General features: G+C 39.8%; 2 protein-coding genes across 2 annotated transcripts; both read right to left on the reverse strand.

Moving 5' to 3' along the window:
• Positions 1–25,510: 25,510 nt before the first annotated feature.
• On the reverse strand, positions 25,511–27,893 carry LOC148041458 (uncharacterized). The gene is made up of 2 exons (XM_087688235.1): positions 27,379–27,893; positions 25,511–25,875 (listed from the first exon to the last, which is right to left on the reverse strand). Exons 1-2 carry the CDS (start codon positions 27,667–27,669, stop codon positions 25,672–25,674), a joined length of 495 nt encoding a protein of 164 aa, XP_087544361.1. The 5' UTR covers positions 27,670–27,893; the 3' UTR covers positions 25,511–25,671.
• LOC148041459 (lectin 7-like) lies at positions 26,640–27,111 on the reverse strand. Its single transcript, XM_087685865.1, has 2 exons — positions 27,083–27,111; positions 26,640–26,970 (listed from the first exon to the last, which is right to left on the reverse strand). The coding sequence occupies exons 1-2, from the start codon at positions 27,109–27,111 to the stop codon at positions 26,640–26,642; spliced, it is 360 nt and encodes a 119-aa protein (XP_087541991.1).
• Positions 27,894–72,089: the final 44,196 nt, after the last annotated feature.

The raw sequence follows: 72,089 nt of genomic DNA on the forward strand, positions 1-72,089 counted from the left end.
TTTACATTGAATTCAAATAGAAAATTTTAGAAAAAACTCGTGATATCGAAATTGGAAAGGGTCGTTATTTTCACATGTGTCTTCGTTAGTGACTATCGTGCTCGCAACTCTAACTGTTGCTTCCACGTTAGTAGGGTCATTCATGATTTTATTTTTTGACTTTTTTTTCTTTGGGGCCATGGCAGAAATATGATTCGTAGAAGAAAAAGAACACGACAGTAATACCGATTGGCAAGGGTGTAAGACTCGATGATGATGATGGTTATTGCGGGATTCAATGTGGACGGTTCTTCTTACCTTGTGGAGAGAAATACTTCTCTCTTTCTAGTAGATGGAATAGGGACGAGAGTAGAGGTATGAATTCTAACCGGATTAATATAATAGGATAAAGTTCTTCAGTGTCTTATATTCTCGGATTAGAGTAGAAGAGAATGAGAGGCCTTCTCCGTATCCCCTTCCTTGGGTTACATGGAATGATGTCTCTTCGTCTCGCGGAATAGAGTCTCCTCCTTCTCAATCAATGTCTCGTCCTTGTCAAGATTGCTCTTGTTTCCCCTTCTTGGTCATCTCCGAGCCCTCAATTTACAGTTTTGCAAGGGGGGATAAAAGAGAGGACGCTTGCTTTTTAGTGTTTTTCAATGACAAAGAGAGAATGCTTTCTTTTAGCGCTTCTAATGACATAAGAGAGAGTTTAATTTTTGTAGCGCGAATATAAAAATTTATGAATACATGGGCGAGCACCACGTGGCCTGCCATTGGGCTATCGTCACTCTAAGCCTTACGACCAAGGCGGTGACCAAGGTGGTGTCTTGGCCTTGGTATACTTGGCAACGGGCTACGAAGGCTTTGTTGGCCCCATTGGCTGTGCACGAGAAGCTCCCATTAGCTTGTAGGAAAATCTTCATGGGAGGTCATCCATCTTGGGAGTGTCGTCATCCAATAGCACTTAACAGCCAAGTGACTATCCATTTGGCTAGTTCTTTTTGTTGTTCTATACTACAAACATAGTTTTAATAAGCTAGTCTTGGGAGTGTCTCCGAAGTCTTTCTTCCATGAAGTGGCATATAATATCTCAATAATAATAATAATTATCTTCATAATGAGAGTCAGTTTCATAATTAGAGCTAGTTTTTTTAAAAAATAAATATGCAACATAAATCAATTTTCTTTGGAATGTATACATACATTAAAATAAACTAAGTAATGGGGACATTACAAATTGCTTGCATCAAGCCCAGCATCAAGCCTATCCATCAAGCCAGAGTTTGATACTTGCAGAGAATTGAAAAAAGATAATTAGCTATGGAATGTTGTAACGCCCTAAATCTCTCAATTGAAAGAGCATTTATTATAGAAAAATGAGGCCATATCATCAATGTTGGAAGCCTCAATATTAACAACATTTCTTTCATCGCAAATTTCAACTTCTTTGACAGTTGTATCCTCGTTTACCACCACAGATAGATGAGAAATGTCTCTTTGCTCATGTTTTGTTGATAATAGTATTCCTTTGGGGGTTCTAGCCATGGGGGAATTATTTACCATTAACACTATATTAGATAATTTGGGAATCTCCCAAGTTCCACTCTCAAATTAGAAACAAAGATTTGACCATGTGGCTAAATCTTAAACCCTTTTTTGAATATGAAACTTAGTATTAACATCTATATAGTATCTAGAAAAAGTTACATCTTTAAGAAAGATAACAATTTGACCATGTGACAAAATATTGACCATCTTATAAATTCCTTAAGTCTATGAAAACTCCCAAACTCCCTAATGTAGTGTTAATTTGGTAAACAGATTCTATAAGCTGAGGTTCATCAATGTCCAAGTACCTCAGAATATCATCGAGTACAAATGGACCTCTTTCTTGTGGAACTCTACACAATTTTATTTACCATTGCTCTTATACAAGACCGATAACAACCACCAAGACAGCATACCCCTCCCCCCCCAAAGAGACTCCTAGGAGTCCACAGTCTTAATCTCTGCTTTGCATCCCTCGTACCCTCCTGACATAACTAGCTCATGGATTGTCACTTGGTCCCTTTGTATCCAGCACAACAACGTTAGTTCCTACATCTGCATGGGTAAAATGGTGCTTGCGAGCTTCTGAGCAAGAAGATTGATAGATCTTCTTACATGAAAGAAGGAAGGAGGGGTTTTTTTTGTGAAGCAGCCATCATCGTGGTTAGATATAGTGGTAGTTGATCATATAGCTACCAACACCAATAACAATAGTCACATTGCTAATGACAACAACAACAACAAAAATCCTTTTGAGGGACTAGTTAGATAAGGATTTTATAGAATTGGCACAGTCTTAAGCTTTGGTCTTACTAATACGAACAAAAAGAATAGATGCACTTGTAGATAAGTCTCATAAACCGGATGATTTCGACAAGCTTGTCAAGGAGATGGGGCTCGAGCTAAGAGCTCATGCTTCAGACAGGTTGAAGTTTGAAGAGGAGATAAACCATGGATCTTTGTATTTAGGGTTGGGAATAGTAGGTGCTTTCCATTCACCATCCTTCTCATCATCCCAATCTTTTGGTTTTGGGATATGAGGATCTATTATTTCGGTGGGAATGTCATCATAGCCCTCAAGCTTTGTATCTTCTAGATCATCAATACTTCTTGATTCCTTCTTCTTGTTGTCAACCAATACAATGATCATGTGAACCTTCTTGGTACTATAACCATAGATGTTGGGCCCAAACATTATATTGAAATTCAGCTGAAATAGAAAGAAAAAAAAGAGAATATGGACTTGTTTGAATTCCTTTGTCATCTGGATTACCAAGCCACTTTTTGAATGTGTGTAGTTAGTCTCCAGCAGCATTCTTTATAGCAATGATTATATTAGACAAAACAAAGAACTGTGATGCTGCATTAGACAAAGTGGAAACAATTGTTTCAAAGTTTGCAACATTGAAACTCTCCAGCAGCATTCTTTACAGCAATGATTATATTAGACAAAGTAGAGAATTGCATGGCACAAGGGTTTAGATTGAGCTATTAAAGATCTAATAAACTACAACAGTTGATCATAAGAGAGCATTATTATTGATAATATTTGAGAAAATCACTAATTGAAAGCTATCTTGTGTGATGACATTTGGACTTTGACAAATTTATGAAAGTAATGATGTTACATCTATGACTCTGAAGAAGCATTGGATGTTGAGTTTGTATAACAATGATAACCCCTCTAGATTCTCCTTCATGCTACAAGAATATTGAGCTATAGTCGCATTTGGTGGTGTCAACAACGAAGAAAAGTGTAGATGCATCTAGCTTTTGTTGTACAAAGCATTACATAAAGACTTGTCACATAAGCTAACACGACATCAACATAGATACTAGCAACTTGATTACAATGACAACTAAGATCAATAGCACTAGCTCTATTGAATAATGTTGGCTTCAAACACATGCTAATATTGACAAACTTAGAGCTTTAATTGATTGGTATATTGGTCTTATGAAGACAGATAGAGAAAATATAGAAAGTCTTGAATCAAGTATGGATTTTCATCACCTTGAGTATTATCAACCGCATGATGAGTATTCTCATGGGCATTATGCACCCGTCGATGCTTATGGTTATGACCAACATGTATTTGTTGATGGTACACACTATGATTTGCATGCATCTTATGAATATAGGTAGAAACAATGTGCAAACAAACATGAGAAATATGCAAGTACATTTGGACAACATGTTAATGCTTATAGATATGATGTACCATGTCATAATGCAGAGTATCATTCCACTAAACCTTGGCAGTAGAATGGCTATTATGAACAACATGCTTATGCTTATGAGCATCCATCCTTTTAGAAACATACTCATGATTATACATGTGAACATCCCTTGATTCAGTAGCCTAGTCCTTATGGACATGCTTATCAGTACTCTTTTAGCTTTGAACATTAGCAAGTTCATAACTACAATGGTATCCTATATCCCAATCAATAATCATTTCCAATAGAGACAAGCAATCTGTCTCCACAACCATTGAAGGTTATACCTCATGATCACCCAAATGTAAGGATGAGTTTTTTTAAAGGTATTGATGATGAAGAAGAGAGCAATGAGCAAGCTAAACAATAATAAGGGGATAATGAGCAACATGATCAATAAGATGATAAGCAAGAAGACCAAGAAGATGTGCAAGAAGGAAACAATGAAGAGCAATATGTATAAAAGCTGATGACATATTAGTTGAAGAATCACATGAGGCACTCACAGATGTAGAGGGTTATGTTGAAGGTTTTAGAGTATTGGAGAAACCTCATGATGATCTTATTGAGGATCAATTTACACTTAATCAAGGTTTACAACACCAAATTGGATGCATTTGATAATGAGTACCTTGATCATGGTTACGATGACTGGTATATGTGTGATGATGATGTAACACATGATTTGGGTATACATGAAGATGAAGATGGCATTGTGCTTTTCTATCATTTGGCACATTATGGATGTGAATGTGGACTTGATTATGGGGATACTTCCTTGTATCCATTTGATCCAAGTGGACTGGAGTATGTGGTTGATGGCCATTCTCTTCTCTTGGATAATCATTATGATGGAATACCTTTTGATCCAAGAGGTTAATGGATTACTTGGGGACCTCATTTAGACCAGTATCCATCTTACGGGAAAATTTTTCTCTTTGGTAGGCTCTTTTGGATGAAGATTTGTCATCTATGGCTATATTTTAGTGTAGGGAAGATTGTAGATAACTCATTATTTTACACTAGATTTTACTCTGCGCTTTGGACCGAAAAACCCAACCTACATGGATTGAAAGCACTTACCAAGAGCTCAGTTTTGATGTATAGCATGCTTTGATCGGAGTTCTGTATAGAAAGTTATCTCAAATTTACTACGACATGGTCCTGTAGTAGACAACATGTTGTCCCTCGCCTCATGTAGCCTTCATTTTCTTAGAGAATATGGGTTAAGATTTAATTTTATCATTCCCCAATCATATCCATATATCATACTTAATCAATGACCCTTTATAGATAAATAATTACCCCTCATTCCATTGGATAATGTCTGCAACAGAGTAGTACTCTAGTCTGCACCTACCATGTCTTTTTGTAATAAGTGTCCAACTTGTTTTTGAGGGAAAAAACCTTTGGGTGGAGATAGAATGTCAAAGAGGGAAAATAAAATAATGGGGGTAAAATACCAGCTACACTGGTCGATATAAAAGATGTAAGGGACTTAATTTTGGATCATCATGATCATAATAAAAGTCTCTATCTTCTCTCTCTCTCTCTCTCTCAACTTTCATGGCTACCTTCTCTCGCTTTCTATCTTCCTCTCTCCTTGTTACTCTCTCTCTTTTGCATCTCTTTTATAGTCTTTTCTCTCCTCTTTCTCTCTCTCTAGTCCCCTCCTTTTGACATTTTACAAGCTAAGTATCTAGATAATCTCATAATCAAACTCATGTGAATGTAAGCTAGAAGGACAAGAAAGAAATTCAGAACTATATTATCTAGATAATCTCATAATCAAACTCATGTGAATGTAAGCTAGAAGGACAAGAAAGAAATTCAGAACTATATTATCTAGACAATCTCATAATCAAACTCATGTGAATGTAAGCTAGAATGTAAGGTAGAAGGACATTTTACAAGCTAAGTATCTAGATAATCTCATAATCAAACTCATGTGAATGTAAGCTAGAAGGACAAGAAAGAAATTCAGAACTATATTATCCATGTTCAGAGGCTCTACAAGAGGAGATGTGCAAAGTGCTAGCATAATTCAAGTCTACAAAGGGATTGAAGAGAGAAACAATATATGTTGATGATTCCTTGAAGGATGGGAGCACTAAGGCTAATAGAATTATTACCATATATAATGAAAGATCCATTATCCACAGTGAGCAGTAGTCTCTCCACCAATCCATAATCTGTTATTGATAATGAATAAAGGTCATCTAGTTACCAAAGAAAATATTAAACATATTACTAATAGTTGAAGGGGAACCTTCACTAAGTACAAAAGAGCTTAAAATAAAACATGTACTTTGAACCAAAAGTAGAGATTAGATAGATGACAAAAATAAGTGCCCTTTAAGACTTGATAATGCACATAAGGTATGTACCTATTTGGAAGCAAGCCACCAAGTGCAATGTGGAGCTTCTCTTTGGTTAATGCAATTGGATCCATAAGCTTATGATTGTTCAAGCTTAGTCCAAGGTATCAAATGAATATATAGTAAAGGTTTTTGCAAGGTATATATTGCTCAGATTTGCATGTGTGTGAGAAAAAATCTCACAAGAATAAGAAGAGAATATTAAGACTGTTATACTATATTGAATGTCTTTCTTCCTAAACCTAGATATGGCTCTAGTAAACTTGGCAAGTTACCTTTGTTGTATCACATTAGTCTGCAACATTGGCAAACTTCATTCCCATGGATGAATCAAGCCAAATTAGAATTTTCTTTTAATGTTTATAGGTGATTCTTAATCCCTCCCAAAACTTTGGCTTGGCTTTTGATTGTGTTAGTCCTACATGTACCCTTGATAATAGTTGTTTTGCATGGTGATTTTGTTGCTTATTGTTGACCCTTCGATGAACAAGGTGGAAAATCTGAAAAATTTAAAGCAAAAGACAGGCCAAGGTAAAAGTGAAACAAAAGACAAAGGCGTGCCAAGAAAAATCTAAAAACACAAGAAGTATAAAAAAGTCCTAAATCAAGGAGAGAGTCACACAAGAAAAAGCGCAAGTCAATACTTTTGTAAAAGAGTGCAAGGCACACCATGATTTATTTTGTAAAAGAGTGTCATACAAATTGTAAATGGTTAGAGGTACGGGTTGAGGCCATGCCAATAGGGAAAGAGGAGGGAAAGGGTTGGAAGAATGGGCCAAGTTCAGACCAAAAAGGGGATGACTGCCCAAAGGGAATTAGGGTTAGGGTTTTGTATATAAAGTTGAAAAGTGAATGAGAAGATCATGTTTGTGTGTGGCCAAAAGTAGCTCTCCTCCTCCTCTTCTTCTTCTTCTTGCTCTTTCTTGCTTAAGCTTGTGCTTGAGAGTGGGAGTGTGAGAGTGTGAGGGAGTGAGCGTGTGAGGATGAGGAACTGTGGTGGAGAAGCTCTCCATCTTCTCCTCTCTTCTTGTCTTATCTTGTCTTGTATTGTCTTGTCTTGCTCGGGGCTATGGAGCTTGGAGCATAGATCTTGAGGATTGAGCTTGCTTGAAGCTTGCACTTGGATCATCGAGAGATTACGGAGCTACTAGAGTGCTCTAGATAGAAGGCAACTCGATTGGGCATGGAGGTAAGCTCAGTACACTCGTAGAGAGAGATAGTACGTGAGCTATGTGAGAGGTAGCCATTAGTGGTCAGCTTGAAACACTTGAAATAATTAGTCTATGGATCTTGACGGTTGAGCTTGAGCTCGCTTCTAAATTTTGGTTTTGTTGATGGGACCAACGGATTCAAGCTTTGAGTGCTTGCGTGCTCCGAATTGAGTATTGAACTAGGATTTTTCCCAAACCGGTGCTTAATGTAGATAGGTAGGAAGCGAGAGAGTTTGAAGAGGTATTCGATCTTCTTAGCAAGTAAGTTTTTGGCTTTTTGGATTTGGAAAAGTAGGTTGGAGTAGTGTAGGTGTTTGTATTGTGATTTAGATGAATTAGGATAGGAAAAATAAAGAAAAAAAAGGAAATCAAGCATTAGGGTTTTTGCTGTCATAATAGTGCAAGAGGGTTTGATTTGTTTGCCGATTTGTATTTTGGAGTTTATTTGCTATTCCAGATATGTACAATCTTTCGTTAGGGTCTATTCTTATATTTTGAAAGTTTGTGTGACACCTCATAACCAAAATCATTAGAATCGAGTTGATGTTCATCATCCCTAGAAACTTGTCCGCAGGAATCAGACACTGTTATCAGAGTCCGATTCCCAAAATTGGTCTAGGATGGTTTGATTCCCAATTTGATTTTCAGACCTAGACCAACCCATCCTGTCCGATTGGACATACCTCGTCCAATTTTGACAATCGGACATCCCATAATCGGATACAAAAATTAGACCATCCAAAATTGGAGACACCTATCAAATTGGACGTATGATTTCTAGAATCAAACTCCTAGAAATAGGCACACGAAAATTAGACAAAAATCAGATCAACCCATAATTGGACCATTAGAATCGCACCAACCAAAATTGGACCACTCGGACTTGGATCGTTCGATTGGCCGATTAGACCAACCCAAAATTGAAGTCGGACTATGATAATTGGACTCCTGAGAATTGGACAGAAAACTGTCAAAATTAGACAGATGAACATAATAAAATTTGACACATCTAACCCTTGAAATCGACCCAGAGACCTATAGAGTTGAAAGCATATCATAGATCTATCATTGGGCTAAAATCTAGGGCAAGTAGTTGAAAACGTGGCTACGAATGGCCCTTCAAATGGTGCATGGTATTTAGCGTAGTGGCCCTACAGGTGGGGGGGGATTGCCACCCCCTAGACCCCCGCAGAGGGGGTTCTTCTCCCTCCACACCTCCCCCAAGTAGGCTGGAGAGAAAACACGCACCATGATAGGTCCTCCAAATTAGATCCTAGTGTAGTAATGGCTCTGTACAAGCATAGATTCTCACTTGAAAAACAACAACCAAAAGTCCATACCAAACAAAGACAAAACAAAGACCCTAGAAGCTCAATGGGCCAATCTGGCCAAAAAGGGAAAATAGGCCACACCACAAAAACATGTATATGTTGCATTCAAACTGCATCTAGTCAAAGCGGAATGTAACAACATCAAGCTACAATTGTGAGGATGACTAGACATGATAGTCCTAACGATAGATGCACCTTGAATGAGGAACTACACAGACGACCCAAGACATTAGTAGAGAATCCACATATGGTTGTGCAATTTGGGACTCAAAGGCATGTATCAGAATGCTTGAACTTATAAGCCAAGACCTGAAAGATGAAGACATAGTACCGCCTTCTTATCTTAGGGTCAAACTCACCTAAAAAAGAGAGCACAGTGTTGATGCTCTCATCGATGTGAAGAAGCAGATGAGATTAAAAACACAATATTCATAAAATGGTATATAATTTCATGCATTATTTGTAGCAAGCCACCTCCCATGTACGATTCAAAAGGATATGTGTAGGGAACAACATGCCTATCATGATCTTCCATAGCCTAAAAAGGAACATCAACAATAAGAAATATCCCTAATGATAAGCCCTTGCATGCCGCCATGATATCCACATCTCAAGCATCCTTTGATGGTTTTGAATTAAACTTCACATTGATGATACTAGAGAAAATTGGTGTATTTTTTCAATATCTCAATTTAAACTCCTATTGGTCCCTTGGTGCATTGCATTTCCCAGCATGTTTCCCTAGGTTAGGAAAGTTTTCTCATTATACTTTCATACCTTTGTTGAACACTAGAATATGTATTAACCAATATTCATTGATCTTCATCACCTTTTAAACTATGAAATTTAGTCTTATCATATCCCTTCCTCGGACGCAACATTATTTAAGGATTCCAAAAATAAAGACTTGGATATCTTGAACTCTTAGTTGTTATAGTTTGGAGCTCCTACACATGGATTGTGCACATAACATGCCATTGTGTGCCAATCCCTTATCCTTTTAACATGATCAAACAAGCCCCAACTTCCTTGAAGATAGCATCCTATTCATAAGGCTCACACCAAATGCAAGACCCTTTGTGCTCATCATGAAGCATAGCTTCTAGTGTATTTTGTTGCTATAAGAGGTTGAAGCTTGCCCTAATACTAATGATTGAATTTAGTGTTGTAGAAGTGCACACATAAAGCTTGGAGAAGAAGCTTTAAAGATAACAATAGAAAGTATATTTAGATGTACCAATAGAAAATATTTATAAGGCTAAGTATGCCCTAAAGTGAATAGATAAATATAAATAAATAAATAAATACAAGGCCAAGGGGAGAAACACTCCTAAAAAGAGAAAAAAGTATAGTCTTAGGTGTGTCCACATGCACTAATGCTAATGGTAACATATTCATGATTATGTGACTGGCTAATCTTACTTTTTGCTTAAAAAGATAAGTCATATGTAAGAGTTATCTATTTATGTGATTAAATTATTAATAGTTAGGGTTAAATTTGTCAATATTATTAATTTATTAATGTTAAAGTTTTACACAAGTTTGTTAGGTTTAGGGTTTGAGATAACTTACTAAATATTTATATTAGAATTTTAATAAGCATTTAGGCTCAAAGTAGAGTTGCATTTTAGAAGGAACTCATTCTTAGATCTATTAACTTTAGGTAGATATGATTGTAATGAATCCATATGTATATCATTTATATGGTTTTCTATCATTCTATAAGTAATATCACACAAATAGCATTTGTATTTACTAGAGTGAGAAAGAGACGAAGAACAAGTGCGAGCGCATGCACATGCGCGCACGTGCACACACACACACACACACACACACACACACACACACAGAATATATATATTCCATAAATGAAATGTTAAAGCAAATAAAAGGAGGATGCCTCAACTAATGATGAGGGATGAGAAGAAGAAGAAGAAGAAAGTAACACCATCAAAACCATAAATGAAGTTGTGGTTGAAGTCCCATTCTACCCATATTATTAGAAAATTGTCTTACCCATTATAATACCATTTTAGCCCTTTTGCTAGGGTTTGGAAAAAGACCAATTCACTTCATTCTAGTCTTGGAAAATATTTCTCAAACTAGCTTAAAAGAAAAATCATATTATGAGAATATGTGTATTTAGGTATACTCTTACATGAAGAGAAGTTGCAAAAGCTTCTTGAATATACAACAAGAGGATTCATGTATCAATCAATAAAATATATTTCTTGAATTATGGTCTTAGTTGGCTAAAGACCCGTTTGACCTTCTAGTATTTCTATCTCTTTTTTCCATCTTTGGAGGGAGGCTAGTGGGGTAGGAGAGATATTATTGATGGTATGATTACTACTAATCACATAGAGCTTATCCAACTTAATGAGCTATGGTCAAATAGGTGGAACTTACCATGCATCATGTTTTTAAAATGGATTGGGAAATCAACTAGGGGAGGAGGAATTTTGTAATAATGCGATGTATTCCATCTTTGGGTATGGATTCCATTCTTGACCAAGGTTATCTATTCTATTCTCGATCATTAAGGAGATTTCCTTGCTTGAGTTGCTTCTTTGCCTTTTTTAAGTAGCCAATAACTTTGTCCTATGCTAAAGTTGAGGAGATTCGCATTGTCTGAATCAATATTTTGCACTATTCATTTGAAATATAAAACAAAGTTGCCTTTCAATGCAAATTTTAATTCTTACAAGCTAGAAATTATGCAGAGAGAAAATTATGGAATGCACAACAAACACTTTAAATATTGATTAAATTAACGAAATTGTACTAAATTGATCCATTAATTTGTCCAATTCATGTAACTACATTGAGTGACCATTATTAAGACGTGATCCACTTAATGAAATAATAAACTAATACTTCCATATGTCCCAATTGATATAATTGCCTCAATTGATCAAACATTGACCCGTTTTACAAATGAGGGATTATAAGCATACTAAATGGGTTGCTTTGAGAAGGATGATCAAAATAATGGGCTGCTTTGAGAAGGATGATCAAAATAAAGGGATGAATTACAAACTCATTTTAGAGAACTATATGTGATTCGAAATACTATTTTTTATTACAAAGAAGTATGGGATAGAATTTACTTAACTAAGCAAGCTGTTGATCAATGGTCTCAACCAAGTGGCGTGGTAGTATGGTTGTAGAATGGGAAAGCTCAATGTGATTAACACTACTCATAGAATCTATGACACCTCTCCTCTCACACTAGCACCCTCCATCGAAAGATGAAGAAAGAGGGTGCCACCAATCAAAGTGATTAGGTGGTAAGAAAGTAATTGTCAATTTGAAGAACATGAGTCCCCAATAAGGCCAACAATTTAAAAAAGGAACCTTTAAGGAGATGATTAAGTTATTAATTAGTTAAGGTTTTAGTATAACAGTGCCAAAAAAATTAGCTATTTAGATGTAAGTTTTAATAATATATGGATTATTTAAGAGAAGAAAATACCTATACTTTTTTTGGTAAATGCTCTTTTATTTTAAAACATTAAATCTTCAATTTCTTAGATTTTCCTACCAAAAAGATGTCCATTTTTTCCTTTGTGGTCATTCTCTACGCCATCCTTTTATATTGGTTCTTCTTTTCCTTCCTTCTCTATTATATTCTCTTCTAGTAGATTATAATTTGCTTCGCTCTTCTTTTCCTTCGTCTATTCTTTCCTAATAGATTATACTCTGCTAGTATAACATCTAAAAATATCTTTTCTATCCTAGTAGGTTATACTCAATAACCTCTACTAATGTCTTTTTACAAAATACAAGCATACAAATATACAAACTTACTATTTAGATAAACCAAGTTCATTCATCTTGAAGAAATTTGCAGCATCAAGCATTTCTAGATAAGGACAAGGCTAACATGTTAACATGGAGGTTTGATTGTGTTCTAACTAGAGGCACAAAGAGAGAGAGAGAGAGAGAGAGAGAGAGAGAGAGAGAGAGAGAGAGAGAGAGAGAGAGAGAGAGAGAGAGAGAGAGAGAGAGAGAGGGAGGGAGGGAGGGAGGGAGGGAGGGAGGGAGAGAGAGAGAGAGAGAGGACCCCATGGCCTTGGCTCCTATTAGCCTAGAAAAAACAAACACAAGGATTATACAAGTAGTATTCCTTCTCACATATGTGACATAATAATCTTTAATAGTAGAAGCATTGCTTAAGTCATGCAAGTTTTTTTATATGGGTCTCTATGTGTATCTACATAAGTGATGAGAGAGAGAGAGAGAGAGAGAGAGAGAGAGAGAGAGAGAGAGAGAGAGAGAGAGAGAGAGAGAGAGAGAGAGAGAGAGGACCCCATGGTCTCGACTACTATTAGCCTAGAAAAAACAAACACAAGGATTACACAAGTAGTATTCCTTGTCACATATGTGACATAATAAACTTTAACAGTAGAAGCATTGCTTAAGTCATGTAATTTTTTTAATATGGGTCTCTATGTGTGTCTACATAAGTGATAAAACTTAGCTACTTAAAAGACTTATTTCCTAATATTAAGTGCTTTGGGAAGTTGATACAAGTTTTTTGGAAACCAAGACATACTAGGGCTGCTAAGTTTGAATGATATACAAATCTAAGAAAATATATATCTCAATCAAAGTGCATAGGCAACATAGGGCCTTAAGGACATCCTGATTTGCAATGCTGACCTTTGTTCCTATATCAATGATTCCACATTCACTGGAGCTACATAGGGCTTTATATGATTGGCTCCCTCTCTTAGAATGTGTTTACTCCTAGGGCTAATAGGGTTAGAGTTGGAGGTAGGCTTAGTACTTTGGTTGGCGCTTCAGTTCTTCACTTTTGTCAATCTAAGTTATGAATATCTTTCATATGAGAAAAATTCCCCTGAATAAGTTTCCTAGGGATACATGATACTAATGGAGGCTAGAGCCACAATGTGACGGGGCTCAACAACTTCATTTTTTATTTTTCTAGGCCTCACATAATGTTGTTGTGATTGTACAAGTTTTTCATGAAGTTTCTCTTGAATTGGTATTTTAGTACAAAGCCTCTGTAACATGCATATCAAACACTTCCTTAACAAACTACCTTGGCATAACACATATTTTGTTGCCTAAGATCGCTTGAGTCTACCTCGTAGGGGAAGCTTTACTCCATTTCCATAAGGTTCGACCTAAAAGTAAAACTCCTAAACAATATTAACATCACCTAACAATTTATCTAGCATTGCAAGGGTAGTTGCTTTTGCAAATGAGCCCTAACTAGGACGGCTAATCTATGTTGCACTTGGTTCAAAGGGGGTGAAAAATTGGGGGGAGCTAATGTGTCAACACCTTTGCCCATGAGGGATCTTTGATTAACCTATCACTTTGATGATCGAGATTACTCTACTGTAAGCTGGATCCATTAGGGAACTTTGATTAACCTACTAACAAGAGGTTCATCCATGTAATTTTTCACATGAGTAAAAGATAATGTCAAACAACCATTGAAAGCAATTACAAGCAATATTATTTACGCACCGTCACCAAGGTGCAATGCCACACCTGCATTCCAACCCTTACATCATGACTTGTATCCAAAGCACCTAGATACCATATTCAAGTCCCATGAACACAATCCACCAATCCTCTCTTAGCTAGTATTTGAGCCTTTCGAAAATAATTTCTTGAGCTCCCAATGTTTCTACTCTATCCTAGTTTGCTATCAAGCATGCAATGGAAATTACAACCAGAGCCTCACTAGTTCCCGCACACCTTAAGACTAGAGTCACTTGTTGCAGAGAGACCTTATGATTGGAGCTATGGTCATAGCTTCCAGGATGAAACTTGATTCTTATGTTTAGTTTGAGTCCCAATGGTATTGAATTTCTCATGATTATTATATGAAGAAACGACCACTCATTGAAAGTAAAGTTTTCATGGACTAGAATGAAGAAAATTGTGCATGTATTATGAATGATAAAGCGTTGAATCATTAAGGGAAATATCCTATGATGTAAAGAAAAGCTTAGAAATACATAATTTTTATTTGAGGCCTAAGTACTAAGGAGAGTAGCATGTATCATTGTGTGATTGCACTCTAAGGAAGAGTAAGCTATTGTGAGACGCATCTCCTTTTGCAAAGTATTCAAAGAACATTGTTTTGGTTTGTTGAATTCTCATTGAATTTGTCTTTTAAGGTAAGGCTTACTTTTTTTGGGAAAGAGGTGGCCTTCCTAGCTATAAATTGATTGATTCTTATGGAATATTGATAATAATTGTTTGGATTTATATTATGGAAAATGAATGTTTTTCTAGTTGATGATGATAGGCTAGTTGCCTTGGTTATGTATCTAAAAGGGTTAAAAAGAAGGATTGTATTTGTCCTCCCCTAAGGCTAGTTGTTGAACCCTAGTATACCTACCAAGGGGGTTGGTCTTACCACTTTGAAGAGCTCAGATGGGCATTGATTGTGAGAGGTCGCTTTGTAGGGAGGACACTAGGTAGGATGTGGTGAGGGTGCTTAGGGGACTTTGGCCAATAAATTCCTTATGCACTTAGAAACTACTTGATCCCTATGTGACCTAGGACCATATTCTTAGGAATCCTTGATACCAGTTAAGGGTGGAATCTTGGTGGGATGGAACTCATAAATTTCAGTCAATACTCATGTTTCTCATACTTATTGAGATTGACCCATAAGTGCTACATGATGATAAATTTAAAATTGAGCCATGAGATTGAAAGTGTGTCTTGTTGCTCAATATTAAAATTGGCCCTCCATAGTGTTACGTATTACATGAGACTCAATCTTAATTCTAAGCTGACACTAGAGCATGAAGCTCAATCTTAAAGAAAGCCTCATGTCCCTCATAACTATTGAGATTGATCCAATAGTCTTGTGTAACTATCAATTTAAAATTGAGCCTCAAGGCTTAATCTTTAAATATAGCATCACGATTTAGCTTTAAGATTGAGCCTCATAAATTAGTTTTGAAATTTAGCCTAATATCCACCAAGACAGTGCAATATTGATAGATTAAGTTGGTCATGACTATCTCTCTAACTCTCTCTCCTCCCTCTTCCTCTTATTCTTCTCTTTCACACATATCCACACAGAAGAGGATCACTCATAAATATATGTGTGTATCATGTGGGTTCAACATAAGGGATTTTTAAAATACAATTTTTACATGCAACATGAAGCTATACAAAATGGGTATTTGTATATTAAATAGAAAGAGTATGGAATTATTTCAATACTAGTTTTTGGAGGGGGTTTTCAATGGTTTTGAGAAAAAATTGAAAACCACTTTAGGCCATGTGGGGGATTTCCAAATTTTCTCCAAAACTAGGGTTTTCCTTAAAACACCACTTGGGGGTGTCCTTTTTAGAAAACCTTTCCATATTTGGATTTGATAAATGTGAAGTCTTAAAAAATGTGAAGACTTAAAAAATGTGTTTTTAAAATGCACATGCCAAGGTTAGCCACTATAAGTAGTTCTAAAGGAAAAGTTTTTATTTAAAAAAAAGTGGGAGTTTTTGCATGGGGATTGGTTTTTAATATTAAAATTAGTTTCTTAGTGGAAAACCATTTCTAATGAGAAATCGGGGTGGGAAGATCTCCATATGTTTTGTTCAAAGAAAATTCATAGATAAGGATATTTGTAATAATAAAGCTTTGAATGCATATGATATGGAGTGTATACATATAGTGAACCTCTCTCTCTCTCTCTCTCTCTCTCTCTCTCTCTCTCTCTCTCTCTCTCTCTCTCTCTCTCTCTCTCTCTCTCTCTCTCTCTCTCTCTCTCTCTCTCTTTGTGGGTTACATCAAGATTAAGTCTTATGTTTAGATGCAATAGAGTTACTAATTTGTTTTGAAACACAATTGAGGTATATAAGGTTATGCCACTACATATAAATTATCAGCACTAAGTTACACATGCAAGAGTCTATCAATTAAGGAGGACTCACTCACATTGACCCTTACACTTCTTTCCCATTATCACTGACTAAATATTTTAATATATTGCAAAGAGCCAAAGTTCCTTCTCTATATATAATTAGGAATTATGTATTATACAAGGCATTAAAAAGGAGGATCTATGTTTTCTTGATTAGAATATCTTCTTTTACTTGCATATTAGTTTTGAGCATGCACATTGTGTCTTCCTTCCTTTCATTCTTTATTACATTACAATAGATGGTGGAAATACTCATGAGAAATAAAACATAAATAGGCATTAAAGTGTTAGGCCCTACTAGAATAACCATTAATATAAGCTTCGGTCTCTATATGTTAATATATGAGTTAAAAAAAAATCATACAATATCGACAACTATTTCGATTCTTATTTTAGCAAATACAAAAAAAATCGATGTGCATACCAATGATTGATGCTATAGAGGGGAAAAAAATAAGCAAGGACCTAGCCTCTTGTACAACCTAGATCCATGTTGCTATCCATGCATGCTATCTTATACACACAAGGGGGTCACTCATAAATATATATGTGTATCATGTGGGTTCAACATAAGGGATTTTAAAAATATCATTTTTACATAGTTTTTACATATAGCAAGAAGCTATACAAAAGGGGTATTTGTATATTAAATAGAAAGCGTATGGAGTTGTTTCCATACTAGTTTTTGGAAGGGGGTTTTCAATGGGTTTGAGAAAAAATTGGAAACCACTCTAGGCCACATGGGGGATTTCCAAATTTTATCGAAAACTAGGGGTTTCCTTAAAACATCACATCATGGTGTCCTTTCAAAAACCCTTTTCATATTTGCATTTGATAAATGTGAAGACTGAAACAAATGTATTTTTAAAATATATACACCAAGATTAGCCACCGTAAGGAGTTCTAAAGGAAAATTAAAAAAAAAACTAGTGGAGGTTTTTCCATGGGGACTTGTTTTTTAATACAAAAATCAATTTCTTAGTGGAAAACCATTTCTAATGAGAAATCTGGGTGGGAACAACTCCATGTTTTTTATTCAAAGAAAATTCATAGATAAGGGTATTTATAATAATTAAGCCTTGAATGCATATGGTATGAAGTGTACACATATAGTGAACCTCTCTCTCTCTCTCTCTCTCATGCCAGGAGGCATATTCCACGGTGGATTCCGTGCCATGGTGGATTCCGTAAACTTTGATGACCGGGGCTCATACACAAAGTGGATTCTTTGTGCGAGAAGTTGATGGGGACGCATGTCCTTTTCTGGTGTTTCATTAATTTAGTGTGTACCTGGGTGATTCCATAGCGGGTGATTCCGCAAAATACATATTAAATTAATAAACGTTTATGAGTTTAGAGTGCGCACTCGTAATAAATTAAGGTTAGGATTTATTTCTAACCAGTTGATTTATTTATGTAGTTGAAGACTGCTAGGTATTCACTTTTGTTGGTTTAATTGTATTATTTTACTAACGATTGTGAATGCTTCAGTTGATGTGTAGAGATAGCAACAGTGACGGAGGAAAGCATTGGAGTTTAGCGAGTATTCGATCTATGGATTATATTTTGATAGGCGCCACGCCTATATTTTGTCATGTCTATTGAGACATCGATTATTTATTATTATTTTGTATGCGCCTATGCGCACGGATATGTTATTTCTATTTGGACATTGTATTGGGCGTGCCAGACTCTTTGGGCACCGTCCATTAGCTTTATTCCTATTTTTGTAAAAGCAAACTCAAAAGCTAAAAGCTTGATATATTTTTGTAAATTGGGCTATTATTGAGCATGAAGATGGAATATACATAAAATACATGCTTTGTAAAGCGCTCACGCAAGGCATGGGGGGAGATTGAACCCAGTTGGTCTCTTGCTCTTGTCGTTCATGCTTTTTACCTTGTAACTTGTGCAAAAAGTAGAGTTCATTGTTCTTGGGGACCTTCCGGGATTCATTACGTGAGCATACAACGACCGATCTGCGCACCAGTGGTATCAGAGCGGAGCTGAGATCAAGAGCTTCCAATCGCTACCCATCTCGTGCGAAGACGGAGCTCCTGGAACGATCGGGCTCTACGGTCAATCTCGTCGCGATCCGTCGATACAGGCAGACTTCTGGAGATCAAGAACCCCTGTTTCTGTCATCAGATCATGAAGGACCGGGCTGTACCGGCGGAGGACCACTCATTCATGTCCATCATCAAGTCGTCAAACATAGAGAGATAAGCTCATAACCTCCATATCTAATTTCCTTCAAAAGCTTAGTATTAAAGCTTAAAAGCTTAAGGAAGCTTGAGAAGCTTCAAAATTCGTCAACAAGCTCTCGGAGTATGTCCGATTTTTCTGCGTGGCGGAAAAAACGCCCCCCCCATGGATTCGACATTTTTTTTTCATCATAAGCTTCTCTCTCCAAAGCTTAATCAATTAAGCTTAATCAAACTAAGCTTAACTCTGCAAGTCATCTCTGGTCAACAACTTCAGGTCCCACACCAAAGAAATCAAGTTCTGCAAGTTCACTAAGTCGGCTAAGTTCTGCAAGTCTGCAACTCTGCAAGTCAGACTAGTCAACTGGAGTCAGAACTGACTTGTGCTCAAAACTCCTAGAAGGGCTGTTCCTGTGCAGAAACTCCGAACTGCAAGTTGTTCGTTGGAAGGTATTCTACCCATACGCAGGTTTGCTGAAGCATTTTCAGTATACGAAGAAGGAAAAATCACAGATTTTTTGAAGATTGAGAAAGAAATACCCAAAAACACATAAGCCTTGTAACCCCAAACTTGAGCTACGCTCATCCCGCTAACTTGATTTTGAGTGAGAAAGGTCTTTTGAGTTTTACAGGATGACGGAACCACATATGGATGATCTTATGGTTGAAGACGACCTACTTGAGCCTACGATGGAGCAAAAGCTGGACTTAATCATGATGCAATTGGAAGAAGAACGAAAGGCTAGGCAAGCATTGCAAGCGCAACTGGCAAAATTACAAAGAGCATCTACCGACAAAGAAGAACCTCAAGCTGAAGATTTGATTCGACGTACCATCGACGCCACTCTTGAAGCTCAAACCATTCGCAAGGAATCAAAGATAAGTAAACAAAGTTTTAAATTCCGTACTTTCAATGGCATACGAGAAGGAAAGACTGTTCTAGCATTTATTAGTCAGTTTGATGACTATTTCCATGAGGAAACCTATACAGAAAAAGATAAAATCAAGTGTGTTACTAATCATTTGGTAGACAGAGCATCACTTTGGTGGACTATAGTACGCAAGATAGAATGTCCTGCTACTTGGGAAGATTTCAAGAAGAAGTTCACACAGAATTTCCTTCCACCACAATTTCATGAGAAAACTATCAAGCAATGGGATCTACTCCAGCAACGGGATCGTGAGCCTATACCTCAGTATACAAAGCGTTTTTGGAATGCACTCCTCCAGTTACGCACGCTTGAAGACGTACCAGAGACGACACATAAGCGGAAGTATATGTCTGGACTTCTTAGACATTACTACGCTGAAGTTAACATGTTCAAGCCTGCTACCCTTGAAGACGCCATTTCACTAGCTCACGACACTGAAGATAAGCTACGCGGTAGAGATAGACGACCACAGCAATTCCAAGCCAATGGTAATTATGGATCTAAACAATTCAATTCCAATTTTAGAAGATTTAATCCAGGTCGTTTCTCTTCATCATCTTTTTGCAAAAATTGGGCAAAACCACCTGCATTACCATCCAATGTCAATCAAAACCCTAAGCCTATTCCACAGGAAAATCCAAATGTACCTAGACTTCCCGCCATTGCAAACAATGTAACCAAAGCCAAGCCAATAGTATGCTATAAATGCCACCACCCTGGACATCTAGCAGCAAATTGTCATTCAAAGAAGCCACCAGCTCATATCAACTATCTGGGAGCCATGGACGCAGACGAACATGAGGCTATGCCTGATTTCACTGAAGATGAGGACGACACTACTACTACTTCCGATACTTTACCAGATATGCCTACTCCACATTCATTATTGACTATGAAATGTTTGGTGCATGGAAAGGAAAAGACTATTTTGCGTGATGACGGTAGTACTCATGATTTCATTTCAACAAAATTGGTAAAATAATTGAAATTACAGACTGTACCTACGCATTATCGCATAAAAGCTGCATTTTTAAGCACTAGGTATAATGGTACACAAGAAGTGCAAGACTTAGAGATTCAAATTGGTTCATATACTGAAAGAAGAAATTTCTTAGTTGTTCCATTACAGTCGAGTGACATTATTTTAGGAATGCCTTGGCGACACTAGCATAACCCAGATATATATTATTCCACACACACAATGAATATTAATTTTCAAGGAAAATCTATTACATTATATGGTATGCATGCATCTAATGTTTTTCCATTACTTTTGCATACTCAAGCTAAACCTGCATTACACAAGAGTAGTACATCCTATCTCATTTGGGTGAACGAATTGCAAGTAAAGAAAAATCATATGCACCCTAGGCATAAGGAATTTCTTGCATATTTTAAGGATTGTTTTGCAAAAGACCTACCACCAGGTTTACCTCCTTCATGTCCAGAAGACCATAAGATAGATTTGATCCCTGGCACACAACCACCTTACAAAGCACCATATAGGCATAACCAGATAGAGCAAAAAGAAATCCAGAGTCAAGTTGAGGAATTACTAAATAGAGGTTTGATTCGCCCTAGTAGTTCTCCATTCGGTGCACCTGTATTGTTAGTCAAGAAAAAGAATAATACCTATCGTATGTGCCTTGACTATCGAGCTTTAAATAAGATCACTGTAAAGAATAGGTATCCTATTCCTAGAGTTGATGACCTTATGGACAAACTGCAAGGATCTTCTATATTTAGTAAAATTGACCTTAAGTCTGGTTATCATCAGGTGAGGCTAGATAAGTCTGACATATTCAAGACTGGATTTAGAACACAGTTTGGTCATTACGAATTTTTAGTCATGCCATTCGGATTGACTAATGCACCTACTACCTTTAGTAGAATGATGAACCGTATCTTTTTGAAATATCAGTATTGTGTAATTGTTTTTTTTAATGATATTTTGGTGTTTAGTCAAAATGAGAAAGAACCTTATGAGCATTTGTCATTGGTTTTTCAATTATTGAAAGAAAATCAATTGTATGCAAATCCTGAAAAGAGTGAATTCTTTAAGACAGAAATTGAGTATTTAGGTCATATTGCATCATCTGATGGAATTAAAGTTGATCCTAAGAAAATTGATGCAATATTGAATTGGCCTGTTCCTAAAAACGTGCATGAGTTACGCTCATTCCTTGGTCTTGCTAGTTTCTATAGAAAGTTTGTACGTAATTTTTCATTACTTGCTTTACCATTAACCAAACTTCTGAAGAAAGGAATTGTTTATCAATGGACAAAAAATCAACAGAAATCCTTTGACTTATTGAAACATGTATTAACCAATGCCCCTGTTCTAAAGTTGCCTGACTTTAATAGACCATTCTTTCTAGTAGTGACCAATGCTAGTGGATCAGGAATAGGAGCTGTACTTATGCAAGACAATCATCCTATAGCATATTCTAGTTGTAAGTTGAAACCCTCTGAGCTGAAATATTCCACATATGACAAAGAACTATTAGCAGTTGTACAAGCATTAAGACAATGGAAACACTACTTAATGGGTTCAGAATTTATGATAAAGACTGATCAACAAAGTATTAGACATTTACTTAGTCAACCCCAAATTTCTGACCGTCATATCAAATGGGCTTCCTTTATTCAAAGTTTTCATCCTATCATTCAATACCAACCTAGAAAAGAAAATGTAGTGGCTGATGCATTGAGTAGAAGACCTGCATTCATAATATTTCTGTCATATCTTTTGATTCTTTGATTGCTATGAAAGATACATATCACCAGGATATTACTTTTCATTCTGATTGGAATAAATTAGTTCAAAATAATTTCATTCCTATTGATTCATTGTCATATAATGATGGATTTATTTTTTATGAAAAGAGACTGTGTGTTACTATTCCATTTCGATCTTTTGTTTTGAATGAAATTCATTGTCCCCCATATCAAGGTCATAGAGGTATCATATCTACCTTACGTATATTAACTGAAGATTTTTATTGGCTGCATATGGATGCTGATGTATCTAACTTCGTTTCTGAATGTTTGATTTGTCAAAGAGTTAAGAGATATCATGGTAAACAGTATGGATTACTTATGCCTTTGTCTATTCCATCTAGACCTTGGGAACAAATTTCTATGGATTTCATTACTGGTTTACCAAATACTAAATCTAACCATGATATGATTTGGACAGTTGTAGATAGATTTAGTAAACAAGCATATTTCATTCCATATAAAAAAACTTTAACAGCATCACAAGCAGCACAGTTGTTTTTGAAAACTCTTTTTACTAACCATGGATTGCCAAAAGTTATCATTTCAGATCGTGATTCTAGATTTTGTAACAATTTTTGGATTACCTTGTTTGCTAACCTAGGCACAAAGATTGATTTTTCATCTGCATTTCATCCAAAAACTAATGGACAAACAGAAGCCACAAACAGCACCATTCTAGATCTTTTATGTGCATATACTATCTCTAAACCTCAGACATGGGACACTCATTTGCATTTATTACATTTTGCATATAACAATACACTGCACACATCTACAAAGAAAGCACCGTTTGAAGTCATTTATGGATATAGATTATCTACACCTGTTGCATCTTTGTCTAATAGAATTCAGAGTGCTGATGATATTACTAGTATGCATAACAATATATTTGATGAAGTTAAAGATATGATTGCTAAAGCCCAACAATCATATACCAAACAAGCCAATAAGAAAAGACAAGCCATGAATTTCAAAGTTGATGATTATGTTTGGCTGAGAATAGAAAAACGTAGACTACAAAGTGTAGATAGACATCCAGTTATCAAATTAGCTCCTAGATTCTATGGACCATTTAGAATCATTCATAAAATTAATTATAATGCATTCAAGTTAGAATTACCATCTCATTGGAAAATTCACAATACATTTCACATTAGTTTATTGAGACCATTTAGAGGCCAATTACCTATCCACCCTGTTTATGAAAACCCACCTTTATTAGAGGAAGACACTGAAATACTTGAACCAGAAGCTATTATAGACACTAACTTTATGACCACTAGAATTGGCCGAAGGTATTCTAGATATCTAGTTAAATTTAAGAACCATCCTGTAGAGGAAGCACAATGGATGCACGCTAGAGACTTGAATGCTTTCCCCACTCTGTTAGCTCCACATTGAGCTACTAGCAATTGAGGTCAATTGCTATCCCACCCCGGGGGTATAATGCCAGGAGGCATATTCCATGGTGGATTCCGTGAGGTTTTATGGTGGATTCCGTAAACTTTGATGACCGGGGCTCATACACAAAGTGGATTCTTTGTGCGAGAAGTTGATGGGGACGCCTGTCCTTTTCGGGCGTTTCATTAATTTAGTGTGTACGTGGGTGATTCCATAGCGGGTGATTCTGCAAAATACATATTAAATTAATAAACGTTTATGAGTTTAGAGTGCACACTCGTAATAAATTAAGGTTAGGATCTATTTCTAACTAGTTGATTTATTTATGTAGTTGAAGACTGCTAGGTATTCACTTTTGTCGGTTTAATTGTATTATTTTACTAACGATTGTGAATGCTTCAGTTGATGTGTAGAGATAGCAACAGTGGCGGGCGATCTATGGATTATATTTTGATAGGCGCCACGCCTATATTTTGTCATGTCTATTGAGGCATCGATTATTTATTATTATTTTGTATGCGCCTATGCGCACGGATATGTTATTTCTATTTGGACATTGTATTGGGCGTGCCAGACTCTTTGGGCACCGTCCATTAGCTTTATTCCTATTTTTGTAAAAGCAAACTCAAAAGCTAAAAGCTTGATATATTTTTGTAAATTGGGCTATTATTGAGCATAAAGATGGAATATACATAAAATACATGCTTTGTGAAGCGCTCACACAAGGCATGGGGGGAGATTGAACCCAATTGGTCTCTTGCTCTTGTCGTTCGTGCTTTTTACCTTGTAACTTGTGCAAAAAGTAGAGTTCATTGTTCTTGGGAACCTTCCGGGATTCACTACGTGAGCATACAACGACCGATCTGTGCACCACTCTCTCTCTCTCTCTCTCTCTCTCTCTCTTTCTTTTCCTCTATCACTCTCTCCCTTTCTCTTTCTAATTGTTCCTCTCCCTTTTAATCTCCTCTCTCTCTCTCTCTCTCTCTCTCTCTCTCTCTCTCTCTCTCTCTCTCTTTGTGGGGTACATCAAGATTGAGTCTTATGTTTAGATTTCATCCTTCCCAATTCATACCTTTTTTGAAAAAAATCTTTTATATAGTTCCAAGGAAAGAAAATGAAAAATATAGAGATAGGAGTTGTAGGTTACCTCTTAGCTTGAGGATAATGTTTAGATGTTTGAAAATATCACATCAAAATGGAAAAATGAAGAACTAGTAGCCATGGAAGCTTACATTCTCTTAAGAAAATGCATGCACAAAATGAGAAGAGCATGAAAAGTTTGGATTTAGCAATTTTCTAGGATGTTGGTTTTTTAAAAAATATGCCAAAATAAACCATGGTATTTTTAAAGTTATGTTAGAAAAGTGGTCAAGATTTTTTAAGTTATGTGAGCCAACCAACCTTGTTTTTGGAGCTTGGTTAGGCTATTTCTTGGAGTGATGCTAAGTAGCTCTTCTTTTTCTTCTTCTTTTTGATGCATTAGAGTGAGCTCAACCATCACTATTGTATTAAGTTCTTGGAGTTAGAATAGGGACATTATTTTGAGAAAAGACATGCAGGTCCAAAATTTGAAGGTTTCAAAAGAAGGGGGGCTACATGAGAAGAAATTGGTGCGCACCTTCCAATTTTTGCCCAATATTCATTTGCTTTCAATATAAGAGCTAGCCTTATTCAATATACAAGGAGAAAATTGTGGGACCAATATTGAATTAATTGAAGAGGAGGTATTATTGAAGTACACAAAAGAGTTAGAGAAGTCTACACAAGGACCCACTTAGTGTTAAACTTCCAATCATAGAGAATGTAGGTGCCATCCTCGGTCTCGGGCACACGAGAGGAGAAACCCACATATGATTGCTCGGCAATGTAATCAGCTAAGCGGAAAGGGCCATAGGAGATGTAGAGCTTGGCCTTGGCTTTATTGGCACCCATGCCATTTGGACCAAGCTTTTGGATGCGGACCTGGTATAAGCAATATTCATCAAACAAAAGAGAATGTTAGTGCCATTTGACTTGGTAAGGGTAGAGCCACCCACTCACTCAAAGTACGTCCACTCCTAGCTACTTACCTTTCAAAGGAAAAGCTATTACATTTTTGTAAATAAGGAGTCAAAAGACCATTCAATGTGAACTTTTGACTTTGAGAAGTTAAGGAGGTTATGGCATGGCCCTACACTTGCTAACTCTCTTAAGTAAATTGAGCCTTAAAATTACATATACATTTAAGTAAATAGTGATACACATGTTTTACATATGCATGTGTGTTTGTGTGTGTTGTTTACAGATGGATGTGTATTTGTGTGTGTGTTTGATATGCTTTTGTTAGGGTTTTGTCATGCCTAGTTGAGACTAGATCTTTGCAAGTCTTACATGTCAAACTGAAATGGATGACATGTCATTTCTTTTACCTTCGGAGTTTTGAAATCTTCGCTTAAAATATAGTTATCTTTACTTTGAAAGTCTAATCAGAAGTCACACAGTAGAGAAATGTAGTGCTAGGCGTAGAGTCCTAACGCCTGGCACTACATTAAATTAGGACTCTACGCCTGGCACTACATTTCTCTACTGTGTCTCTCTATCACAACATCAAACAACCCTCACACCCATATCACAACATCAAACAACCCTCACACCCACACAGCCACCCAGCCACCTACCTCAACACCTCCCCCCCCCCCCAAAAAAAGAAGACACACCAAAGTTCAAACAAGCATGTCTAAGGTTTGTCATGAACATAGGACATTGACCTGGAGCCTCTTGAGAGGGGCGTCGTAATCAATGAAGACAGCCAGCTTGCGATCGACGAAGGTCTTGAAGTTGCCAACAGGGCTGGTGACGACAGACTTGACGCTGTTGACGTCGAGGCCTACATGCGGGATCTGGGGATCCGGGAATGTGATCCCCGAGGAGCTGCCCCGCGAGATGTCCAACTCCACCGCCACTGTCTTCGTGCTCCTGCCTCGTAGCGACGCCCCCGTCTTCGCGTCGATCTCGAACAGCCCAAAACTCTCAGCCCCGCTCGTGCCGACCTTCTGGTCCGGTGTTATGGCGAATGCCCTGTCAGATCAGAAGGTTATATAATATAGGCTGGGCTGCCATATCTAGCAAGGTAAGGGAATACAACAGGAATCATAGTGCCAAAACAACCTGCAATATAATCTAATCATACAAAACCAGCTGCCCTTGGCTTTCTGTCATTTGACTCACAATCACAAAATGAAAGACTAAAACATTCATCTACAACTATACGCGGATTGTTGTCCCCAACTGCACCTAAATATGTATGCGGTGCCCCCCTCTCAGAAGCTCAGAACACTGTAAGAGAGGATGGATGGCTTACCAGCCGCCCCCGAATGAGAAGAAGTTGCCCGACTCGATGCGGTCGCTGCTGCGCCGGAACTGGATGGTGAAGGAGGTTGAGAAGGAGGCGGCGTGCTTGGGGTCGTTATAGGACCACAGCTGCACCTTCTTCTTGTACTGGTACCGTGCCGATATCACGGTATCATCGAAGGAGAAGATGGCCTCCTCCGCGCCGGTGCTGGAGGGAGTGCACACCAGCGAGAGGTCGCTCACACCTGAGCTGCCGTCTAGGCTGCAGTTGATGGGGGCCGACGTGGGGAAGCGCGTGAATGACAGGTGGACGTCCGGGGGCGGTTTGGCGGCGAATGCGACGTTGTAGCTAATCATGGTGGCCGCCAGCATAACCGCTAGCTGCAGTGCAAGCTGGAGCCGCATACCGTATAGATGAGCACCCATGATTCCAAAACCTAATATATATATAATGGTAGGAAATTGTATCACAAGAGAGACTAGAGATCGACAATTCTGGACAGTGAGTGATCTTATTGGATGGGGAATTCTATAGACAATGGAAGAGATCTGCGAGCGCCTCTCGAGTCTCGATAGAGTGCTATGGGCAAACCTCTGGATAGAGTACGACGTACGTCTATTGGGAGAAGGTATTAAATATACTAGAGTACTGTTTTGCGAGAGTGACAGTGGACAGTATCCTTCTTATAAAGTGGAGACTCTACATCTCCGTGATACGTTTCCGTTGACCAGGGCTTTTTGTGTGCGCCGTACCGTACGTGCTTGCGTGTCCGGCGTGCTTGAATAATGAATTATTGTTTGCAATTTGCAAATTGCGCACCGGCCACGTCGACCCTCTTGCAGAAGCCTGCAGTCGACCATTCCAAACATGCTGATGTGGCAGTCAGAGCGTGAGGTCGCTGACCGAAATGACATGCTGGAAGGGCCCCCACCCTTGGGCACGTTCTCCACAGAGGCCTTATCCGAACACCTAAGTTGACATAGGAAGCTTATAGACATTCAACAACGGAAACTTATATAATATATTCTTTTATAAACTTTTGTAGCTATGAGGAATGTTTAGGACGTCAACGAGTAGACTTGTGAGCCTAGCTCCTTAAGAGCAAGTTCCCATGATCCGATGCGCACACTAAGATGTGTGTCTAGCTCATGAAGAGTGGCTTTTTGTGACGTGTTCATAACAATGCCCGAAACAAACATACTTAACCCTAACAAAACCCATTTTTTTCATACAACCTTCCTATAAGGTGTCATTTGATAGTTGTCCACGTACACCTCCCCTATCAATGTCGCACAATGCATAACCCCGTTCCCTTCCCACACAATTTACGACAATATGCCACCTTGTCCCTTTCATGCCCTTCACTATATCTTTCCCTCTTTGCCCTCCCCCTCACAAGTATTCACATGATCTTTGCCTAACCACTTTACCACTCTACAAATCTCTCTCTCTTTGAGTATCATTAGATCTCAAGTAGGTGTTTTTGCCATTTGTAATACATTGGCAATGGGAGCATGGGGCCATGCCAAAATTTTTTAGGGACCACACTTGTTGCTAAATCTTTTTCACTGTATTGAGAAAATGAAGATCACGTGCTGATAAATGTTTAGAAACTTGCAATAAAGTCATCATTATGTTCATCGCAATCATAGCCTCGAATTGATTGTTCACAGAGATGATTAATTGAAATGCATCTATAAATAGCATTTCTTCATATTCTTAAGTTATGTATAACACACACACACACACACACACACACACACACACACACACACACATGCGCGCGTGCACGAAGTTTATACCAAACCCTAGAGTAGCTCACATAAATGACCATACACATTCCTTTAACTTGTCATGAGATGTACTCATTAAGTGATTGACTATGATGACTTCTTGGACAAGAAATAAAGTTTGTGGCATGAAATTCTTCAATAAATTCAAAATTTCCATGACATTACTCAAATATTACATTTTTTGCGATTTTCTATGAAGTGTTTCTATAAGCTTGTGTGTATGCATTTCTAACCAAGGCAAATCAATCATTCCTCCTCACCAATGCTTACATTTAGCAGAGTCTTGATCTGATCTAGTTTTAGATTCTCTTTAATAGCCTTGGGCATTACAAACTTTGGAATCTTTACTTTGTCAGGTTGACTTCCATCCATGGGCTTCCATGCCCAAATGATGCAGTTAGTGTTTTCCCAACACTATGGATCATTTTTGTTCTCTCATTAATACTTGTTCCAACAATTCCTTTCAACCTCACATCACTTGCATTCTTTCTCTTTGAAATTTCCGCCCCATACTATATCTTAACTTTCAAGTACTTTACTGACTCTTTGCTTTGATCAACACCAGTTGTTGTCACTCCTAGCCATACAGGATAGTTTGCATCACAAGGTTGTACAAGGACAAAATCCCCCATTACCGCATCAACGGGTTAAAATCCTTAGCAGATTTATTGTGCATTGAACCACAATAGTTGTCAAGATTGTGGGAGAGAAGGAAGGAGTCTCACTTGTAGCTTTCTCACTTACACAATGGGGGAATACACACAAAGGTGGAGGCTGAAAACAGTTTTCCTCTTCTTAGTTGTGTAAGCCAAAAGAACTCTAGTACAAAGAAATAGAAGAACCCTATATATGGGTCTCAAACCAAACTCAACTAACTAAGGTGGCATACTAATTGAGCCACGAACTAGAGTAGATAAGGATAGCTGTCATCTAGCTATTATTCATGGGCGGTGTACCAACCGCATCTACAGTTAACAAGTCCGTGACATAAATGCACAACGGTCACCCTAGCATATCACGAGTGGAGCTCGATATCTCAACAATAGTGCCCTTCATTTTAATTAAGCATTCCTTCTAGAATGTATTTTATTTGACGCTCTGGAATCATATCATGTGTGCATACACTCCTTGGCCAAAAGTCATGAAATAAAGTAAGCTTCCTTGCTCTAGGTGTTTGCATAGTTTTGAATCGCATTCTACCAATACGTGAATGATGGTTTGATCAAAATAACATAGTTAGATTTCTCTCCTTTGTCTTGCAATTGGTCTTTCCACCACTTGACATACCTTTTTAATCCTTCCACAAGCTTCTCATGGTCTTGCACATACTCAAAGGGTGGTAACACTTTTGGGACACCTTTAGGAAGCTTGGGTCCTCTTGGTCATTTCTTTTCCATAGTTCTATACCAGTTTTTGGTAGCTAGTCAATATTTTCAAGGTGTAATTTGTATGATGTTAGAGGTATGCCATCACTCATGTAGAATCTAAATTGCAGTGGAATTGAATGGCCACAATTGTTAAGTTGCAATAGTAATGTTATTGGCAAATCTTGAATGTGATGATGTGCAACCTTCATGTAAAGTCATGTTGCTATCTATCCTTGATTCAAAGGGCTCTCCTTCTTGCACACTCAAAATAATAACTAAGCTTGACTGTACATGGGGGCATACATTTTCTTATATAGACAAATTATTTTGTATGTCCCGATTTGTGCTTACATCCATAATGGCATCATTGGTTGTAGTATGTACACAGCGATACTTCTTTTCCTTCTTTGTGACTTTCATGTGGTGGTAAAGTGTTGTAGTAGACAAAACACAATAAAAAAGATCCGTTTGAGATGAAATATTTGTGTTTTCTATGCTCAAGTCACCATACATGTGTTTCTCTTTTCTTTCCAAATTCCTCAAGCAGATTGAGAGAGATGCAATTGTTGGGGTACATTTCTGATGAGCTCCTCCCCACATAGTATAGATTTCTACAACTTTTTTTTTTTGCAATATGTGTGGTCTCTTTTGTGTAAAGTATGTGGCATGCTCCTCTTGATTCCTAGTTGACTTCAACTTGACCTTTATTACTGTGCAAATGTTGCATGTAGAGAACGTGATATTTTTTTATAAAGAGACTATCTTGAAGAGTATGCTCCACAACCTTGAGAAAGTTAGCGATGGTATCATTTTGTAATTGAGTGTGACCAAAGTGTCATTCATTTTATGCAAAATATCATCATGTTTGTACCTTGATGGTAGCACCCATTACATTTCATGACTCTCATGCATAAACGTTTTTGACTTGTGTGGCATTTGATTTGCATTATTGTCGATGAAACCCGGTATGAACAATTTTGCTATCTCTACATGTCATACACTTCCTAATTATTCTAGTGTTCCCATGACATGCGTTTCTTACACCATCAATGAAATGTTTTTTGAGCTTGTAGAATATTGATTTCCCTATGCCATGCATTACATACCATGGTTTATTTTACAAAACTTTTTTTCATCAAATGTAAACTCAAGATGCTCATCTTGGCAATGTTCATAGGCCATGATCATAAAATCTATTATATACATGCATCGATTAGAATATATCTATCCCTAGAATTCTAACCTTACTTGCATGATTTTGGATATATCTCCAATTTGGCAACATCTTTGTTCGCAACAAGCAATTGTTGCAACTTGGCGAATGTTTGCAATATCACATCTTTTACCACATGCAAGGTTCTTGTTTGTTTTTGGAACCCTTACTCTATGCACATAACTTAATTTCTTTAGTGTACCATCTATGCTATCATAGTCGCTATCATGGCATCCTCTCCTCCTCTAGCATCTTCATTTTGAAGAAGGGAACCTACTTCTATATTGTTACTCCTAGCTTCAATACTATTGTCATTGTTATGAAAAATAGCATCATCTTTATCTTCATCACTAAAACCATCTAGCTTATCAAAGAGATCAATATTTTCTTCCATTCTTTCATATTATATTGTGAAGCTTCGACACTATATGACTAGCTTTTAGGCAATCACAACTAGTATCCTTACACTTTTAAGTGAGATTTGGGAGTTTTAGCCTCTCTATACTAGCTCAAACTCACAAGTGTTATCTTCTATTAAGGTATAATAAACTGGAAAGTGAGGCTCGAGCCTATGTATGAGTCTCAATAACAAATTGTAGCTATTAAGGGATCAAACTAGCCCAAATATAAAACCTAACTTTAAATCTACTAATTCCAACTAATTTATAGTTGTAATTTAGGCTCAAACTTTAAGTTTCAGCCTTACTCCATGCAGCGCTAGAGTGGAACCCTAGTAATTGAGACACTTAGTTAAAGCCTCAACTTTAATTGTTAGTGTAAAACCAAAAAGTGATGCTTGTCCAATCTCAACTTCATGTGCAAGTGTAGAAACAACAAGTGAGACTTGAGCCTTATCTCCATATGCTAGCATAACAATACCAAGTTTGAGCCTCACACTCATGGTCAAGGGCAGAGCTAGAAAGTGAGCCTCAACAAAGCATTGCCTTCATGTGCTAGTATAGCTTTAGCTACTAAGGCATGAACTTGAGTTTGGGCATTGACTCCCTCTATTAGTGTATAGGAATCAAGTCAAGCTCGTGAGCTTAAGTTTGATCCCCACCTCCCTATTCTAATATAGACCTAGCAAGTGAGGCTCAATCGAGCCTTGCCTCTATGTTCTACCATAGAGCTATCAAGTGAGGCTCATCAAGCCTTACCTCCATATGCTAGTGTAGTAGTAGCAACTGAGGCTTTGAGCCTCACATTCATGGTAAAGAGCAGAGCCAGAAAGTGAGCCTCCATAGAGCATTCTCTTTATGTGCTTGTGTTGCTCTAATAACTGAGGCATGAACTTGAGTTTGGGCCTCACCTCCCTTAAAAGTGAGGCATGAGCCTTAGCTCCATGTGCTATACTAGAGCTTGAAAGTGAGGCTCAAATGTGAGTTTGAGCCTTGCCTCTACATGCTAGTGTAGAAGTAGCAAGTGATGCTCATTGAGCCTCATCTTCATGTGCAAGGTTAGAAAGTGAGGCTAAATCTTAATGCTGACTAAACCTTCCACTTACAAAACATGCCTGAACTTAAGATTGATCACATCAAAGTTGTCTATTTTGAGATTTGCAATTCAAGTAGAGAGTTTCCATAGTTAATATTGTTTGTAAAGCTTGAAATACTCCTTTCTTTTCATAGGAATGGATTGTACTAGCAATGTAGTGGCTACCTTGCAATCACTTGGAGAAGTCTTTACATTAAATGCTCTTGGATCAATGAGTCAAATCAAAAGCACTACTTCTAGAATCAAGGTGGAATTTAACTATAGAAGAAGCAATGAAGTGGTTTATGGATAACTATGATGATGGAAACTTCAAAGGTGATCTTCATCTCTACCTTTCTCAATGTGATATAAAGCATGGAGACATGGGGTTTTTTGTTGTTGCCAAACACAACATGGATGGGATAGCAATCCAATGTGTTACATGCAATGTGCTACAAGTAGGAGAGACCACAAAAGCAAACAAGTTTTGCTTACCATTGGACACTTTAGTCTAACAAACATGAGTAGTGGTAAACAAGGGAAGGAAAATTATATAGTAAAGTTAGGATTGGAAATCATTAACTTCTCTAATGAAGAAGATTCTAGGGTCAATAGCTTGGAAGACCTAGTGACAGTGGTGAGGCAAGCAAAGAAGCCTTGGATTTACAAAAGAGGACTCTTCTTGGTAAGAAGACCATGTCAAAAAATCAAGCTAAGAAAGTTGTGAGGAAGAAAGGTAGAGCAACCGTGACCACTGCAAGCTCTTCAAGGCATGATGAGAAGGAAGGTGAAGGAAACAAGGTGCTTAAAGTCCCTCATGCACGTGAAATTGAAGGTGATGGCAAAGTAGATTCACCACAATGAGAGATACAAGTTGTCTTGATAAAAAGAGAAAGGAAAAGGATGCTTCTAGTATTGAATACATTTAAGCAAAGTTATTGAAGAGGAAAAAATCCAAGAGTAAAATTGGTTTTAAAGATCAAGTCCATCAAAATTTATCGAAGGCAAAAGAGCCAAGAGTGCAAGTGGTTCAAAAGATGTTGAGGTTTCTAATGAGGAGTTACTAGTAGTGGAGGCTTCAAATCAAGATAACAAGGCAATGACTTTGGTAGAAATCAAGAAGGCTTATTATCCTTTTGATGTAGATGATGGCTTCCACATTGATGTGATGAGCTATTTCCCTACTCCTTCAAACTATGTGTACAAATGATTAAATGTAGATTCGGCTAAGATTCTAACACTAGATTTCGATGAAGACAAAGCAAGAAGATATTTTGGAAATATTGATGCCCTTTGATCATGCTAGTAAACTTTGCCTTAACAAACTTGCTAAAGAAGATATAATAAGGTTGACTATTGGATAATCTCTGATCAACACTCCGTTAGTGTTGCAAAATGGTTGCAAAATGCAAATCTTCCAATGATAACTCCTCAATTGCACCATCAATTCAAGTATAGGATATCTAAGATAATTCTCCATCACCCTCCCAAGATCTCGCAACAAATCTCCAAAGATGCAAACATATTTATTGCCAGTCAATGCAAAAGGAGCCTGACTTTCTGGATAAGTTGATGCAAACATGAGCACAATGGAATGCAAACTTCTAAACCTCCGCCTATTGTCAATCAAACCAAGAGGGAATTTGGATCTTGGAAGGTGCTCTTTTCGTTCTTTGCTAAAGCTTAGGAATGCATGTATACATGTTGTTTCCTTACTCTTCTTAATGTGTGCAATAAAGCAATATTTGTAAACATAAACATAAGGCTCCATACAACTAATCCTAAATGTAAAAAAGTGTTGAACCTCACCTCCGTATGCTAGTTTAATATTAGCAAGTGAGGCTCAATCTTAATTTTAAGCCTCATTTCTATATGATGTTGTAACATTAGCCAGAGAGCCTCAAACTCAAGTTTGAGTTTCACTTTCATATCCTAGTGTAGCACTAACAATTGATCATAAAAACCATAGACACATGTTTATCATAAAATTTTATATTCAATAACATGAGATATCTAATTTGAGACCCTAGGGCGATGAATGTTAACCATTGTTAAACGAATCTATACTTAGAAGTGATTTTGTACTTTTCAAATCTGCAAGTCTTTGTGGAGAACATAGAGTGCACATTGCAAAACAAATTTATAAAAAATGATTTTCATTTTCTTTTACGTGAGGATGATGTATGAAAGAATTGGGTAAAGATCATGAGGCTATATGCATGAGGCCAACTTCCAAATACAAAAGGAGAAACTCAACTAAAAAATCCAAATGAAAGTTCAAGAATCCGAACTCTAAAGGGTGGGAAAATTCAACAAGCACCGAGAACAGTAACAATAGGGCCCATATTGTTCAAGTGCATTTCAAGCTTTGAGAAGAATGAAGCGATTCTAGAACAGTAGGCATCACTTCTCAACAAGGAGATCTTGCTTAAGAAGGAAATGCATACTCTTCAAAGAATGGACATGGAGGATATGTCTTGGCAGTTGAAGATAGATCAGGTACTAAAAAAGTGCAATAATTGCATTGTATTTTATCTAATAAGGAAGAATCTAGATTGGTAATAAGTGTGCAAGAAATATAATCTAGGGGATTAGCAATACAATTAGATGAGAAGCTATAGCTAGTCCTTTGTTAGGGACTCTGTCAACAAAGCAAAAAAGAATCCCTCACTTCCAAAACTTGTAGTGACCTTGCTCAATCACCTATATAGAGCAATTATGGGCATTATATCCCAGCAAGAGTCTATTCCTTAGAAAATCCATGGGGTAGGACCTGATATCATAAAAATTGATGATTTTTGCACTAAAGCACATGTACTCTCCCAACTAGTAGTGCTAGATGTATATGGTATAGAAGAGAAACTCTCCATGGATTTTTCCCCCAGCTTGGCATTTTTCCTCAACACACTCAATTCACATTATGAATATGTTCAAGTGTGCTTTATTGATTTTATCAACATTGGGATGCTTGTTGAAGGAGTTGTTAGCCAATCAACAAAGGTGCATTTTGAATTTTGTGTGATACACATAGAAAAGGAGGATACATGTGGATGGTTGGAACAAGTGAGATTGCAACTATGGTTTTTCTGTAAGAAAGATTGTCAAATTTGAGGCATAAGGTTGTGACATAGAAGGTGTCTATTTCTGCATTAGAAAATCTCCATATTTCTTATCTCTCAAGATTTTTGAAAATCCTTCCTTCCCTTCTTTGAAAGCTTCATCAAATCCCCAAAAACTCCCTTCTTTTTTTGGCAAATCATGGCCTCCTTTGTGTACTATTTGCCATGGGTACTTTGAAGCCTTCACCTAGTTACTCTCCACATAACTAGCCTTTTGAAACTAGTCCTCTTTTGAGCTGAAGTAAAACTCTTTTTGTGTATTCATGGTCAAGTCTTTTCTTTTTTGTTTCTAACAAAATGAAAACTACACACCAATATAGGTCTTTTTGTGTGTCTCTTAATGTTGAGAGTTGCTAAATGTTTCCATGAACACCCTCATATTCCTTGTAAATCTAAATCGAGGCGGAATTTTCTGCTTCTTTGCTTTGTAATAACACCTATTCCCACAAGCCTTCACATTTGTTTGTAAGTCCTCCTTTTGTTACTTTTGATGCATTATTGTGCCCTTCTTTTGTAATTTTAAGGTACACTCCAATCTTCAATTCCTTCTTATGAAGAAAAAATCCACAGAGTTTCTCAAGTCTTTGGAAAAAAGCATTGTTGAGATTATTTGATGAATAATGTGGTGCTCCTAAATAAAAGAATGTTAGAAAAATGATTCATGCTTAAAAACACATGCTTGTTGATTTATGCAAGTATAAGGTAATGTGATGCATTTTAAAAAATCGATTCTTAAATGAATATCAACATGTATGCATTGGAATAAATGTGCTTGGTTTAACTAAATAAGCATGTGTTATGCAACATGTAAGTTTATTTCTTTTAAAATGTCACTAGTAGAGCCTCATTTCTCATTAAAAATGAAAAGTTATCTCACCCCCACCCAAAATATCATGTTCACTTGGAAAAAAGATAGGGCAATTGATGTGGACTCAAGAAAAAAACACCCTTTTCACACCTGGTGGAGTCCTTTAGGAGTCTCTAGCTTGCCTTCCTCATTTTTCTCTCCATGGCACCTAACTCTTGGCAGAATTTCCCCAATAGTGAGTGCAAAAACTATGCGTGCACAATTGAAGGTGCTTTCTCTTGTGGTATATGTGCATCTAATTTGTGTTGCATATAGTTGTAGCATGCCTCATGCCATGCAATGTGCACTTGATGTGCAAATGTGCCACTACATCTATTTTGTGTTGCATATAGTTGCATCGGGCATCATGCCATGCAGTGTGTAGTTGATGGTGCAAATATACATTCTCCCTTCCCTTGGCATGTAAATTTTTTGAAGAAGAGGAGATGGTCCCCAAGTGCAATGATGGAAAAAGTGCTAGTGTGGGTGCACATTAACCCTTTTTGTATGAATGAGCTTAAGCTAAGAGTATCAAAGACTTACCTAATTCTCCATTTTTACCATATTTGTAACAATGGATTTTCGATTATCCTATAGAATCCAAGTTTTCATCAATCAAGGATGACATAGTGGATCTTGGAAAGTCAAAAGTATTTGTACCTTCATTCTAAAAAAAAACTAGACTTTACAACAATTGAAACAACTTACCAGCTATGCAATCAAGTAAAAAAAACTTAACTTATTTTGGACTTGGCTAGAGCTTCTTTTTTTTTTGGTTTCTCATGGAAACATGATAACATAATAAAAATAGTCATATTGAATTGTAGACATGATCTTGTATACACACATAAATGATCTTTTGTTGGTAAATTCCTACCTATCACAAGCTATGTTGACACATGGTGCCATGAAGCTAGATGTGGATGAGGTTTGAAGGACCTTTGTGTGTGTTTGTGTGTGTGTGTGTGTGTGTGTGTGTGTGTGTGTGTACGCACGCGTGCGTGCGCGCACGCACTCTTTTATTAAGTAAAAGAAATTAAAAAATAAGTACAATATTTTTTTTAAAGTTTAATTTTAAATTAACTAGAAATGAAAATTAAATTCAAGATAATTTAGGGATTTTTTACATTTAAAAAATTTATAAAATTTCCTAGAAAGTAATAATATTTTTTAATAAATAAAAATTTAAAGTAAAATTTAGAAAATGACCAATAAATCAAGAAAATTAGTAATAATTTATGAGAATAAATTAAAAAATTTGATCTTAATATGGATATTTGACTATTTTAAAACATGGTTGCAAGCTCTAGTGTTGATTTAAAGTAAGTGAGGAAAAGCCTGAGGTTTGTTGGAAACAAGAAGTCTACCATGTCATCCAACAACATTGCAAATGGTATTGCCTCATGACTCATGAGATCCCATAGTAGAGGTTTGTATGCATCGTGTTATGCCTATACCACTCTCTTAAATCAAAATATGAGCTCTTGGTTGTATTTCTTTTTGAAACTATGATACTTTTGTTTCTTTGAATTTTCATATTATTGGGTGAAAGCATGCTATAGCGTATATTATTGATAGAATACCTTAGTACTAAGTGCACTTCCTTTTAATATGCTTGAAAATATGCACATTTACTAGTGAATAAAGATATTTTGTACGAATTTAGATTATGAAAACCATGCATGCATGTATAATGCATATTAGAATAGATACTATATTGTTTTTTATCCATGTGCGAACAATATACTCCCTCACACATTGGTCGACTACTTGTACCCTCTCTCATGAATGATGAGGTTGTCAGTAATCACACACACACACACACACACACACACACACACACACACACACACACACACACACACACACACACACACACACACACACAGGAGAGAGAGAGAGAGAGAGAGAGAGAGAGAGAGAGAGAGAGAGAGAGAGAGAGAGAGAGAGAGAGAGAGAGAGAGAGAGAGAGAGAGAGTGTGTGTGTGTGTGTTGTTGTGTTTGTGTGAAATGCTATCTCTATCTATGCCTAGATGTGTGAAGCTAGCTCTATGTGTATGTGTGTGTGTGTGGGGGGGGCATGCAACCCAGGTCATCAATCAAGGATGATGAAGACAATGAAGAATTCCCTTGTGAGCCCTAGTGTGAAGAAATTAGCCAAAGTTAAGGAAATGCAAATATCAACAAGGAACATAAGACTTCATTTCTACATCGTGTTCTTCATCTTGGAGTCAAGCTTGGGGACTTCTTCCTATAAGCCAAGCCAAAAACTCATATAGAGTTGGAAGAGTGGTAATTGAAAACATGGGACTTGTTGCATTGTACAACATATAGGGGCTACCATATCACTTCATAAAGGAGAGGCCATGTGCAAAATTTCAATAGCTATACTAAAATATTTTCCAAAAGGACATGATAATCAACAACAAAGTTAGCATTGTCTTAGCCCATGCCTTCACATTAGAGCATGGAGCCATCGATGCTAATTGGAATGATCTTGATTAATACAAGTTTTTGTTTTAAAGGAGATCCACTTTCAGTAGCACAAGCATCAAACTAAAGGATTCATAGTCTTTGAATCCTTTAAATCATATTCTCCAAAAACATGGAATAATTGCATAAGAAATGCACCTTATAGAACATATAAGATACTATGTGAGTTCAAATAACAGAGTGTTTTATTTCCTAAAATTTATAGGATTATATTTACAAAATGTTTTTTAAATTACAATTTTAAAAAAATCTATAAGTTAGAAAAGTAAAATGGGTCATTTTATGGATTTATATTATATAGAGAAAGGGTATTTCTTAATACCCTTTGAATGCATATTATATAAATAATTTCCTATAGGTGCACCCACTGAGAATGATTAAAAGGTAGCAACATGCATTGGGGGCATGCAGGTGTCATGTGGAATATATAAACCATGAATTTGCTAAAGAGTTATAGGAAGCCTCTGAGTTGGAGACATAGACTAAGAAGAAGTGTGCCACAATTACAACCACTTCTCATTGGATTCTTAGCAAACTCCAATATTCACAAAGCTAGGTGCTCAAAATTGAGCTCCAGAAAGATACCTCTAAGATGTAACAATAGCTAAAAACTACTATAAGTAAGCTATATGTAGCAAAGCACACTCATGAAAGGAATATATGGCTGATTGTTAACTGCATGAAGACATGAATAAAGAAAAGGACTTAGAAGGGTCACTATTATTTGAACTTCTATATTTTATCATAAATTTGGAGGATGTAAATAGAGATGTAATACCTCTAAATAAAACCCCCATCATCGCATGTGACATGGAGCTAGGAGGGATTTTAAGATTAAAAACCTTCAATTTAAAGTTTTGATTTCTTATCTTATTTGCTCGAAAAAAGGCTGCTACTAGAACATGTTGCCATGCAACAATTGAATGGCCTGCTGCTACTACTATTGATTCCCCTTAAAACAACAATGTTGTAGGTTTTGCGTGTTTATAAAGAAATTACTAGATGATTGATTTTTTTTATTTCTTTAATATTTAGGATAGATTAGAGCATTGACAACCACATGCAACCCTCGGGTAAGTTACTCATGAATATATGTGTGCATCACGTGGGTTCAAAATAAGATAGTTTTTAAAATACCATATGTATACATTTTTTACATATAGAAGGGTGCAATATAAAGGGGTTATTTACAGATTGAATAGAAAAGGATTATGTTTTATTTAGAGAAAATTCACAAATAAGGATATTTGTATAAATAAGCCTTGAATGCACGTGGTGTAGAGGATATATATATAGTAACTTCCCTGAGATGCAACCATTTCGAACCAAAAATTATCATTAAAAAATAAAATCTACTGCTTACTCATGAAATCGTGTGTTATCGTGTCACATGATTGGAGGTCCGCTAATGCTTTCCAACATCTGCTGTTGACAATCCTTCCAACCTCAATCTACGCTCCTTTATGCTCCAGCATCATCCCACGGTCAAAATCTCTCATGTCAACCCACCCCCTTCTGTCATACATTAATCCATGGAAATACACAACAAGATGAGAGAGCAGAGAGGAGAGAGAAATACTAGAATTTGATATCTTGGTTTACTTAGCAAATTTTTGCATGGATTGAAGCATTGGAGAGCATCAAAATTCCTCATCTCTCTGCCCTCTTCCCCCCACTTGATGCCAAGGGTCACAAAAAATGATTTTTTAATAACGGAGGAGGCACCGAAAAGAACGATGCCTCCTTGTCCCTATGATTCATATTTTGTGGCCTTTGAGCCCTAAGCAAGTCATTAAGGCTTTAAACTTTTAAAATAACTAGTTCATATTCTAGTTTTCACACTACATGAAGTGATTATTTGCCAAACAAAGGCCCAAACGAACTGCGATTTGTAAATGGACTGGATGACTAGCTTCATAGTATTGAAATTTGTCATCCTGGCCTCTCTCCTTCCCTTTTTGGCTCTGAGATCATATAGCTGCTTTATAATGCAAAACCTTGCCGGGGATTAAATAGGGGGTCAAACGGACTCTGATCGACAAACCGAGACTTGTATTGCATTCCTGGCATCAGACTCTAATTAGGAAAACCCTAGCTCATCAACAAGAAATCATTTTATTTTGTATGAAAAGTTAGTCTTTTACACCCCTCGGGCCACTTTTGTGCTTCAAAAACGGGCTCTAAAAATCTGCTCTCATGGGCCTTTGAAGATGGGTTCGTGATCATTGAGGCTATTTTTCCTTCTTCTCTTTCCCTCTATCTCTTTCTCTTCCTCTCTTTATATCCTCGTCTTCTCTTCCTCATTCTATTCTATTTTTTCCCTTTTTGCTCTATCCCATTCTTTTCTTCTTCTCTCTATTCCCTTCTTCTCATCTTCTCTATCTTCTTCTTGTCCCTATTCTCTCATTCTCTCCTCTTCTTCTCTTCTTCTCCATCTTATTATTCTCTTATTTTATATCTGGTTTTCTATTTCTCCCTCTCTCTCTCCCTCCATATTCTTTGGCCTAATGTGAATCAAGCATTAACCTCAATAGAAATGGACCTCTTGGCCTAATGAGGTAAAACATGAAACTCAATGGAAATGGCACTCTTGGCCTAGCAAAATAAATCAAAAGCCACACCATTCAAGAGCTTACTCTGCTAAAAACAAACCATGGGTCCCCAATACCTCTATTGAAGCCCGAAACTAGACCAAGGATACAAGTTGCTTAGGCCCTACCCTAAGTGCATCAAATTATTGGCCAACCCACTTGCATAAATGGTAAGGGGTGTCTGACAAATATGACGTTGAACAATCTTATGCATCTATGACAAAGTAGGAAGGTGATTAAGTGCTACCTGACTCAAAACCCAAGCTAGCCCAATCGGCGGCCAAAATAGGATGTGTCAACAAAAAGTCCCCACAGTAGTCCTAGGCTAATATCTAGAGGCAATTGTAAGAGCTCCTCAGGATCACAGTTGAAAAATACATCTTCAAAAAAAGCATAATTGGCTAGGGAATCCACAAAGTGATTCCATTGTTAGGAAATTAGCTGGCAAGTCACTTTCTCAAAATTTTGCAACATAACCAAGGCTGCACGATGATACATCCAACCCATTCGATTGGTTGATCACTAATTGTGAGTCACCTTTCACTAATAAATGGCAGATACCACTATGTGGAGCTATATTTAGTCCCATGATTAAGGCCTTCTTTTTTCCATATTATTAGTAAAAGAGTTTTCTAAATATACTCCCATTTTCATAACAATTCTATGTCATGGATCTTTAATGACCACCCCCACAATCGCATGTTTAGCAGGCCCTCGAGAAGCTCCATCAAAATATAAAGTATAGACCCATTACTCATTGATAGGCCATGCCATATTGATCAGCCTACTCATACTTATGACAATCAAAGTCAAGTCGAGAGAGAAGATGTATAATAGGTACAATCCCTCCTTCCTCATCAAACTCAATAGGGATACTAACTAGGACCCTATGACAATGGCGACATTAGACCTTAATATCCCAAGTAAAAGATTCGTCTTGCCACTCAGCGATATGATAACCTTTTCTCCACTAGATCACTTGATCTTGGTGGTAATGCTGCTCTAAATATAGATATTCAAGATATGGAATGATTCTGCCCATCCGATTGTCTTGGTACCCACTATAGGTTTAAGCTAAATATCTTGAAGGACCTACAAAGGCACCAAGTTTGATGTCAGCTCTTACACATAGTAAGGCTTCAATTGATTAAAGTTCACTTTATTTTTAAACTCTACCCCTCCTTGCAAATTTACTAGAAGGGTTGTATAGCCATTCTTTCCTATACGAACAATCTTATATGGGACATCCCATTTGGGTTCGAGCTTACTAGGGAATAACTCACGATGAGCATCATAATATAGCTCCAACTAACCCTTCACAAATTTATATCTTTTAGCTCGAAGGTCATGGAGTGCTTTCATCCTCTTCTTCCCTACCTCTTGATGTAACAAAGTATGCAATCGTATTTCATCAAGATGTGCAAGGGAAGTGAACCTTTCTTGCGATGCTTCTACCTCACCTAATGAATGATTTTGAGCAAACCTCACAAAGCCTAGATAGCCACATGAAGTTTCTTATCCTAATTGCGCTTCTCCTCAGATACTCTCTTGGATGAAATCCCCACAAGTTGCTTGTTGGTAATTTTTATTGGTCCATTCACTTGGGGATTATACAGGGTAGTTTTATTGCGTTTAATTTTTAGAGCTTTCATCAAGGCATCTATGACCTTGTTCAAAAAGTGTGTCCCACGATCAAACACTAACTCTGTTGGTGGACTGAAGTGGCAAACAATTTATTCCATGATAAAACTAGCTGTCTCCTTAGCATTATCCTTCATCATAGCTCGAGCTTTAGATTACTTTGTAAAGTAGTCGATGCCACAATGATATAATGCTTCTGCGTAGTCGACAAAGGATGTATAGGTCCAACAAATCAATTTCCCACTTCTCAAATGGTAGTATAGCTATGATAGGTATTGGTGGGTGCTTCTTGTTCTCCCTATTGTCATGCCTATAACATATATCACATGTGTTGACATATGCAAAAGCATCCTGGAAAATGGACAGCCACCAATATTCGTCTCTCAAAGCTTTCCATGCAGTCAACCATCGAGCAAAGTGCTCTCTACAAGTAGAGTCATGGCACTCCTCCAAGATAAATGGGACCTCATTAGGTAGAACACACTAGTGATAAACATCATTAACACCTTGCCCGTATAGTATTCCTGAAACAATTAAGGCAAATTTCAAGGCTTGTTACCTAATTTTCCTCTTTTTAGGCTTTGATAAAGTAGTTCTAGTCTCTCTTGTAGATATATAATGCATTATGATAGCATACCTGAATGGGATGGAGGCCATATCAATTTTGAATAGGCCCTTAAGGTCACTACCTTCAATTAAGACTTCTAGTGGCTCCCTAAAATCCACAAGACACTCAACGATGCCTGGCAACTGTGGATGAAGCAAAGTTGTCCAGGTGGAGAAGGAGTATGCGTGAAGGCATATGAGACATCCTTTGCATTGTGACTGCACGATATAGCATAATGGAATACAAGGACACCGCACTTTCAGTAGCTGGAAACTATTCGACTTGCTTGATGAGTACGGTGTACTTTTCATGGCCAATCGTGCGGTGCTTATCACCATTGATTGCAATGCTACGAAGACAGAGTGCAAAAGAAAATTGTGCAAGTGGGTCAGGGTGACAGGTCTAACCCTAGGCGAGACAAGCTCCCCAGGTATGTCCTGCCCTTGATGTGCCCTGAACAATTGTGGGTGAGTGTAAGGGGCTAGGGGACTAGGGACGAAGCCGGTCGACCAAGGTCACCAGACGTACCTAATTTGAGGACCCCTAAGTGATGTGCTGTGATCGTGGGTGCTTCTTATTTTTCCATTCATTTCTTTTTTTTTTTTTTTTTGCCTGAGTACAACCATTACAATATGTTGAGGCTATTAGCCTTTCAATGGGTTGGAAAATGTCAAGCTTCGAAGGCTCAGAAAATGAATAGTACAATGATGATGGTGCCCTAGCCTCGTTGTTAGAGAAGCAGTTGGCGAAAGGGGGAGATACACTTGAGATATTGCAACCCTCCTTGCGGCACATGCGATGTGGGTACAATTGAGGTAAGGACTGCCATGAGCCAACTATAGAGCTTGACCCAAAAAGGGGGCGTGGCCCAGGAATGTTTTGTGGGCCATGCAATGTGGGCGCTTGGCAAGGGTGCTTTCGGCAGCATGGCTGTGCCGCGGCTCTTTGTGGGGTTGTGGGTGTTGCGGTGATTGGGCATTGAACATTTTCGCACAAGGACCTATATTATCCTGCATCCACTTGTCGCTTCATGAGAGCATATGCATTGTGTATGCCGCAACTATAATAAACCAGTGCAATGCAAGGAGACATCACTTATTTGAATTCTATGGTGTTGACTAGACATTTATCACCTGCGCTTGATTAGCTTTTTCTTTTGCTAAAGGCATAGCATATATTAAACGCAGATATGATAAGTTCATACAAGTTAGGAACATGTCAACACTTAACCAGTTGGAAACACTTAACCATTTAAAAACCAAAAGCCCTGGCCAGTTATCATTTGATAAGCCCTTTATGCCTTATGGGCTACTCAATTTGTATGAGGCGGGGCGAGTCCGGATGGCCGGGTGATTGGGGCTCTGCTGGTGTGGGGCTCCTGTGGGGGTGAGCAGGGAACATGTCGGCCGGGACATGAATGGTGTAATCTCGACCTGCTACCGTCTCCAGAATATCTTTAAATAATTCATTAAATTCTTCTCTTTCCCGAGCTGCCCTTTCTACCTTTAAGCATCTGGGGCCCGAGCGGGAGCTGGGAGTGCGTACCACTAGTGCTGCCACTTGTTGTGTGTTTCGAGTCTCGACTTTCTTGACTCAAGGATTCTTCGGCCTTCGCCCTGGGCAATGTCGCTTAGGACCTCGCTTCTTGGCATAGCTCTTGATGGTGGGCACATAGCGCTCCGGTGGAGGGGCGCATGCCACATGCTCCCGCCTTCTGCGAAGAGCGTCTTTGCATGCTAGATCTCCATGATTCTCCATGCGTTCCGTCGCAAGAGGAAACCTGCAAGACGCAGTCCAAGGGTTAGACCTTGATACAGGATACAACTGTTTGCATGGAAGGGATTTTAGTGTGGTCTATGAAGCACATATGGCAAGAAGGGGAGGGGTGAGGCATGCGGTGTTTGTTGTAGAGGAATGGCCCCCATGCTGATGTTCACGTGGCCTCCAGTCACTAGCGGATATTAGTTTATGCTAAGTCGCATGGACTGGTTGTCGTGGAGTGGAATAGGGCACATCCTCGAAAGAATAGACCAAACAGGGAAGCAGGTGTATTGGAAAGGACTACACCTTGCCTACACCATTAGAGTTGTTGGTCAAGGCTTCCTATGGCGGCAATGTGGGTTGCATGCTCTCACTTGGAGGTGGGGCTGGTGACACACTTTTAAATGCGTGATGAGAGGAGGACTTGAGGAGCTTAGCTTGTCAGACCCAACTCTTCTGCCTGCGCTTGACTATAATTGCTTGTGTGTGTTAATATTGTTTATACAAGGTGACACAAGAATCAGTGTTTATTTATATACATATTTATGAATCCACGTGACTTCATGAAGATAAGAACCAAGTGTAGAACTCGGGGTTGTACCGGAGAGTGGCACATGCATCCAGTATTCGTGGCAGCTAACTTAACACTGATAGATATTTTGCCACGTCGAGTAGCATGGAACCTTGACCGAGTCTACTGGCAATATGTAACTCCTCCTCAGTGAGAACCTTATCAATCAAAGGGCCCTGCAGCCTAGTCCCAGCTAAGTCCGCACCCCGAATGTCAGTGAGCACTCGAAGGGAAGTTGGCGCCACGTAGGTTGGGTCTCTTTGAGACCGCCATTTGGCCATTCGCTCTTCTGAGACCGTCATGATCTGAGCCCCTATTTCGGCCATTACCACGCGGCTTTCGCACCAACGCTGCTCAAATTGACTCTGGCCTGCTGACAGTCGCTTTAGTAGCTCTATGTCTATGAGATTCGGTCGGCAGAGCACTTCATTGAACGTGACGGTTAAGCGCAGTTCGTCGGCCTCCTCGTCAGGGATGAGTCGCATGTGTTCATGCAGGAGCCTGTCCTAGTGCCCATTAAGATGTTCTTGTCCTTTCCATGATAGAGGAAAGGTCAAGTAATCTCCAAGCTGCTCCTTGGGAATTGTGCCCATGTCCGCAAGGATGTAGACACGCGCGACCACTTTGAGCTTAGCCTCCAACTCAGTTAAGCATTCTGCGACACTTCTATGTTCAATGGGGGCTTGCTTGGTTGCTATCTCATTCAAAGTTCTAAGAGTTTTCTTAGGCTTTAGCATGGTGGGGGCTCAGGCCTAGATAAGCAAGATTGGTCAACGCTAGGATTTCTTATGCTCTTGGGATTCTCACGTTTTTTCCTGAGGTTTTGCTACTATTTCATCATGGTTCTTCTCGGATGTGATTGGTATAGATTTGTCACCCTGTTGTGACAGCGTTGTATCCACTCTTGATTGATCAACATGAGTTCTATTGTTAGTGGATAGAGTGTTGCAAGCAACTGTTGATGGCAATTGTTGCTTTGGTTTGTCAGAGCACACAGATGTGTCTGAGGTTTCACCGCTATTAGGAGAGGCATCAGTGGGTTCATTGGTGGATGGACTCGATGCTTTATTCATCAGCTCTCCAGCGCCCTTCGTCTCAATGTTCTTGGGGTCCACAACCACCTGCAACAACTGTTGTTGTTTTCTCTGCTTTCTCCTCTTTTTCTTGGTCAATGAAGGTGCCTCTCTCAACGACTTAGGACCCTGGACTAGGTCAACCGTTGACGTGCTTGGTTGGGCCTCAACATTCTCTCTCTCTAGTGTGTCCTTATGGGACATAGTCGTGGCCTGCTGAATAGCCTTGCTAGGTTGAGTGGTTCGATGTGTGACCTCCCTGACCACAACTTTGAGAGGTTTCTCCTCAAGCCTAGGCTTCAGGTACTTTGAAAGTGCTGGAGTTGTCGAGGGATTTGGTTGTGACCTCTCCTCCACAGGTAAACTACTAAGGACACATTCCACAAGGGGCATTGTCACACAGCCAAGGGCTGTGACTGCTGCGGTCCCTGATTGGAAGTAGTAGCAGCTAGTTTAGTGGGCTGGCTACCCTTGGTGGATTGCGGTGTCAAGTCCCTAGGGCGATCAGAAGTGGTTGTGTCTTTTGTTGGCCTTTGAGCACTCATCTGTGTAGATCGAACATGAGCTGATCTAGTCGCATTAGGTGGCTCAGGCATATCCTTGGGTCGAGATCTACAGATGGCATCATGTCCCACCTCTTTGATGGTTGGAAGCTTAGATGGAGATAGAGATTGGAATTGAGTAGCCGCCCTTGACAACTGCTGTAGTGCTTCCTGTGTCTGTTTGGAAGAAGAGGGCGTAGGAGATCTAGGACTCCTAGGTGGATGTGGCACTAGCTGACTGATTTTCTCAAGGCTATTAGATGATTATGCCATTTGCTTTGTTGAGCGAGAAGCCTTGCCATGAGCAATGTTGTGCCTATGATGTTTGTTCTCCCCTTGGGAAATCAAAGGCTCATTGGGCACTAATGGCTTTTGTGCACGCTCAATGGTTACATATGACATCTGCTTATTAAGCATACTAGGTTTAGGCTCTTTCTTTCAAACACTCATGTCTGGTTTCTTGACTCGAGACCTAGAGTTTCTCTTAGATTTCCTCCTGTGCTTTGTTGCTTTTGATGCACTCTGTCCTTCAGTCAACCAGGGAGGTTTAGCAAGGGGTTTTGGCACCCAAATCCATCAGTTGCGTCCATAATACCCTTGAGCCCGAAGCAACGCCTTGGATATCCATCGTGGCATTGCGCTGGCTCTCCATCGACGCCTCCGTCTATAAGGCTTGGGCTTATTTTGGGGTCTTCTACGATATTTGTAAGTCCAAAGCCTATCCTTGGCATTGTCTCTTGACCTTTTTGTTTCAAGCATGGCCTCACTCACTAGTCCTCGTTGTTCGACCTGTGCTTGTATCAACTCTTCCAAAAAGTCCTTGCCCTTGTTAGTAGGCTTGACTGTTACGTCAGCACCTTCCTTGCCTTTCCCTCGAGGTTTGATGAGGTCACCCTTGCTAAAGGTTGTGACTATCCTCACACCCGGTAGTGTCAGGTGTATCCTGTGTGCTACATAGTCAGCCTCACACTTAGCCGCCCTTTTGAAGGGTCTTTCTAGGAGGGTTTCTTTCCCGCAGCTAGCACTATTTGGAGGAACATGAAATAGGATAGGCAAGCTTTCTGTTTCAATTGTCGCAAGGATTTTGCACTTCCCTATGAGTGCTTGTGGGTGTCCCCCATAAGGGCTAAGAGTTGCACTAGTTGGTGTCAGCTCTGGTTGGCCTAGTAGGGTCCATGATTCATAGGTTAAGATATTAACATCTGCTCCTTCCTCAATTAGAGCATCAATAGTATGCTCTCTTTTTGCGGTGAGTTTGACCCTAAGATAAGCAGGTGGTACTATGTCTTCATCTTTCGGGTCCTGGCTTGTAAATTTAAGCCTTCTGTGACAGATGCCCTTTAGCAACACTGCACAGACAACCCAAGACATTGGTGGAGAATCCACGTCTGGTCATGCAAGTTGTGGGAGCTTTCACTCAACCGCCAAGACCCTCGGACCACTTATTGCTTCAAGCGTTCCAAGCTGAGTACTAATGGCTACCTCTCACATAGCTGACACGCAATGCCTACCTTATGGGTGTAGTGAGCTTACCTTGATGCCGTTCGAGTTACCTCCTCTCCCGTGCACTCCGGTAGCTCCACGATCCAAGTGCAAGCTTCAAGCAAGCTCGATCCTCCCGCTCCAAGCTTCAAGCTCCATCGCCGCGAGCAAGACAAGAAAAGAGAAGAGAAGAGAAGAGAAGAAGAGAGGAGAAGATGGAGAGCTTCTCCTCCTTGGTCCCTCACCCTCACACACTCACTCCCTCACACTCTCACACTCCCTCTCTCAAGCACAAGCTCAAGCAAGCAAGAAGAAGAAGAAGAAGAAGAAGAGGAGAGCTACTTTTGGCCACACACAAGAATGAGCTTCTCATTCACTTTTCAACTTTATATACAAAACCCTAAATCCCTTTTGGGCGATCATCCCCTTTTTTCCCTTTTTATATGGCCGGCCACTCTTTTTCCCATTGTCCTTCTATCTTCCTAGCTTCCTTTCCACCGCCCGTCTACATTTACAAATTGCACGGGTGAGAGCCCAACGCTCTTTTACAAGATTTCAGGGTGCGCCTTTTTATTTTAAAATGCGCCTTTCCCCTTTTGCCTTTGCCTTGGACTTTTAAGGTTGCCCTTGCGCTTTTGGCCTTTTCTCCTTTTCTTTCTTCAGTCGAGCTACCTTTTTTCTGCCTTTGCCCTGTGTCTTTTCCACTTCTTTTTGCTTTCTTCGTGTTGGGGTTAACACTAACAACCGCCGAATACCACCTTGTTTGGCAATATGCAATCTCATAATCAAGGCTTTATACTCTGCCATGTTGTTAGTGATTCCTACCCCGAGATAAGTAGCTAACTTCATCGTAACTCTACGTCGGGGATCTCGGATTACTACTCCAACATTCCCTTTTTTATTAGGGCCCTTGGACGCCCCATCAAAATATAATGCGTATGTTGACAATGGGTTTACGCAACCTGCCATCAAGAACTCCTCTATTCGTAATCATGATAGTCAACATTTAGCATGTTTAGAGGATGAACTGATGGCTCCATCTTACCTTCTTCATTAAACTCAACAGGGATACTTGTCAACATTCGTAAGCAGTGATGATAAAAGACTTTGATCTCCCATACAAAGGTTCCGTCTTCTTGCTCAATCACTTTGTATCCTTTGCTCCACCAGATAATTTTTCCCTGATGGTATCTTTGCTCCAGATATGGGTGCTCCAAATAAGGAATTAATCGCCCCATCAACCAGCTTTAAGCTCTTTTGCAGGTCTCAAATCAGCCCTAGCATGGACCTGCAATGCATTTCTTCATGTTAGCATACTTAGAAATAATAAGGTTTAATCTTATTAAGATTAACCTTATTTTTAAATTCTACTCCTTGCAGATAAGATAATAGAGCCGTAGACCTACTTTTCCCTATCTTGACAATCTTGTAGGGGCCCCATCTAGGTTCCAACTTCCCTGGAAACAACTCCCTACGCGCATCATAATACATAACTAATTGCCCTTTTTTAAAGGTATACTTCTTTGCTTTAAAGTCGTGCAACTGCTTCATCCGACGTTTAGCTACCTCCTGGTGTAATAAGCTCTATAATTTCAACTCATCTAGGTGGGCTATGGTCGTAAAACGTTCAAAGAGTGAATCCTCATCTCCCAAAGAGTGGTTAATTGCAAACCGTATGGTTGGCAACTCGATTTCAAGGGGTAACACATACTCTTCCCCATAAACTAATTTAAATGGAGTATGGCTGGTAGCTCGCTTGAACATTGTATTATATGCCTATACAGCCACATACAACTTCCTGTCCCAGTCTCGTTTCTTCTTAGAGACTATTTTAGACAAGATACCCACAAGCTGCTTATTAGTACTTTCGACTTGTCCATTGGCTTGCGGATTATAAGGGGTTGTTTTATTATGCTTGATTTGCCAAGCTTCAGTCAGGATTTCAAAAAGTAAGTTCCACAGTCTGACACTAGTTCCTTCGGTGGACCGAAACGGCAGATAATCTGCTCTAAAAGAAAACTTGCAGTTTCTTTTGCATTGTCCTACCTCATCACCTGTGCTTTTGACCATTTTGTAAAATAATCAGTTACTACTATAATGTACCTCTTTTGGGTAGTAGACGACGGGGTGATAGGACCCACAAAATCAATACTCCACTTCTCAAATGGAAGGATAGCCATAATAGGCGTAAGTGGGCGTTTCCTATTCTCTTTGTTGTCATGTCTTTGACATGTATCACATCTCTTAACGTACTCAAAAGAATCTTGGAAGATGGACGCCTACTAATATCCAGCTCTTAAAGCTTTCTATGCTGTCAATCGTCTAGCAAAGTGCCCTCCACATGCAGAGTCATGGCACTCCTCCAAGATGAAAGGAACCTCATCAGGCATCACACATCGATGATAGATATCATCAACACCCTGCCGATATAGTGTCCCTGCGATCAAGGAAAACTTCAAAGCCTGTTGTCTGATTTTCCTCTTTTCTAATTTTGATAAACCAGTTCCAGTCTCTCTTGTTGATAGATAATGCGTGATAGCAGCATACCAAGATGGGATAGAAGTTGTGTCAATTTTAAACATTTCTTCAATATCACTTTCTTCAGTCAAAGTCTCTTTTGGCTCCCCAAAGTCCACAAGGCATTCCACAGTAACCTGCAACCTCGGTGGCTTACTCTTAATCTCATAATCAAACTCCTGTAAAGTGATTAACCACTTTGCCAGATGATCAGGCGGTTGCAGCTTATTCATAAGCAATCTAAGCCCTTCCGCCTTCGTATAGAACACTACCTTCACATAGAGGATGTAGTGCCTGAATTTTTTAGTCGCAAAGACCATCACAAGACACAACTTCTCCATGTAGGTGTAGTTAATTTTTGATATGCCCAATTTTCGACTAGCAAAAGCTATCGGATGATACCACTTTTCCTCCTAGATTTGGACTAAACAGCAGTTGATACTATGCATGGTGGCTGCTGAAAATATGTAAAATACCTCACCTCTTTTAGGTGCTTTTAAAACTGGTGCTTTTACCATCTCCTGTTTCACATCCTCGAAAGCTACCTTACAAGGGTCGCTCCATACAAATAGACAGCTTAAGGATAATAAGTTCATTAATGGCAACATCCTTTCTGCCAAGTCATTTATAAACCTTCGATAGTACCCTATCGATGACAGAAAGCTATGTACCTCTTTTGGAGTGCGTGATGGACTCATAATGACTATAACCTTGATCTTTTCAAGGTCAGTTGCGATCCCTATTGAACTGACCACATGGCCTAGCAATAGCCCATAAAGCACTCCAAAGACACACTTATGTGGGTTAAGAGCAATACAAAATTGTCTACAGTGCTCAAAACACTTTCTTAAGATAATCAACATCCTTTCCCTTACAGTGGCTACCCCCAGGTCATCGATAAATACTTTCAACTCACCTGGGGAGATGTCACCAAAGGTCTTGTCTACTGTTCATTGCCATGATCCAGGTGCATTGCACAATCCAAAGGCCATTACATGGTATGCAAAAGTACCAAAGACAGTAATGAAAGTTGTTTTCAACTTGTCCTCTTCTACAATTGCCATCTGGTTATAACCCGCAAAGAAATCCATAAACGAATATATTTCCCTACCCTCTAATTGATCCAAAATCTGGTCAATAAATGGCAACGGGTAGTAATTCTTAATTGTCTGCTTATTCAGCTCTCTAAAATCTACACATAGTCAGATTTGGTTGTTTTTCTTCTTCCTGATGACAACTGGTGAACACCATTTTGTGTGCTGTACAGGGAAGATTGAAGCAGCTTTCCGTAACTTCTGTAACTCCTCAAATAGCCCGTCCCTCAATTCAAAAGGCATACATCTTACTTTCTGATGCACAGGACGACTGACTTCTTTTACATGAATAGTATGAACAGCCAGGCTGGAAGGAATACCTCTCAGCTCATCATAACTCCAAGAAAAGATATCATAGAATTCTTAAATCAAGGACACATAGTCCTCCCTTTTTGCAGTATTGAGCATGGAACCTAATTTAATTGGCCGCGAATCATTCGGTGTGCCAAGGTCTAACTCAATCACATCCGCATCTCTTATCCTATCTTGCGGCTCTATTGGCTCATTTAGAGTTATCTGATAAATATCCTCTGTAATGGACCCCTCTTTAGATTCACCACTCGATGATGTCTCACTACCAGATGGATCATTTGCTGTTTCTAATTTAGTAGAGGATAACAGAGCTCTCTCACTCTGAGGAGACTCAGGGTAAGCATCGACTATTACTCGATTAGCACCTCTACCTAGAACCACTCATCCGGCGAGTATATCAACTTGGCAGTCTGTTTGTAAGATCCAACGCCTACCTAGCAAGACTCGATAGCTAGGGCATCCTGCAAATCTTATCACCCTAAAGTCCAAGAAGCATTCTACACTTGCAACTGTAACATGGACTTTAGTAACGCAGCCTTTTGGTTGCCTTAGACTATCGTCAACCATTCTAAGAAGGGTGGATCTATCTTTTTGGATGCCTAGACCCAACCTCTCCATCAACTCTGAACTCATGATATTGACAGAGGACCCAGTGTCTATGATAGCATGCTCCACTAGTATTCCATCCACATATGCTGGAACCCTAGGGCAATTCTTTTCAGCATGATCAAACCAATCTTCCCCTACTCATGATATGCCCAAAGGTTCTACAATATACCCAATACGCAGGATCTTCTTGAATTCCTTGCGTACTCCTAGAGATAATTTAATCAACTGTAAGAGGTCTACATCTGGTTTGACTTCGCAAAGAGAACTTGCTAAATCCAAAGCATGATAGCTAGCCAAAGCTCTCTTTTCTCACCACAACATCCTTTCTTTTGGTCTCAGGACCGGCTTTGGTGCTTCTTTTTTGGCTCTTGCCTTCTTTCTTGGCACTTCCTCATCCTTCTTAGGATCGACATTTTTGTCAACAGGCCTTAGAGGTCCCCCTTCCATGCCAGGATTCAGGACTTGCGTCCCCTTATCCCCTTGCTTAGGGTTTCCCTTGACCGATTTTGCATTATCTCTATCAACCTTTTTAGCCTTTTGGCCTCTTGTCATGGCTCGTAGGTTAGAGGTTTCAACGCCATTGACGGGTATAGCCTCAATAAGGCTAACTCCATTGCCTTGTGGCAACTCTTCTATAGTGGTCTTTCCCCTTTGCAGTATTTGTCTTGGTCCATCATTTTGCTGGAGGTTATTACCTTGCGCTTTATGATTAACTGGACCTGGCTGTTTACTTCCTAGTTGGAGGAAACTAATCTTACTCCAATAGGTAGCGGCTAAGTGGCCCGATTTTCCACAAATATCACATTTGACATTTGAATAGTTTCTAGGAAAATGTTGTCCGCCACACCACTTACAGCTTAATCTTGAGGGACCACCCTCTTCAGGGCGTCGAATCACTATCAAATTCTGCTGCTTCTTCAAAAAATTGACGTCAATAGCTATTTGCCGATATTGTTCAGAAATCATGTCGATGTAGTGGTTCATCATATCCTTAACTTCGCCAAGGACATTAGAGGCACTCAACTCATAGCCTTGATTGTCTATCCGTCATTCCATTGGCCTAACAATTTGATTGGGCATTGGTTGTTGACTCACAGGAACAACATTAGGGTTCGAAGCTTGACCTCCAACATTTGGTGGAGCCAACTGACTAGCCATAGGCATAGTTACACTGGGAGGAGCTGGCAGCAAAGGTACATTTTGAACCATGCTTCCTCTCCCATTAGGGTTATTCATAGACAACCCTTGATATTTTCTGGTTTTTCTTATTCCAATCACTTCAGCATACTAACATTCATTTGATCTTCCATATTTTCCCCATGGGAACACCTTTCACCCACCTGAAACGGAAAAACTACCATTTTACCCCTTAAAAACCGCATTTTGGGTTTTCGGAAATTAAATAGAGCATGTAAATAATTGCAAAATCAAAAATTTTATGATAAACAACAATTACTCATGATGCAACCAACATACAAACAAATTTTCATCCAATAAGAACATAATTATCATCATAAACTATAAAAAATCCTTCATTTTTTTCATAAAAATGATCATACCGTGTTTTTACATAACGCGAGATGCCTTGAATGACTACATAACTAGCAAATGGAGCCTCCATTGCTCTCAATCCAATGTTGTACATCAATCTTCAGCATCTCCATCAATCTTTATCACCACTTCCTTCATTCTCCCTCTTGATTCCTTCTTTAAGATGGTGCACATGAACAGCCCATAGAGGGGAGAGAGAGGGAGGAGAGAGAAAGAATAGATTATGATCTCTTCATCCAGAAAACCATATCTCGCGCAAAGACCGACGATATGATTAGCCAAGAGGGAGAAGTTGCCGGGTAATCTTTACTAGATAGGTTGCTTTCAGCCCGAAAACATGATCCATGAGGGGGAGGGTGAATTTTTCACTGTGTTGCTGATCACGCCATCTTCTTCTTCTTCATGTTTTTTTTAAAAGGGGGGGATTAAAATTCCCAAAGGGCACCCCCCCTTTTGGCCTAAGGTTTGTCCACCCTTTCGTATCTTGGCCAATTTTTGGCCTCTTCCTTGTCTGGGCTCCGTTTCAGCCTTTGAAAAATCTTGTGCGTCTGTCTTGTCATCCCGCACTGACTGGCAGCTCCTGGCATTCTGTATGGCAGTAGGAAAAAGTATAAAAAATCCACAAGTTTCGCTCGGGCGTCTTTTAAAAGCTGTCTTTCACTTGGTGCTTAAAATTGTCCTAGTTGCAGCCGCCGCCTTCGATGTTAAATATTTTTTCCCTAAATTCTAGATTTTTTGGCAAGTTTTGGCACATCCCGAGCTCAAAACTTCGCTCTTATGTATGCTCAAGCTTGATTTCTATGAGGTTGATTTGACAGACTGTTGATTACAAATTGTTGTCAGTCATTGAATGTTGCATATGCCTACATGTCTACTGATGAGACAATGCCACTTGGTTGGAATGCTATTACATTTAGATTCTTTGCCACATGTTTGGAAATGTATGATATTGTTGTGAACTAAAATCTGCTGATTTTGAAAAGTTGTTGGAGGCAGTGTAACTGTAGTGAAATGAGAATAAGATACTGTACCGGCTGAGAATGTAATAGTGGTTATTGTTGTAGTTTTACAGTAAAAATTAGTTGCACTACAGATCACTGAAGTATATTGCATGTTGGCATTATGAGAAATTGACTGGTTTTGCAAAGTTGTAGATTTTGAAATGGCAAACATAGGAGAGAAGGATACTATCACTCAAATAGTTGGTGAGAAGCTAGACTACAATAATTTTGTTCTATGAAAATTCATTATATATAATTTATTAATTGGAAGAGGCTATTGGGACCTAGTCACAGTTCTTGAAGATGAGCCCAAGCTACTGGAGGACAGACCTCCAACACAGGATCAATTAAAGGCACACATAACTTGGTTAAGAAAGAGCAAGGTCTTGCATTGGCTATCATTATGTGTGTCAGACACAAAAGCTATGAAAATTGCAAACTGTACTTCCCCAAAAGCTGCTTGGGACTTATTGATGAAGAATTATGGACATGTCACTCATGTGAGAAAGATACAACTGAAGCAAAAATTTAGCCATATATCGAAGACTATGTTTGTGAGATAAGAACCATTGCAAAACAACTAGGCTCAATTGGAGTTGAAGTTGAGGATGATGATTTGGTGGCCACTACCCTCTGGTATGGTCTTGGAGAGGAATATAAGTAGTTTGATACTTCCATATTTGTAAGTCACGAGCATCAACTTGACTTTGATGAATTTGTGGCACTTCTATTGCATGAATAAGTGAAACTTGGACTCAATACAAGTTCCAGTGAGTCTAAAAACAACATGGACAATGTCTTCTACTTAAATCAAAGGGTTAGAGGTGGAAGAGGAAGATAAAATTTTAGAGGAAGAGGTGCTGGAAATGCATATACAACCCGTTGACAACAAGCTATTGGATGGAAAAATAGGTAGCCTCAAGTAAATAGAGGTGCCTAAAATGCTCCTGGAAGAGGGAATGATTCAGCTAGAGGAAGAGGCACTTGGCAGCAGCCTCAAATGAGTCATGGACAACAATCAAATGCAAATAAGGATTGTCATTATTGTGGCAAATACAAGCATGTAGCTAAGGACTGCTACAAGAAGCAGAATGATCAGAGAGCAAGAGGGAGGCAACATAGTAATTATGCTTCTTCTAGTGGTATGCAGGGGAATGACAGATTGTTTGCTATGCAACATGTGAAGAAAGGGTTGGCTACAAAAGGCAAAGCAGATGATGCACTACAAGATATAGGCCTTATATCGACGTTTAAAGCACGAAAATACAAACAACAAAATTTTCCCCCGTCGTCGCAAAAAGCATCATTATTAACTCCATAGAAGCGTCGCTATCAACATCACTATTAGTGTCGCTATTGCCGTCATTATCAGCGTCCCATTTGTGACGCTGATAGCGATGCCAATAGCGACGCTGATAGCGACATGTGCGAGGCACATAGCGACGGCAATAACGATGCAAGCAATAAAATTTGTGACGCTAATAGCGATGGTAACAGGGATAAATTTTTTTTAGCACTGTGTGCTGTATGAGAGCCATACAAAATAGTTTTTGCACTACTGTATACAAAGCGCTTGCAAACAAAAAGAATGTATATTGAAATCATAAAACTGATACATGAAATAAATACATGATCGCATAAAAAGCGATTGGTACAATCATGACAGGATATCACTAATACATAGAAAATGTCTATATAGATCAAGCGACAAAAAAATAAAGGTGTGTGAGCTCCAAGGATCCAAGGGCGAGCTACAAATCCTCGTTTCCCGAAAGCTCGTCCCACCGCAAAGGAGCATCAAATGGACTCTGTAGAAAAAGAAACAAGACATCAATCCACCATACAATAATGCATTCAAATATCTCGTGGTAATTACAGACAAGAAAGATGAGTGACTTACAGGGCCACTGCGTCTATACAATCGGTCGATCAATGCATTGAGACCGTGCCTCTCTGCATATCGAGTCTCAAGGCCTATCGGATCGCGATTTGTAATGGAGTGCTGCAAAGAAAACAAAATGCTAACTGTTAGAAACATGATTGTCAATACAAAGAATATTTCAAAAAAAGAAACAAGCAAAACAAAAGAAAAACTTACAAAGTCCTCCAAATATGTCCTGTGGCCGCCACTCCCAAGATGATGGACCACTCCGGCCTCGAGTCGTGCCCTCGCCGCCTTGCGCTGCTAACTCCAATGTCCTGGAGAATCTGTAGCCTCCTCCCTCAGTCGGCGCCAGTTGTCTACATCTAACCACTCGGGCTTTGCAGCCCCACTCTTGATTGCCTTGCATGCGTCGGATCGTCTGTGTGACATGTATGCACGCATGCAATCCATCATCCAGCCCATAGAGAATCTATCTACTGCGGCTGGCACCGGAAACTCCTCGTGCAAGGATGCTACTATATATTCCTTGCTCCCCTCCGGTATGTTCTACCAATGATCCATGACGTTGTGCCGAAAAACTTGTTGGCACAACTCTCTCATGCGAGCCATCACCCTCCTCCCCTCATCATTCATGATGATGGCTCCTGACCTACTATCGACCAGATATCCATAACCCCTAGGAGTCTGCCTAAGATGGGTCCTCTCCCATTTGCGTCCACGCTCCTGGGCATATCCAGGAGACCCCTCTACATCGGGTGTACCGACGGGGGTAATCTCTCTCAGAGTGGCACTCAAAGGGGTGCCACCTACTGACGGCTGCGCAAAAGCCGGAGAAACTGGAGTAGACGTCCCCACAGGTGTGACAAATCTTGGAGGTGATGCAGCTCCAGCTGAACGACGAGAAGGAGATACCACATCCGTGTCTCCAGAGCAGCATCCCCCTAATCCCGATGCACTCCCTCTCTCTGGCCCAAGTCGTGAGCGTCGAGATCATCTGCTCGAAGCCGAAGCATACGATCGCGTTGAAGCGGATCTAGCAGAGTGCCTTGACGAAGAACGAGACAGCTCCTGGTCTGCCATCTCTCTGAATCTCGCGAGCTGGTCTGGAGACATGCGTGCAAAGATGTCCTATAACTCCTCATCGTTCATCCCTCGACTCATCCTGAAAATGTCACCTGCACATATAAAAAATGATGTTAGAATAATCAATTTAAATCATACAAAGCACAGTAATATAAATCATTTTAAAAAATTCTCTCTTAAAATGCATATCATATGTACCTTTATAAGAGATTGATCAACGAATTGAGTAAGTGGATGCTCCAAGTATAAAGTATCCTATGGTCCCATGTTAATCTCCTTACACAACTCCGCATACACTAGAAGGTCGATAGACATGTCACCACAAAAGAATGAGTCCGTCTCGTTCTCAAAAAATTCTTGGACTCCTTTATTTTCACCATTGTTAGCCGATGTTGGCTCCAAGCTTTCGACGGCCTCCACCCCTTGCAATATTGACCCCTCTATTTGCATATTATCTTCATCTATGCTCAGAACATCGCTTTGATCATATACTCTCGCACTTTGGGGAGTTGAAGGTATAACATACCACCATCGAGGCTGTCAGGGGTTTGGATAGAAGATTACCTGTTCACAAATACGTACAAGAGAGTTCAAACCATTGTGACATAAACCATGTCGTAATACAATTAGTAAGCAAATGACTCCATGCACCTGTTCACAATGGGCCGGCAACACAAAGGTATCGCGCAAATTCATCCATTTTTTAAAAAAATCTATTTCAAGAAATCCAGATGGACCTCGTCAAACTGTTGCTCCAACTCCTCCAAGTACCACTTTGAACCACTGCACATCAAATAGTATCATGGAGAAGCTACGGTAATCCACCGTAATAATACTTTGCAAGTTCCCAAAATACTCCATCTCATCCATAACCGTGTTTGGATCCATTTCTCATTGTGGGGAGCTTTCACTCAACCGCCAAGACCCACGGACCGCTTATTATTTTAAGCGTTCCAAGCCGAGTACTAATGGCTATCTCTCACATAACCGACGCGCCATCCATATCTACGGGTGTAGTGAGCTTACCTCTGTGTCGTTCAAGTTACCTCCTCTCCCACACACTCCCGTAGCTCCACGATCCAAGTGCAAGCTTCAAGCAAGCTCCATCCTCAAGCTCTAAGCTCCAAGCTCCATTGCCGTGAGCAAGACAAGAGAAGAAGAGAGGAGAAGATGGAGAGCTTCTCCTCCTTGGTCCCTCACCCTCACGCAGTCACTCCCTCACACTCTCACACACTCTCTCTCAAGCACAAGCTCAAGCAAGTAAGAACAAGAAGAAGAAGAAGAAGAGAGCTACTTTTGGCCACACACAAGAATGAGCTTCTCATTCACATTTCAACTTTATATACAAAACCCTAAATCCCTTTTGGGCGCTCATCCCCTTTTTACATGGCCGGTCGTAGCCTAGGCCATTTTTCCCATTGTCCTTCTATCTTCCTAGCTTCCTTTCCACCGCCCATCTATATTTACAAATTGCACGTGGGTGAGAGCTCGGTGCTCTTTTACAAGATTTCAGGGTTCGCCTTTTTATTTTAAAATGTGCCTTTCCCCTTTTGTATTTGCCTTGGCCTTTTAAGGTTGCCCTTGCGCTTTTGGCCTTTTCTCCTATTCTTTCTTCAGTCGGGCTACCTTTTTTCCACCTTTGCCCTGCGTCTTTTTTATTTCCTTTTGCTTTCTTCATGTTGGGGTTAACATTACCCCCCTCCTAGATGAGTGCCAGTCCCATGGCACTCAGCGTCATAGGTAGCAAGCATTTAGCATGCACCAAAGATATGGGTGACAAGGACGCCTGTGGTTTCCATGGAGGAGTGTTGGTGGTGGTGTGAAAGCAAGTCCTAGGGGCCTGTTGGTGGCCAAGGTGGCTAGTGGAAGGTTGTTGGAGTTGGTGGTAGGGCTATTCTGTGTGGGGATTGCATTGATGGCCAACAAAAGTGTTGGTTTGTTGGGGATTCTGCACATGACGAGTCTTTGTGGGCTTGTCGGATGGTAAGGGATAAGCATTCAGACTTGGGTGTCGCTAAAGAGCGATTGAAATATCGTTGGAGGCTTCAATACCTGCAATTTGAAAACCTCTCGTGTGGTCTCTCCCTAAGGGATAGTGCTAGTCTTCTTATCGTGCACAAGACATGTTTGATTAGTTTGGGAGACAGGTCGAACTCTAAGCAAGCTGAGAGTATTGTCCTGCACTTGAGGACCCAAACTGTGTATATACTTTGGTGCATATATTATGTGAGTGCTTGTGTATACTTAGATATTACTTAGTTAGAAGACTGTCAGTCTGGTTCCTTGTATAGCAATGGGTTAGTGAAGCAATGGCTTAGTTGATGGAAAAATTTGTCGATGAAGATGGAGAGTGCACTTGAAGATTGCTCGAGACATCATTATGGTCTTGTCAAGGCAATGTAGCACAATTAAGCTCTGTGATGTCTTAGCTTTTGGTGGCTAGTGGCTACTTGTAATGCTTGAAAAGTATTGTGTACTTTTCCAGTGTCTTTCATGCCTTGCTTACCATTATTGATTGTAATGGCATTGAGATGAGTGCAAAAGAATTGTGCAAGTGGTTCAGGGTGACAGGTCTAACCACAGGCCAGGCGAGCTCCCAAGGTATGTCCTGCCCTTGATGTGCCCTGAACAATTGTGGGGGATGTACAAAGGGTTAGGGGATTAGGGACGGAGCCAGCCAACCAAGGTCACTGGACGTACCTAATTTGAGGACCCCTAGGTGTGGTGCTGTGATTGTGTGTGTGTTTTTCTTTTTCTTTTCTTTTCTTTTCTTTTTTTTTCTCTTTTTTTGTTCTTTATTTTTTTGGTGGTGGAAAAATGAATACAATCAATGCCATACTTTAAGGCTGTTAGCCTTTCATTTGGATTTGAGAAATGTTGGGATCCAAAGGCTATGAAGAATGGATATTACAAAGATGATTGTGTCACCAGCCTTGATGCTAGAGGAACTGTTGTTGAGATGAAGAGATACACTTGAGATTTTACAAACCTCTTTGTAACATGTGAGACATCGAACAATTGAGGTAGCACTTGGAGTGAGCTGTGCATGGACAAGGGTAGAGCATCGTGCAAATTGAATCCTGGATGATGAAGAGACGTTCGCTCTTGTTGAGAGCGTGCCTCCTGCCCAAACATAGATTTTGGCCAAGAAGGAGGAGGTAATCTTTGGCCATGCTCAGTTGGCGATATGTGCTTTTTCTGTAGAGGTGTCCTTGGGTTCTCATCTAGTGGTGTTTCCGTCATGGCTTTTGTTTCTTGGTATTTCTGTCACTTCCTCCATAATGGTTCTTTGTGGGGTTGCTGGGCTTGTGGTGACTTGGATATAAAACGCTTCTAGACATTGACCTGTTTCATTCTGCATCAACTTGTCACTTCGTGAGAGTACATGCTTGCTTGCATTAAGTACATTGGACCAATGCAATCATGTTAAGACATAATTTTTCAGAATGCTATGATGCCTATCCCATTACTTGTTAAGGTCGCATACATTAACGGTAGGTGAAGGAAGTGTATACAAGTGGGGATCTTGCCCCTTTACTCATAAAAAACAAAAAGTTATGGTAGGATGACTTGCCAAGCTACTTGTACAACATAGGGGCTTAGTCGATAGGTACAAGGGGGGGTGAGTTTGGTTGGCTAGGCGAGCGGGGCAGTGCTAGTGTGGGGCTCCCATGAGGCTGGGCAGGGAACATGTCGGCAGGGACATGAATGGTGTAGTCCCAGGCTGCTACCGTTTCCAGAATGTCTTTAAACAATTCATTAAATTATGCCCTATCCCTGGCTGCCTTTTCTGCCCTTGAGCATTTGGTGCCCGAGCGTATGTTGGGGGTTTGTGCCATTGGTGTTGCCACGTTTTGCATGCCTCTCTGAGCGTTCGCCCTCCTGGCCCGCGGATTCTTTGACCGTCAGTCGGGGCCGTGTCGCTTGGGGCCGCATTTCTTGGCGCACCTTTTGAGGGTGGGCACATAGCGCTCCGGTGGAGGGGCGCATGCCGCCTACTCCTGTCGTCTGTGAAGAGCATCTTTGCATGCCAGATGTCCATGGTTCTCCATGTGTTCCGTCTAGAAGCCTGCAAGATGCAATCCAAGGGTTAGACCATGATATAGGATACACTGCTCGCATGGAAGGGATTTTAGTGTGGTTTATCAAGCGCATATGACAAGAAGGGGAGGGGTGAGGCATGCAGTGTTTATTGTAGAGGGATGGCCCCCATGATGATGTTTGTTTTGCCTCCAGTCATTAGCAGATATTGGCTTGTGCTAAGTTGTGTGGACTGGTTATCATGGAGTGGGACAAGGCACATCCTCGAAAGGATAGACCAAAAAGGAAAGAAGGTGTATAGAAAGGGGCTGCACCTTGTCTACACCATCAGTGTTGTTGGTCAAGGCTTCCTATGGCGGTAATGTGGGTTGCATGCCCTTTACTTGGAGGTGGGGATGGTCACATGGCTTTTAAATGTGTGATGAGAGGAGGACTTGAGGGGCTTAGCCTGTTAGATCCAACTCTTCTCCCTGTGCTTGACTATCATTACTTGTGTGTGTTGATATTGTTTATACAAGGAGACACAAGAATCAGTGTTTATTTATATACATAATGTCACTTCACGAGGATAAGAACCAATTGTAGAACTCGGGGTTGTACTGGAGCTTGGCACACGTATCTAGCACTCGTGGCAGCTTACTTAGTACCAATAAGCACAATATTAGTGAGTTTGGGAATTTCCAATTTCCATTTTTTGAATACTAAAAAGGTGGCACGTGGATAACATGCCCATAAGTTTCTTAAAACCATATGATATGATCTATCATTAGAAAGTGTTTGAAAAATGGAATCTATTGAGCTATAGACTGCTCGATTTGAAGTTATAGTGTTCAAGTTATGACAAATCCAAAGATTTGACCACATGTCCCAAACTTATGGAAAATTCCCATATTCCCCAATATGGGAATAATAGATATTTTGCCACATCGAGCAGCATGGACCCTTGTCCGAGCCTACTGGCAATATGTAACTCCTCCTCTATGAGAACCTTATCAATCAAAGGGCTCTCTAGGCCAGTTCCAGCTAAGTCCGTACCCCGAATGTCAATCAGCACTCGAAGGGAAGTTGGTGCCACATAGGTTGGGTCTCTTTGAGATCGCCATTTGGCCAATCGCTCCTCAGAGACTGTCATGATCTGAGCCCCTAGTTCGACCATTGCAACGCGGTGTTCACACCAATGCTGTTCAAATTGAGTTCAGGCCTCTGTTAGTCGCTTTAGTTGCTCTATGTCTATGACATTCGGTCGGCAGAGCACTTCATTGAACGTGACGGTTAAGCGCAGTTTGTTAGCCTCCTCGTCAGAGATGAGTTGCATGTGTTCATGTAAGAGCTTGTTATAGTGCTCGTCAAGATGTTCTTGCTCTTCCAAAGATAAGGGGAATGGCAAGTAAGCTGCTCCTTAGGGCATGCGCCCATGTTCGCAAGGACATAGATACATGCGAACGCTTTGAGCTTAGCATCCAACTCAGTTAAGCATTCTACGACACTTCTATGTTGAGCGAGGGCTTGCTTGGTTGCCATCTCATGCAAGGTTCTAGGAGTTTGCCCAGGCTTTAGCATAGCTCGGGGCTCGGCTCTAGATGAGCAAGATTGGTCAATGTTAGGATTTCTTATGCTCTTGGGGTTCTCATGTTTCTCCTGAGGTTTTGCTGCTATTTTGTCATGGTTCTTCTCCGATGTGACTGGTATGACCTTGTCACCCTGTTGTGACAGCGTTGTATCCACTCTTAATTGATCAATGTAAGTTCTATTGTCAGTGGATAGAGTATTGGGAGCAACAATTGATGGTAACTGCTGCTTTGTTTTTTCAGAGTACACGGATGTATCTGAGGTTTCACCGCTATTAGGGGAGACATCTATGGGTTCATTGGTGGATGGAATCGATGCTTTATTCATCAGCTCTCCCTCGCTCTTGGTCTCAATGCTCTTGGGGTCCACAACCACCTCTGATTGCTGTTGTCTTCATTGTTTTCTCCTCTTTTTCTTGGTCAGTAAAGGTGCATCTCTAGATGACTCAAGACCCTAGACTAGGTCAACCGTTGATGTGGTTGGTTGGGCCTCAGCATTCTCTTTCTCTACTGTGTCCTTATGGGACATGGCCGTGGCCTGCTGAATAGCCTCGCTAGGTTGTGAGAGCACAACTACCTCCCTTTTTGGAGAGTCTAGCTCTTCAACCAACTCCCTTGTGTTTAACTCCTCCAGCCTAGGCTTTAGGCACTCTGAAAGTGTTGGAGTTTTCGAGGAAGTTGGTTGCGACATCTCCTCCACAGGTAAACTATTAAGGACACGTTCCACATAGGGCATTGTCACTGCCAAGGGCCGTGACTGTTGTGATCCCTGATTGGAAGTAGTAGCAGCTAGTTTAGTGGGCTGGCTACCCTTGGTGGATTGCAGTGTCAAGTCTCTAGGCAGGTCAGAAGTGGTTGTGCCTTTTGTTGCCCTTTGCACATTTACTTGTGTAGGTTGAGTAGCACCACAAGGCTGTTGCTGCCGCACTTCACGTGTTAATTTAGGTGAAGAGGATGTAGGAGATTTGGGACTCCTACGTGGACTTGGCACTGACTAGAGAATTTGCTCGTGATTGTTAGACAATTCTATCATTAGCTTTGTTGAGTGATCAACCTTATCATGAGCAATGTTGTGCCTCTGGTGCCCATTATCCTCTTCGAAAGTCAAAGGCTCCTTGGGCACTAGTGGGCCTTGTGCACGCTTGACAGTTACCTCTTATATCTGCTTGCTAAGTACACCAGGCTGGGGATCTACTTTTTGATAGGCCATGTTTGGTTTCTTGATTTCAATAGTGAGAGGCTTGATCACTCCAATATTTTTGGTTCGAGACTTGGCCTTTCGTTTAGTTTTCCTCCTACGCCTCTTTGCTTTGGACATAATTTGGGCTTCTGATAGAGGTGGCTTAGCAGGGAGTTTGGGTACCCAAATCCAATGATTGCCTGCCTAATACCCTTGAGCACAAAGTAACGCCTTGGATATCCATCGCGGTGTTGTACTGACCTTCCATCGATGCCTGCGTCTATAAGGCTTGGGTTTCTTTTGGGGTCTTCTACGATATTTGTAAGTCCAAAGCCCATCCTTGGCATTGTCTCTTGACCTCTTTTCAGGCACAATTGGACTGTTAGGGTAAAAGCCATGCACAATTTGGAGGACCATTTATAGCCAAATTTTGAACTACGTGCTCTAAATTTCAGCCCAATGATGGACCTGTGATGTGCCTTTGGCTCTACGTAGCCTTTGGGGTCAATCTCGGGGTTTAGATGTGTCAAAATTTGTGTTCTAGATACCTGTCCGATTTTGACAGTTTTTTGTCCGATTCTCAGGTGTCCGCTTTTTAGGAGTCCGATCATCGGAATTAGACGCCCGATTCTGGGTTGGTTCGATCGGCCTAGTGGTCCGATTTTGGTCACGTCCGATTCTGGGAGTCGGATCAAAAAGTAGTCTGATTTTCAAAGTGGTCTGATTCTAGAAATCGGATCGGACAGGGTGGTCCGATTCTGGATTCTGGTTGGTCCGATTTCGGACTGATCCGAGTGTCCGAGTCAGACGGGTTGGTCCGAGTGCCACGTGATAGGTCCAGGGCTGGTCCAATTCTGGTAATCAGACCAGAGTGGTCCGATTCTGAAAGTCAGACATCTGACTCCAGAGCACGAGTGGTCCGATTTAGGGTTTCGAACCACTGCGAGTTGGTCCTACTGCGTCGGCAGCGGGCGAGATTCTGGAACATTTGAACCCTCCTTACTGTCTGCTGCACACAATCACCATAGACTTCCCAGATTTGATTAGAGCACTATTGGAGAACACTGGACTCACCTGGAGCAACACGAATCGCTGGCGCCTAGAAATCGGGGTAGCGCTTCCTCGTCCTGTGAACCAGAAGCTCTCTCTCTCTCTCTCTCTCTCTCTCTCAGCCAACCAAGGAAATGGGGTCTGTCCTGGCCTCCCCGGCCTCTTAAGGTCCTTTCCCAGCGCTGCAGAACCTTACAGCTAGTTCTGTGTCCCTATTTCACCCAGAAACTTGAATCTGGTCCCCTGTTTTCCTGTTTTAGCCTGTTATCCAACAATAGAAAATCCTACTGTTTGTTTCTTTTTCTTTGTTTTTTTCCTGTACTAAATGCATACAGATCACAAAGTAAATACCTACCCTACTCCATTCCACAACATAAATCTCAAGAAAGCAAAAACTACTTGCCAAGGAGATCAAATACCCTCTTCAATCCCCTCGCTTCCTACCTATCTACATCAAGCACCGGTTCGGGGAAAACCCTACTCCAATGCTCGATTGGAAGCGCGCAAGTGCTCAAGGCTTGAATCCGTTGGTCCCGACAAAGGAACCAAAATGTGGGGAGCTTTCACTCAACCGCCAAGACCCACAGACCGCTTATTGTTTCAAGCATTCCAAGCCGAGCACTAATGGCTACCTCTCACAAAATCGACATGCCATCCATATCTACGGGTGTAGTGAGCTTACCTCCGTGCCGTTCGAGTTACCTCCTCTCCCGCACACTCCGGTAGCTCCACGATCCAAGTGCAAGCTTCAAGCAAGCTCCATCCTCAAGCTCCAAGCTCCAAGCTCCATTGCTGCGAGCAAGACAAGAGAAGAGAAGAGAAGAGAAGAAGAGAGGAGAAGATGGAGAGCTTCTCCTCCTCGGTCCCTCACCCTCACACACTCGCTCCCTCACACTCTCACACTCTCTCTCTCAAGCACAAGCTCAAGCAAGCAAGAAGAAGAAGAAGAAGAAGAAGAAGAAGAGAGCTACTTTTGGCCACACACAAGAATGAGCTTCTCATTCACATTTCAACTTTATATACAAAACCCTAAATCCTTTTTGGGCAGTCATCCCCTTTTCCCCTTTTTACATGGCTGGCCATACCCTAGGCCCTTTTTCCCATTGTCCTTCTATCTTCCTAGCTTCCTTTCCACTGCCCATCTACATTTACAAATTGCACGGGTGAGAGCCTGGCGCTCTTTTACAAGATTTCAGGGTGCGCCTTTTTATTTTAAAATGCGCCTTTCCCCTTTCATATTTGCCTTGGCCTTTTAAGGTTGCCCTTGTGCTTTTGGCCTTTTCTCCTATTCTTTCTTCAGTCGAGCTACCTTTTTTCCGCCTTTGCCCTGCGTCTTTTTTATTTCCTTTTTCTTTCTTCGTGTTGGGGTTAACACTCGTCGTCGGCTCTCTTGCTCGAACCTTGCCATGACACCACAGTCCATTGTGGAGCGCATTTTGTCAATACCCTCCACGTGAAAATGTTGTCCGTGCGACCACGCTCCACTATATATTTTGTACTATACATTGAAACACTCAAATTAGATATCGCATATAAAATTTAGATACGACAGATTCTAAAGCCCTCATCACCTTTGGACTACATCCCCTCGAGAATTCCCACTCCTCCATTGAGACCTCTGTCCCTTCGCGAGATGCTGCGGTCAAGGCTCCATGCAACCATCGCGTTGACATAAGCCGCGGCATCTCCTCCATGCCTTCGGGATATCGAATCGGTCGATGAAGCGTAGTACATCGGAATTCAGCTCGCACTTCCTCTCAATCTTACCTTGCAATCTGGTACTTGGCGAGCCACGTTTCCATGGAGACATGGTGCAACATACAAAAGCGATTCACCTTCTCTTCCATTGAGGCATCCATTCTTTTTTCTACCCCATTTCCAACCACCACATCTCCAATCAGTCTATCATCATCCTTCAGCGTCCATAGCATTTCATTGTCTGGTTCCACCGTTGGTAGCCATTATGAAATATGCACTAATGCCTCTGACATCAACCAACCTTCGGCCATGCTACCTTCTGGCCGAGCTCATTATATCACAAAGCCTTTCAGGGTTTTCATGAAGCACTCTAGGAAGAACATCCATCGCGTATGGACAGGTCCAACAATCTCCACTTCGTCCACAAAATGCATCAAGAAGATGGATTTGTATCGTGAGCATGCTAGTGGGTAGGTATTTCTCAAAGAGACAGACCATCTCCATTGCTCCGCTTGGGGATTCAATAGAGGATGTCTTAATCTCTTTCTGTGAGATCCATTGCACCAAAGTCGACAACTTGTAAATGGCCCTGCGAATTTCTAGAGTAAGGCATCCTGTGATCGCGATCGGTAGGACAAACTGCCACAAATGAGAAAGCATTATGAATAATGGCAACTTTTCAAATTGCAAAATGCCCACGCTAATTACAATCCATTCATAGCACAAACCTGACATATCTTATGCCAATCATGGGATTTTAGCCCTGACAATTGGTCGTCTTTAGAAAATGCGGACCTGAGAGAACGCATCATACCCGTCGGAGTGCAGATAGACTTGATTACTTGCTTCACAATGTGCTCTTCTTTAGTGGACAAAACCCAAGGAGCGCGAGGAAGCACCTTGAAAAAGCACAAATGTTTGTAATAATAGTGTCAAAAAAAAATCAATGAAGCCTATGTGCAAGGTACCTGAATAACTCGGTCACATTCATATCGCTCCACCCGTATTTTGCTTGTACACTTAAGAGTGCAAGCAGTGTCTTCAATTGAGATACTCGACACCCATCATGTAGTGGTATGGATGCTTCCTCTCTAAGAGGATCAGAAGTCTCGACATCCATGGGAATCAATGCATAGATCATTGCCTCCATCTCAGGCTCCAAGATTATAGGTAGGTCTAGAAGATTGTCTGTCTCCTCTGGCATTGATGGTATAGATTGGCCTTGCGAGTGGTGGATTGGCTCCTGCACTCCATCCATCACACGCCCACAAACTCTTCTAATTGGCTGCAAAGGATGCACTCCCCCTTGGGACGAGACATCACCTCCATGGATAGAAAATTTGCCAGCAAGACCCAATCTTATTGTATATGGTTTTCAATTAGCTTGCGAGTACACTGCATGATTGATATTAACTTCAAATTACCGTTTGCTGAAAATCCACAATCGCGTGATCAATGATCTCAGATTGAAACTCGCCAAATCGTCGTACGTGTTCTATAGACAATCGGCGTTTTTGTCTAATTGCCAACTTGCATTGAGAGCAAGGACATGGGACACGCTAATTAAGATATGCCTCGCGATCTTGAACAACAAGACCTTCTTCGTTTTCCATCTTATCTACATTACAACAAACAATTTAATGACTTGTAATACAATTTGGAAAAACGAGGCTCAAATGGATAGCTTTATGGAGATGTATGTCAAGTTGCAAGTTGACCATAAGCTCTTGCTTGAGAGGTTTTAGCCTCTGCAAGAGATTGAGAAGCAAATTTTGTAAAACATCGAGGTTGATATTGATGCATCCATGGTGTTGAAATCTAAACTTCAAGATATAAGAAATGCTTTACTGATTGATGTAAAGAATGCATGGGACATAGTAGTTGAGAGACTTATTGATGTTATATCTCGGCCATATACCATGCTCAAGGATTTGTTTGTCCCGGTAGATAATTATTCATTATTGTAAAAAAAAAACATTGGTTCATAAGTTTCATGAGTTGAAGACTAAATGTTTGGACTTGACTAAAAGATTGGATAATGCCTTAGATGCTAAAAGGAAAAGTGATGAATATGTTACTTCATCATTGCAACAAAAAGATTGGTGACAAGGATGCTATGATTAATGAAGTTCTTCACGAGGTCAATATAGAGTTGAAGGGGATGGAACACGATTCTTGTTTGGGATTTAGTGGTGATCAGTCAATTATTGAGGTGTCTTCTTGTATGGCCATTATACCTTATATACCTAGCTACGGTCTCTAGGTTATGTACTTTGAGTATCTTAGAGGGGCTCTACTAGGATTACTTATACAACTGCACTAGAGGGCTTTGAGTATAAGTAATCTTAGTCAACAAAATTTATGAGCATAATTGAGGATCTCTTAGTCTAATAATAAATCAATCTCAACAAAAAGCATCTTAGTAATGTGGTTTTTTTGTCCTAGGTCCATGTATAAAAATTAATGCCATCTATGAAATTTATCAACGATAGTTATAAAATTTGTTCCAATCAATTCTACTCATAGTCATAACATTTGAAGAAAATATCCTATGCTCAATTTAAGGGATTCTTCTTCTATAGCAATACTTTTGGGTTCATTTTGATGAAGTACCATAATGACCATTAGCTAGGGCATCCCTTTCTTTTAGTCCTTCCGTTGACTAGTTGGCATGATTACTAAT

This window comes from Lygodium microphyllum, chromosome 1 (assembly GCF_053477565.2).
Source record: "Lygodium microphyllum isolate KBCC chromosome 1, Lygodium_microphyllum_v1.1.10, whole genome shotgun sequence".
NCBI classification, from domain to species: Eukaryota; Viridiplantae; Streptophyta; class Polypodiopsida; order Schizaeales; family Lygodiaceae; genus Lygodium; species Lygodium microphyllum.

Bases quoted from the DNA above. Each gene is read 5' to 3' on its own strand.
- LOC148041459 (XM_087685865.1), bottom strand. From the start codon at position 27,111: ATGACAGAAAGCCAAGGGCAGCTGGTTTT. The intron at 26,971-27,082 runs GTATGATTAGAT...CTGATCTGACAG, and splicing joins AGCCAAGGGCAGCTGGTTTT to GGCATTCGCCATAACACCGG.
- LOC148041458 (XM_087688235.1), bottom strand. From the start codon at position 27,669: ATGGGTGCTCATCTATACGGTATGCGGCTCCAGCTTGCACTGCAGCTA. The intron at 25,876-27,378 runs GTGCAGCTGTGG...TGCTTATACCAG, and splicing joins GGTACCAGTACAAGAAGAAG to GTCCGCATCCAAAAGCTTGG.